Source organism: Parambassis ranga, chromosome 6 (assembly GCF_900634625.1).
Source record: "Parambassis ranga chromosome 6, fParRan2.1, whole genome shotgun sequence".
Taxonomy (NCBI): Eukaryota; Metazoa; Chordata; class Actinopteri; family Ambassidae; genus Parambassis; species Parambassis ranga.
The window spans coordinates 14730910-14799318 of NC_041027.1; the positions used below are offsets into that span (position 1 = coordinate 14730910).

Below are 68409 nucleotides of genomic sequence, written 5' to 3' on the forward strand. Positions count from 1 at the left end.
TGCATAAATTCCCTGCTCTTTTGGTAGGCTAATGTATGAATGGACCGCGCGTCAGCGTCCCACTGTGGGTGCTGTGAGACACACACACACACACACAGATCAAAGCTGTGCTCCGGCTTCAGCTCGTAACCTGTAACTCTCCACATCATGATGTTTACAAGAAACCACAGCTTGTAATATGTTAATTAGTGACATCAGACACAGGACGCCGTTTCACAAAATCTTAATTTTAATCTGATAAACACACAAAGTGTGACTGTTTCCATGACCTGAAGCGTCCTCGCCTTGCTTGTCTTAATCTCTGATGCCACCTAGTGGTTAAACCCTGCTGCACATTTAAAGGGCCAGTCCACCAAATACAACACGTCAGTGTTTGTAAAGACAATCATTTTATTGAGGCACTTGACACAAGCGATGAAATGTACAAATACAACAAGGTATTTTTTTTTCTTGCATCTGTAAACAAAAATACATTCTGACCCCTCACACACACACACACACACACAGACCAACAACAGCTACACAAAACAGCAGCGGAGCCAAAATACAAAAACGTGTACGAGGTCAGAGTCTAAGAACACTTCTCTACTCATCTGTGACGTCAGCTTCGGCTCGTCGTTCGTTTTGCCCGGATGTAACAAAAAAAGAGCTCTGAGCTCCGTGAGGCTGCTGCTGCTGGGGCTGCTACGTTCCTACAGCAAAAAAAACTACACCGACCATAAGGCTGTGGTTAAAGGAGCACTCCACCAAAAACACGAGTCGCACATCCTCTGCCTGTTGGCTTGAAAGGTCCAGACGAGTCGGCCTGCTCTGAGCAGACAGCCGTCGCTCGGAGCTTACCAACCATCAGACGGACGAACCGATGCGACCAAATTCTGATGTTTAACGTATTAAATATGGACGACTTTTGAAGCCAACAGACAGTTCCTCTAAATGTGATTTTAAGGACTTTGAGTTGAGTCCACTGCAGCGTCTGTGAGCTGTTTGGAGTTCATGTTATCTTGTATGTGAGCACCCTGTTATCCCGCCCCGTTCTGTGGAGTCAGGCTCTCCCAGGGGCAGATGATCTCTTTGGCTCCGACTCCTCCACGAGAGGCCGCCCTGTTCTCCTCGTCCTCGTCCTCCGACTCGATGGGGTAGATGCGGCACTCCGGAGGGATGTCGACTTTGATCTGAAAGAAACTGCACAGAGGGATTTTCTCTCATATCCACCAAGATGTTGAAAATGCTCACTGTTCCACCTAGGGGTGCACAGTGGTATTACTTGATAACGGCTAAACACTGGCGTTGACTGCCACTTACTTGCCGATCCGTCTGGGCGGAGCCTGGCTGGGTTCATCCGGGCTGATTGGCTGGATGCGGCTGCTTGTTCCGGCACCCGAGTGACATTTTGGCGACAAGCTGGCGAACACGTTGGAGGCGGTGCAGCCGCGCTTCAGCAGGCGGCGCAGGGACAGCGCCACGCGGGACTTGGATGCGTTTCCCAACGACGGCACCAGAGCCTCGTTGTTCCCCTCACCTTCGACCTCGCCGGCCTCCGCTCGCCGCTCCGAGGCCGAGGTGCTGTCCAGGGCCACGCTGATGGGGGACGGACAGGCCGGGGTGTGAGCCAGGAAGGGGAGAGAGGGTGAGGCGTTGGTAGGCGGGGAGTCAGTGATGCCGGAGTAGACAGCGAGGTGGGGGACGGGGGTGGTGAAGCGGCACAGCTGTGAGGTCAAAGGGCAGGAGACAGAAGTCAGAGGACCCCTGGAGACAGTCCAACAAACAATGAGGCGGCGAAAGAAGGACAAACAGAAACATGAGATGGTTTGTGGATGTTTTATTGGCTGATGGAAACACACACAACATGACAACAACAGAAACACAACAGATGGAGACAGCAGTCAACGTGAAGCGTGTGCGTGTGCCCTTCTTACAGCTAATACAGCTGATTTTACTCACTAACATCTGGTAAACATCACATAAATAACATTCTAGCGTATTAAATATTGTGTACAGTATTTAACCCTTTACAGACTACATTACACCTGAACGTGTGTGTGTTCATTTGCTAGGACGGCGGGGCACCTCCTTGCCCTGTTGGCTCAGTTTGCTCATGACCTGTGTGATGTCCACGGGAGCGCTGGCGGCCATCTTGGCCTTCAGCTCCTGCTCCTGCTGCCGGAGGATGATGGGGCTTAGGCTGGGGCGCCTCTTCCTGGCATTCTGCTCCAGCTGGGCATCACTGGGAGGAAAAGGAAGGTGTGTATACAAATCTGTGCATATTTCTGGAGGGCAGGTGTGCTCTGTCCTAATTTGATATCTTACGTGAACTTGTGCTCCTCGGGGGAGATGGCCTTCTTCGCCATCTCCTTATAGAAGGGTGATTTCTGGTAGCGGCCATACTTGTCCTACAACAACAACAACACACGTGTGTTTCAGGAAGTGATCTGTGAATCACAGGCTTCACACTGCGGCGCGCTCACTGACCTTCTTCATGAGCATGTAGATGTGAGTCTGGGCTGCGTCCAGGACGTATCTGTGCGGGTGTTTCAGACCTTTCACGGTGATTTCCATCGTCTTTCCATCGATATTGATCCACCGCGGGGCTCCACGTGCCAGGAATGTTCTGAGAGGACACAAAGAGGACGCGTGATGCCACAAATGCTGATCACAACATCGACACACAGCGGGATTTAAAGCAGTACTTGTAGATCTGCTCGGCTTTTTCTTTCATCGTCGCCGCCGTGCCCCACTTCAGGTCCTCACAGCTCTCCCAGAACGCCAAGTTCTCACCTAAGCAGGTCCAGAAAAAGGAAAATCAGCGACCACAGGCAATAGGCTTTCAATGTGTGCATTAGAAAGGTCTCTGCCTTAGGCTTTCCATGTTCGAGTCATACCGCTGAACTCCTTCTTCAGAAAGAGCCTGAAGTCGTCTCGTCCTCGCGGGTCTGACAGCAGCTCTCCAAAGCTGAACGTCCACCTCTCCACACGCATTTTACTCGGTATTTCCACACTAAAAAACCCACACAAATCACAGGATTTAACTCAGAGTCTGAACACAGCACGGACTGTATGAACCTCTGCTGTCTCACTTGGGCATGTTCATGGTCCAGTATGTGACATCGTCAGTGAGCCAGGGGTTACTGGGGAGACACTTGGACAGGAACGGGTCGTGGGTGTAATACGTGCTGCTATATTTCACCAATCTGCAAGAAAAGAGGTGAAACTCAAGTTTCACTGAGCAGATGTGACAGGAAGCAGCAGCATGAGGGGCTTCCTTACGCTCCGATGGACACAGAAGACTTCACTCTGGGCCTCATGATGGACTGCTGAGTGAAGATCATCTACACACAAACAGAGGTCAGGGCGTTAACGCAATGAAGGAAGCAAGACGAAGGAAAAAAAAAACCAAGAAAAACTTACGATTCTCTCGTAGAAGTCCGGTGTTTTTGCCTGCAGGGAAAAAACATGTATTCAATGTGCTGCAGATTAAAGCACGAAGTTTGAAGAAGAACTTCTGTGAGGAGAGGAGTGGTAGGATACCTCTTCTTCTTGTGGCCACATTACCCACAATGCAATTCATGTGTTTTAGTGCATGTGTGTGTGTTGATAAGCGCGAGAGTCAGAAAAACCTGGAGGAGAGGAGAAGAAGAGGACAAACAAACAGGAAGGAGAGGAGGAGGAGGAGGAGGAGAAGAAATAAAGAGAAGAAGAAGACGATTAGAGACTGATTCAAACAAACACACAGGAAGCGTTCTCTGCAGCTGCTTCTGGTTTAAGCCTCTTACTGAATATAAGCTGATGGAATTATGTCCGTGCAGGTCAGACTCACCTGTTACCTCGTCTGCATTAGGGTCTACCCGTCGCTCCAGTCCATAGTCCATGGCACTGGCTGTACCCGGCTGCACACACACACACACACACACACACACACGCGCGTTAACAAAGGACGATTACACACTGTGTGTTTAGCAAAGGACTCATTAATTAAAGCAGAAGGCAGTTTTATCATGTTAATCATCAGCTGAGGATGTGTCACACTTTTCTGGGTCTGGGATAAAAGATGCTGATGAAGATTCTCAGTCATCCAGGTCATCTTCATCTAAAACGGGGACAGTGATGTAGACATTTTAGACTGGAGGGGACCGGAACGAGGAGTCAAGGACGGCGAGCACGTCATGGCGTCAGAAAAGAGCCTGGGTTCATCCAGGTAGCGCAGGTAGCTATGTGCAAAGGATAAGCGAGCTAATTTAGCAACTTGATAATCTGCAGGCTTACATCATGCAAGCTCAGCCAGCTGATGTGACTTGTTCCATGTTCATTTGTTTATATTCGTACATATTTTGAAACATACAAAGAAAGACGCCAGCTAGGCGAACTAGCTAATGAGCTACACAGCTTAGCAGTGTGTGTGTGGGGTGGTCGGTCCCTGACACATGACTCACGAGGCGCTAACCGCCGCGCCACATTCTTCTATGCGGCGTGAAATATTAATCAGTCGTGCCCTTTTCCTCGGACTGGACATGTAATGGTAATGAGGCATCATGGGTAGAGGTAATGAGATACCCTGGGAGGTATAGAGGTGGCGTGCAATTTATTTTCAGACTTCTCTGTCTGCTGGTAAAGCACCTGTAAGTATGTGAAGCTGCATCTGATGACTGGCTGTGTGTCGGCGTTTCTTCTCATTTAGAGCAGCAACGTGAGAACATGGCGTCCTTCTGGGGACGCCAGGCGAAGACGTGGTGGTAATTATTGTGACTTAAGTTGTTGTGAAACTGTGTGTATGTGTGTGTGCTCTCACCGGGGGTCTGTGAACCACCCAGTAGGCCCTCTCCTGACAGTCAAACACCACCCGGTCTGGCTTCTTCCTCTCCTTGGCGGCTCTGCAGACCACAAACACAACCATCATCATCATCATCATCATCATCATCATCGCCACCTTCCTCACACTTGAACTGGAGGCTGGGTTTCTCACACGCCTACCTGTACTGCTCTTTAGCTTGCATCACTATAAAATCCCACTTGTGATTCATCCACTTGTGCAGACGGTTGTATTGCTCCTGTGGACGCACAAACAACACCTGGGTCAGAGCCGGCAGACGAACAGAGCTCCGCCCTCTGCCCGGCGCCGTCTCACCTGCTCGTGCATCTCCAGGATTCCTTTCTTGCGTATGTTCCTCTTGGCCAGGTAGATCGCTGCAGACATGGAACAAACAGCAGCGTCAGCAGGTCGTTGCTGGTGACAGGATCAAACGTCACACATCCCACACTCACCGTAATCCGTGTCCTCCACAGGCCACTGCTGTGTGGGCCAGAAATATGGTGTCTGGAAACAACAGCGGAGAAACAGGAGTTAGAGGATGAAGCCATGAATGTGTGCTCGGTCGTGTTTACCTGGAAGCGATAAAGAGACGCGCCAGGTTTGACCACCAGGCGCTTGTGGTCCTGCAGAGGGTAGATGTATCCCAGCGCCACCAGCATGGAGCCGAAGCTTCTCGCGTCTGAGGAGGACAGACATTTACCAGGTGACGCTGACTTCAGAGGAAGGGTGGGAAGAAAATAACGGTCAGTATTCACCTTGTGCGTCCACTTGGAATCTGTCTGCCAACCAGGAAATGATGTCCTCACCTGAGGACGGAAGACGTAAAGTCAGAGAAAACACAGCTGGAAGAGGAAGAGGAAGAGGAGGGGAGGAGATAAGGAAATGAAAGAATAGTACAGATCGGAAAAGAAATACTAGGAAATAAGGACTTAAAAAGACAAGCAGGGGAAATAAGGAAACATTGGGAAGGCCTTTGTTGTCTCAGCTTCATTGATTTTCTGCTTGGATTCTTACAGATGACGTCGATTCTGGGTTCCCTCTCTGTTTTTCTCTACACTCGCTCGCTCCCTCTTATATGCTCCGTCCTCCTCCATCCTCCTCCTCCTTCACCTCATACTTTTCTCCCTCACTCTGAGACTGAGGGGGTTGTCATGGAGATGAAATCTGTAGCTCTCGAGTTTGAGCCCAGAGCTCTGGTATCCTCAAGTGAGGCTATGCAGACACAATCACTCGGCCAGCTGCTGAATGACTGTGTGTGTGTGTGTGTGTGTGTGTGTGTGTGTGTGTGTTTTTACCTGCGATGGCGTGCGGTATGGTGGTGATAACCAGCCTCTGGGGCTGAGACTTGACGCCAGTTCTGGGGTCCTGCATCTCCAGCACCACCTTCTCCGCCTGCAGACCAATAACAATCAGGAGAGGAGGAGAGGAAGGAGGAGGTCAGGAGGGGTTACCATGACAACCGAGTGTTGTTTGTGAGGGAGGGCAGAGGTCACCATGCCAACATGTGACTTTGGTTTGGCCTGTGTGTGTGTGGTGTGGGAGGTGTGCGATGAGTCACTGTCAAAACAGTTATCATATCCTCTGATCCCCACAGAATCAGGTGTGTGTGTGTGTGTGTCCGTTTGAAGTGTCTTTGTGCTTTGAAGTCCTCCTGAGCTGGACCGAGGAGGAGCAGAGGATCCCCGGTACATTCCCCCGGAGACTCCGCGCTGACTTGTTTCGGTGTGTGGGGAGGAGGACGTGTGAGATGATGCTGTTGTTGTTGCACACGCAGCCCTGGATTAACCTGCTACATGTAGATGGAGGCACTGATACTGATCCAGGCTTAATGCTTATTAAACAGAGTGACCTTATCACCGTGGAACAAACCTGCACAGGAACCACACACACACACACACACACCTGCATCCTAACAAAACATCACATCAGCCCAAATGGTGCCTTTAAGACACCTGTCACTCACTATAAACACAAATAATACACAACAAGTGAGCCGTGTGTTGTGCAGGTGTGCAGAGATTCACAGCATCCTACCTTCTTGAGACACGCCATCCGTGGTCGGAACCTCTGTCCATAATCCTGGAGTGTGTTCCTGATGGTCATGTTGTTATTTCTCTCTCTCACACACACACACTCTCACAGACTAACACAGAGCTGTCGCGCCTGTGAGTCCTCTCAGTGTGTGTGTGTGTGTGTGTGTGTCGTGTGGGGATGCTTCAGAGGAAGGATCGATGCTGATGCTGCTTTCAAATGTCCGCAGTGGGCTCTGACAATGGAAAACAACAACACTGATGGAGCTGTAATATTCTCATTGTTTACATTCAAAGTCTTCCTGATGGTTAATCACACAACTGACACTTACAGCAAATAAACAATTAATCAATGTCGCGAAGGCATCTGTAAAAACAACAATAAACAGGTAATTCGTCATACAAACTTAATTAGTCCCCGCCCTCAGCCTCTAAACGACCCTATTATAAACGAATATATGTCTGTTTGTCAACATTAGTCGTTCAGTTTTGTATTTTCTGTTTATTTCCTGTTTTATTTATGCTTTTCTGGACAGTTCAGGGACCAAAGATTATATTTCCTACAGCCATGAAGGCAACACAGAGAAAGCGAGACGGGAATCAGCCAATCAGAGCGCAGCGTTTTTATAACAGGGAAATGATTTACCAGGCCGGACCAGCAGAGGGCGCCGTGGCCTCACCGTCCACCTCCCACTGTGTGTTCACGTTTATTTAAAAGTTAATTTGGCGTTTTTTAAAGTTTAAAGTGTTTAATTATTAATGTAAATATCGATATATTGACACGTTTTAAACTACAGTTGTCTTCAAATCGTTTGAAGTAGAAAACAAGTCACGGTTGTTGTAGTTTTTATTTTTTTTAAATAATTTCTAAGTGACCGTCGTGGAGTTGTGTTGCTGTGTGGACACAGGGCGTTGTGTCGGTGTGTGTCTGCGGGGTGTAAACAGCCAAAGAGCCGTGAGATTGATGGTAAACAGTCGGCAGCGGCACTTCCTGAGTTTAGGGAAGGGGCTTGGTCCCGTGCCTGCGCCGCGCGAACGCGCATCAAATTAGCATCGATGAAGTTTGAGCGAACATGGCGGATTTCCTGCCGACCAGGTCCGTGTTAAAAGTTTGTCTGCCCGTCTGCCTGCTCAACAGCGGCGAGGTGGAGCAGGTCCGAAAGTCCAAAGAGATCGACCGATGTCTGTCCCGGGAGAAAACGTACGTGAAGCGGCTGGTGAAGATCCTGCTGCTCGGCGCTGGCGAGAGCGGCAAGTCGACTTTCCTCAAACAAATGCGGATCATCCACGGCCAGGACTTCGACCAGCAAGCCCGGGAGGAGTTCAGAGGCACGATTTACAGCAACGTTATCAAAGGTGAGCGGCCGCCAGGGCCCCGGTGAGGCGCTCCGAGCGCCGGGGAAAGTTTCCACATCTGCCCCGGCAGCTCCGGGTGAGGGGACATAAACAGTCCACATCTGCTCGGCACACCCAGACGACGGCTCAGACCTCCAGCTGTCCGCTCCAACCGGCACGCACTGACACGCCGTTGTGTTTTATAGTCGTTACACGCGGGTGAAAAGGTCCAGAGGCCACTTCAGTTTAAGGTCTGGATGTAGCTCGGGCGGTCCCCCCAGCAGAGCTCTGTGCTGAGGTGTTCCTGTTTGTCACCGTGTAACATTCAGCACAGCGTCAATCAATCAGTGCTTCCAATAGTCGATCGATACCTTCTAAAAGTCAGTCAATTCTTTCCAATAGTCACACAGCTGCTGCAACTGTATGAATCGATGACACTCAACTTATCGCGATATTTTATGCATATCGTGCGTTATTCACACTGTAACTGCCGCCATGTTTGAAGTATCGCGATATATATCATACATACATATGTTTCTGCAGAGGGTGAGCTGTTCTTTACACTGTAACGTCTCTGATAATCGCGATATATCGCTGTTTTTACAGTGTTGCGATATATGGGATTATAATGTAAATAATATCCTTAAGTAGAGTTATGTTCTCTGTTTATCCTGGTGTGTTATACTTTATAGTCTTCCACCAATTATCGTGATATATCAGTTTAGTTTAGTGTCACAATACATATCATAAACATAATGTGTCTATAATCTCTTGGTTATGTTTTATGTGTGTTATTTATATTGTAACAGTCATCTGAAAATAATCAGGACAGTGTATCATGATATCTGTGTGGACATGGTGTGTTATGGATAACCCAACACGCACATCTTATCCAGGGATGAGAGAATATTGACCCACGTATCGCGATACGATGAAATAATATCTCTGTGTTTACAGAGTTCCAGATATATCGCATAACAGACCTTTGCTATGGACGTGGTTCTGATCACATCTAATTTGATATGGTTGATTTTCATTGTGTTGCTTTAAGTATTATATGTAATCGATGTAGAGATTCTAGTTGTCCCGTCGCACCGCTCTGAGGTTCTTCTAAAGAACGGACCTGGTTGTATAACCAGTGACTTCCAGTTGGAAGCATTGATCTCTGTAGCTGTGTAATCACCGTGATATAATGAACACCCCTCTGTTTCCTGTCACGTGACGCTGTGCGGTGCCAGATTGACGTCCTCCCTTCTTCCGCAGGTGTACGTGTGTTGGTGGACGCGCGGGAGAAGCTGCACATCCCGTGGGGTGACCCGGCCAACCAGCGATACGGTGAGAGTCTGATGGCGTTCGACACCCGGTCGGCCAAGGTGGCCAGCGGGCAGCTGGAGACGTCGGTCTTCGTCCAGTACCTGCCCGCCATCAGAGCGCTGTGGGTGGACGCGGGCATACAGAACGCCTACGATCGGCGCCGGGAGTTTCAGCTGGTAGGTCGATGAGGCGGCAGATAACAGTGAGACTCATGAGAACCTTCTCTGCTGTAAAACCGAAACTGAAAGTGCTCTTTGGTTCATCCTGTCTGCCTGTGTGCACGTCGCTCGCTCTCTCGCAGACATGTGACTGAGTCAGCTTCCTGTTTACACCTCTCTATCTCTCCACATATGTCGGCGTGCGCGGCGTTGCGCTGTGGCCAGAATTCATCCACATGTCCTTCCTTTGTGCTCGGCTGCCTCTTTTACAGGTGGCCGCCATTTTAAAGATGGCTGCTGAGAGCACAGGACTCACAGTAATTAGACCCAGTGTTCAGAATGGGATTTACACACACACACACACACACACACAGGCCTTGGTGGTGGTGGTGTGGACAGAATCAGAGCAGGAATGTTGATCTGCAGTTAAACAGCTTTATGCTCACAAACAGCCCGGCTCTCCCACTCTGTTATTTGCACACAAACGACACACACACACACACACACACACACACACACACACACTCTGCAAGTTACAAAACATGTACACATTCTGTGTGATCTTCACGAGTTCTCAGTGAAGTGTGTTTTTTCAAATATATACAAAAACCACACCTCTCTGATGAGTGTGTGGCGAAGAACAATCTGTTCCTACAAATGTAGTGTTCACTCTGATATAATATATAATAATATAATAATATACAAAGCATGTGCTTGAAGTGATGGAACATGTGGAGACAGCAGCATGTACAGCAGCACTGACAGAGAGCGAGAGAGGAGAGACCGAGGGTTCATTCAGCCTGGAGGGTTCAAAGAGTTAAACAAGTCACAGAATGCAAGAATGTCATCATGTGTGTGAATTACACCTCTGAACATGTTCTCAGCGTTTAACACACACAGGAGTTTCTTTTTTTTTGACTTAAATTAAGTTGAACGATCAGTAATTGGTTGAAACGGTTCGTGTATCCAGCGCACATCAATCCACATAAAATCGTCTTCAGTGTGCGCAGCGTTGACATGTAATGAAATGTCACCATTTTGTGGACAGTTTTGCTTTTTCCGCTCCTCTGGCTGCTGGTGGGAGCACAGGGGGAGGTTGTCTTGCTTGGGTAGAGGTAACAAACATCAGGACAGGCACTGTGAACACAGACAGATCTTCCATGATGCCATCAGTCTGGAGGCTGTGGCTCAGGTGGGAGCTGGTCATGTGAGACGAACCCACAGGAAGTGGACGCTGGAGGAAATGCAGGTTCCAGCTTCATCTCTGCAGCGTCAGGATTTAGTTTTCCAGAAATAATAATTGAATGTGTCGTACAGATGTTGATGACTGATACATGGCGACTTTCAGTTTTGCTTTTACAGCAGTGATTTGTCCTCTTCTTCTTTCTCTTCTCCTTTTTTCAGTCTTTCTGATTTTTGATCATTTCAAAACCTCCTCAGGCCGGAGCTCAGGGCGGAGGACAGGGTTTGGTGTTAGTGGAGTTCCTACTCCTCCCCTGTGTAATCTTAGCCATGCACACACACACAGACAGACACACACAGGTTTTTCAGGTCAGGTTAGTTTTGTAAAAGATCAAACGGTGCGAGCGGCAGCTCACACTCAGGAGGTGGAAATGGCTGCTGTGGCTCACATTTGAATTTTACAAACATGGCGGTGCTTTGTTGCGTCATTAATGCAAAGTACATGTAAAACAGAAGCTGAGCTGCGTCTCAGCAGAGACTCTGTGGACAAATCTGTTTCAGCCGGGCGCACACTCACAGGTAAAGGAATGCATCTTTGTGCTGGAGGCCCGTGCCTGGACTTGCACTGAGAACGCAGAGGCAGCACCAGAACACTCCTACACACACACACACACACACACACAGTCAGTATACAACAAACACTCATATATTCCAAATAATCTGCATCCTGAGAACACATCGCCTGCGTGTGTGTCTGTGTGTCTGCGTGTGTGTGACTGCTGTTTGTGTTGAAATGAGACGATCATAAATGTGTAGAATTAACAGGAATTCCTCGTCTGTCCTGTCGCAGGGTGAGTCAGTGAAGTATTTCTTGGATAATCTGGATAAGCTCGGCGAGCCGGTAAGTTGCTGCTGCTGCCGCGGCCACTCATTGTTTTTAATCAGATATGTAACATGTTATGGTTAAAAATTACAACACGTCTGGATAAGGTTCACTGACAGGCGCTCAGAGACGTGTGCTCAGTGTTCTCTGCAGCTCCATACAAACATGGCTACAAACTAGCTCTTCACTCTGCACAGAAACCTGCAGGTCATGTGACTAAAGGTCGTGTCATGTGACACCATCATGGCTGCCTAGGTTCTCTGAGGAGTGTTTGTTTTTATGTAATATTTTCATGCAAAACGTTTCGGAAACATTTCTATCATCTATCATGAATCAGAAGTGATGTTGTGGTGTCGTCCCTCCTGCAGGACTATCTGCCCACTCAGCAGGACATCCTGCTGGCCCGCAAACCCACAAAAGGCATCCACGAGTACGACTTTGAGATCAAGAACGTTCCCTTCAAGATGGTGGACGTGGGCGGGCAGCGGTCGGAGAGGAGGCGCTGGTTCGAGTGCTTCGACTCGGTCACTTCCATCCTCTTCCTCGTTTCCTCTTCTGAGTATGACCAGGTGAACACACACACACACACACACAGGCCAGGCTGACGTCCTCAGCTGTTGATGTTCAGGTCCCAAACACAGGTGGCCCCACAAACAGCATTTTGTACACATGTCCAGAGACTCGGCCTCAGTTTTAGTTCAGTTTTTCCTTGTTGCTGTAGCTCAGTGAGGGAAACAAACCAACACGACGTCGGTGTTGGTTCAGATTTGAAGTCCTTGTTAGGTAGAAAGCTGCAGCTCAGCCTAATGCTCTGTGAACTTCTGTGACTGCTGATCACATGTGAGTTGATCCAGGCCGCCCACCTGCTCTGACAAATGCAGAAGGTTTTGTTTTGTCTTGTTGGTGTTTTTTGTAGATGAACTTAATCCCTCCGCCGTCTCCTGTAGGTGCTGATGGAGGACCGGCAGACCAACCGGCTGCGGGAGTCGCTCAACATCTTTGAGACCATCGTCAACAACCGCGTCTTCTTCAATGTGTCCATCATCCTCTTCCTCAACAAGACAGATCTGCTGGAGGAGAAGGTGAAGAGCGTTCCTCTCAAGGACTACTTTTCCGACTACACCGGGCCGGAGCACAGCCTGCCGGACATCCAGGCATTCATGGTGGAATGCTTCCGGACCAAGAGGCGCGACGCCACTCAGAAACCCCTGTATCACCACTTCACCACGGCCATCAACACGGAGAACATCCGGCTGGTGTTCCGAGACGTCAAGGACACCATCCTCCACGACAACCTCAAGCAGCTCATGCTCCAATGACCGCCGCCAAACCTGTGAACACAGAGGACAGACCACCGCCTCGCTCCCGAAGCCCAGACGCCGTTCTTCCTCAGACATTTTTATATCGTAGTTTTTACTCTCCTTCTTTGTTCGCGGTTTGTGGAGCGGGTCAGTCAGATGAGAAGCTGGTTTGGACCCTGACCGGTGCTGCCACAAGTTGGACGTCTGTTTGCAGATAAACGCACGGCTGAATCTCTTTAACTGTGTCCAAGCACTGAATCCACCCCTTCCTGTTTCTCTCTCTCTCCACTGCAGCAGGTATCAGGTGTCCGCAAAGAGCCAAAATTTCGCCGGCACACGGTCCAGCTGAAGAACCGTCGACCCGTAGGACTGGCCCTGCATTTGGTGGTTGAGTGTGTGTGTGTCTGTGTGTGTGTGTGTGTAAACCTGCGAACGCGCGGCACAGCCGCCAGACTGAACCTGCGTAATGTCTTCATTGCCTTTTTAAATGACACCACCGATCAGATGAAAGCTGATTTTGGGCGGTAGAATCCTTCGTTAGTGAACATGCAGTCCGTTGTTTTCTCAGGGTTGAATCGGAACCGACGTTAAAACTGAATAATCTTAAATCTGGGTGCTTTACCCACAATCCCGCTCTTTCTCCCACCTCAGATTAGACGCCTCTTTAAAGGGACATGCCCCTTCCTCTTGAACCTGAATCATGAATGTTAATAGGTGTACAGAGATCGTTAGAATATACAGCCTCGTGGTGGTGAGAGAACCTGTGTTGGCACTGACTCCACGTGTCTCCGAAAAGAAACTGAATTTATAGAGAAATCCTTCTCCAGCCCCAGCTTTTCCAGGACTGTCCTCGTCCTCGGTCCTCCGTCTTTCTCCGTCAGTCCAGGCTTTGTAAATACTGTAATCTGTTGCCATGTAAATAATATTCAAGTTTATCTCCTGATATGTAAATGGTTGTAGAAATGGCATTTTTTCGAATCACTGCTTTTCCAATGAAGATGATCCTTTTTTGATGTAGATGTAAGTTTGTGTAATTTTTCCATCTTTTTGAAATTCATTCTCATGCCACTCTAACCCTCAATAAAACACACTTTTCTATAGACATCAGGCTCCTCTCTTTGTTACACGGCTAGAATTTCAAACAAAAGATAACGTTGATACAGTATGAATATTATTTTTACATTTAAATGTCAATTTGCGCATTTTAAATAAGTATGTAAAAAGCTAAAGTGCATCGCGGTCGCATGACTTCGACGTCATCATCCCCGCTTCGTTGCAATGACGTTTAATGTCCCCGACAGTCTCATTTAGCCACTTGCTAGCAACCGCATTTAAGGCTCTTAAAAACGCAACAAGAATATTAGTGGGATATTTACCGGCATGTTTTGTGTCGATAAATCAAAAAGCGAACGTATCTCAAGCCTGCGTTTAGCTATAGATTTTATTTTAGCCGTGAGAGAGGGACGAAGAAACCGGAAGCGCTAACAGGCTAAAAGCTAACGCAGTTAACAGTTTTAGGACTAATACACATTATTAATAAAGATTTTATTTAAGTGGCTTTGTATGTCAGCACATATTCTAAACGCTAACGTAGACATTTCATCAACATCACTGAACAGATGTTTGGTTTTTCTTTGGTGGACTACAAATGCGTCTGTTAACGCAAAGCCGGAAGTGAGGTGGAGTGAGTCGCCAAAGAGCGACATGTTCAAACAGGATCGTTCCGTTACAACAAATATATCAGAGTCCACTTAAAAAAACAGCATCTAATTTAAGCAGCAGTAATTAACGTCGAGCTTTTTGGTTGTTTTTTTTTTAATTTGTGATTTATACTCAGGCGCTCACTTGCTGCCTACGAGGGGTCCTTCTTTAACGTGGGCAGTGCAACAGTTTCAGTGCGACCCTGAAAACTTATCCCAACAAAAGTGTTTTAAAGCGGCGCAACGTTCTGTTCATGTGATAATTAATGACGCCTAAAATATTCTGTAATATGTTTTCTTTTTAGAACATGCTGTCACCTGATTGGCTGAGAAAATGAGCTCTGGTAAGTGTCATAAAACTGCCTGTAAAGAAACCATGGGAACAAAAACCATGTGTATGATTGTATTGATGTTTGTTTTGGGTGTTGATGCTCAGTTTTTTAAAGTCAGACTCTAAAGCTAAATGAATGTGTCTTCACAGAAGTGTGTCCATTCTGCGGGAAGACGTACAAACGTTTAAAGAGTCATCTTCCACACTGTAAGGCTGCACCGAGCTCCAAAACACCTCCTACCAAACATGAAGTCACAGCCAGTCAGACCGCAGCATCGTTGTCCAAACCAGCTGCTGCAAAGGCAAAGAAGTCCACACAGGCCGAGAAGGTGTCCTCAGCTCTGAAGAAGACAGCCGCCGCATCTCCGTCCCCCAACAAGCCTAAAAAGCAGACTCTGCACGCTCTTAGAGAAGCTGCAAAGAAAGCCTCTGAAGACCTCCCGCCTGACTCCAGAACCGCAGACAAGTCTGCACACGCGGAACCCAAAGATGCTCCTAAGAAGTCCAAGAAGGCTGCACAGACTGTTCCCACAGCACACGAAGAACACAGATTCTGGGAGGACAGCGACATGAAGGCGAGGATCACCGTGCAGGATGTCAGAGCCACGTTAGGTCGAACGACCAGAAGCAGGCCGAGCATCCTGAGCCAGATTGAAGCTGCTGAAGTTCCAGTGCGGCCTCCTGTAGAGAACCAGACTCTGTCAGAGAAACGACCAGCTGAGAAGTCCAAACAGCTGGCAGCTTTAATCGCACTCAGAGAACCGGCTTCACCGTCACAGCTACGACTCCCACCTCCTGCAGCTCCTCTCCTTCCTGCGGTGCAGTCTGCTCCGCCTGCAGTTAGCCTGAAGGTCACAGGGCTGCTGCATTTCCCGCTAACACCACTCAGTGAGCCTGGGACCAAGAAACAGCACGCTGCAGTCAGTCAGGCTGAGGGTCAGTATCCGACACTTAACATGAATGTTAGCTTGTCTGCTAACACAGACCTTCTGTGTGCGTGTTGCTTGAATTCCCATAATCCTTCACTCTTCAACTGTGCATTAACCTGTATGAGCTCCAACACTCCCAAGGATACACTACATTAGCTAGCTAATCACTAAGATCACTAAGTAAACGACACTGGAGTCATGTGCTAGCATGCTAGCTCATCAAGTCACAACAGGGACAGTCAGTCAGTGATGTCATGATTGTTTTTGATTGTTTTGTTTTTGTTTGTATTTGTGTGTGTTCAGGCGCCCTGACTCATCGCAGCCTTGGTCAGGTGAGACTGAAGGAGTTACCTGATTGGCTGGCCCGTAAAGCACCCACCCACCCAAGAGACGTTATTGACATGATGCACAGAGGTCAGTGTTGCACACAGCTTACACTGCGGATGGCAGCTACAGCGTGAGGCTATGCTAACCAGCTGCTGGCTAACTTCTTGTTATTCATATATTAGAAGTGAGAGTGAGTGTAAATACAGTCTGTTCTCCTCTGTGCCTCCTGCAGGCTGGCAGTGGTATTACAGGAAGTACATTGATGTGAAGAAAGGTGGCGTGGCCGGGGTGGGCATGTTGTTAGCAGGATACTGTGTACTCAGCTACACGTGGAACTACCCTCACATCAGTAAGTGTGTGGATCCCCTCTGTGGTGTTTCTTATGTGGTGACAGTCTGTGAAGCTGACAGTCAATGTTGTGGGTTTTTGTCTAGAGCACGACCGCTGGAGGAAGTACCACTGAGGTGGAAGAATAACGGACAACTCTCAGACACATGTCATGCAAATACTGGCCATCATTAGCCAGGACAACACACCTTTACGACCAACATGTCACCAGCACCCTGTTACCCGGCTTAGATCAAGGCTGAAATGAGGGGTAAGCAGTTAGCCTGGTTCTAAAGCTAGCTATGCAAATTATAAAGGCAAAAAACTCAAATATGCAGCATGTTTATGGCATTTTTACACCAAAAAGGGATGTGACTTAAAGTGAGTTAGTAAACAGTATGAAGTAACACAGTGATGAAGGAGCTGAGGAGGAGGAGCACCTGTGATTGCACTTTGAAGGCATAAAGCATAGTTTTAGTGTGTTTTCCCTGTTGTTCTCAGACTTTATGCTAAGCTAAGCTAACTGGCTTCAATCTTATCAACTGACCTCTTTACAAAATGTGAATCTTTTACATTCTCCATCCAAACTGACAGCCAGGGGGCGCTGTTGTTTGTGTTACCTGTTATTTGTGCATTACTTTATGCCAATGAAACCTTTTTATCAGTGACTTGCTGTGTGTGTGTCTGAGTCTCCACTGGGTGTCAGTGTTGTGCTGTGTATGTACAGCCTCAGGGCTGCTATGTAGTTTTCTTTGCTCCATTATGCAGGGGGGGGGGGGGGGAGCATAGAGATCTGTAAAGGTGATAAAGTGTGACTGAAACATGAAGTCTGACATCAGATCTCATCTGTGGAGCGCAGCCTCACAGACCTGTGTTTGTTTTGCAGATGCCTGCTCGGTCACATGACCTGATTCTGCATGCTTAGTCCATCAGCGTGTGAACTCTCACAGAATAGTAATGGAGGCCGCAGCCTGTACTCAAAGTGAGTTTATTGTCGACTCCTCTGGCTGCTGTAGTGAACACACATTAGCTACAAATGAAGAAATGATTGGAACGCTTCTCAGCCAACATAATAAAAAATAATTTCCATTTTCTTACATTCTTTTTTTTTTTTTCTCCATACAAAAATTATAAATATCTCATTTTTGTACAAAAACAAACTATACAAATCAAGTGGGACGAAACGACAGTGAAAAACAAATCGACACTAAAAGCAGGAGGCGTGACCTCCTGCCGTGAAAACACTACGATCTGCAGGTCTGCGCTGCTTCAGAGGCACGAACCTCACGTCAGAGGAGGCGCTGGCACTCACACTGAATCTCTGTGACAGGAAGGTGGCGCTGTCCTGAATCAACCCCATCTCAAACCTTTGGTCCTGCGCTGGGATCGCTCACAGTAACTGAAGGGAACTCTCTCTCTCCTATTCGATTTGGTTGAGCTGCTGAGAGGGAGGAAAGGTGTGTGTGTGTGTGTGTGTGTGTGTGTGTGTGTGTGTTAATCCGCACACAAACACACACACACACACACACACACACACACACACACAGATATGATCCAAGTAGAATTACACGCTGAAGGCAGACGAACAAAAAAAAGATCCTCAATCTGAGGACTTACTGCGACACAAACAACCATGTGACAGGACGAGCGTGCACGTGTGTGTTCTAGTGTGTTTAGAGGTTCTGCTCCACTTCATGTGTTTAGTGCATTTAAAGGGACAGTTCACCCCAAAACCAAACCTACACTTTCTTCCCTGCGGGGCTGTTTATGGGCCAGGTTTCGCCTTCTCCACTCTCACTTGTGGTGCTGGTTTCACATGTGAAATGATTTGAATTCAGCTCAGGAGAGACGGATGAGACCGGGACAGGCTTCTCTGATGGGTTACTTTATAAGGATAATGGTGATGGTACATCATAAAAAGGCACCTGTTTACTATGATAGAGGAGGTTTAGGAGGCAGTGGCTGCTCAGGGAACTGCAGCTTTCAGGATAAACTGTGCTGCAGCCATGTTTGATTCTGGTGTGAACTGTTGCTTAAAGGAAACATACACCTCTGACTCTACCAAAGTGTGTGTGTGTGTGTGTGTGCGCACGCTGTGAAGTTTGTAAAGCAGGAATGAAATATATCTAAATCTCCGTGTAAACACTTCCATATTAAAAAAAAACCTAGAATCAGGCACAGAGTCCGTCCTCCTCCTCCTCCTCCTCCTCCCTGTTGTTCAGCATAGGTAGTGGTCATGGGTGTGTGAGGAGAGGAGCACTCAGACATGAAAACAAAAACACATTTTGCATCTGTTTGCATTGCACACATTCCCGGATGGTTACAGATGACTGTCAGTGCCTGTTCACGCTGACGTAATGCCTCAAAAAACAGAAACCAACATGCTACACGAGGACCTCTCCTCACACACAGAAGGAGAAAACACGAGAACGACGCGGAGCTTCAGTTTTAACATTCCAGGATGCTGTTGACCGCCGCCTCCAGAGCAGAGTCCGCGTCGGGCGGAGGGGGCGGGGTCAGCTGCTGAGGCGGGGGGTAACTGCTGGGCCCGTAATGCTGCTGGAGCCGTTTCAGCTCCAGCAGGCTCTTGTTTTCCGAGTGTGGAGGATGTGGGTGGTGTCTCTCTATCGCCCCGCCCCCTCCCGGATCGCCGTACCCGGGATGGGGGTCTGTCCTGTACGACGGCTCTGCAGAGCCTTGTTCTGATGGGTTCCAGTCGCAGCTAGGTGCTGACGGAGAGAGGGAGGGGCTCTGGAAATGTTTGGACTTCATCCCACAACAGAAGTCCTCCAGAAAGCCGTCTGCACACACCACAGAAGACGGGTTAACACACACTTCCTGTCTGAACAGTAATGGCTTCTTTCTTTGTGTGTTTCACCCACCTGGATCCACGAGTACCGTCCGCTTGTCTTGGGTCAAGTTGCTGCGCTCCTCTTGGTTGAACGTCCTGTCGATCATCACCATTTCTGAGGAGGGACTGGAACGCTGCAGGAGGAAGGATCCTGTTAACCCAACACCACACACAGGTGCAAAAGGATGGCGGGAGGACTCAGGGAGGACTGTGGTGTGTCCTTACCTCGGCTTCCACCAGCAGGAGGCGTCTGTATTTGTTCACCATGGCCTGCGTCCTCACCAGAACCTGAGCTGCGACGACCTCGAACTCCTCGTCCACTGGAAGCAAACACATGATTAGACCACACACACACACAGACAAGGCGGTGGACGGTGGTTCAGGGTGGAGGTTGTACCTTGTGAGAACTCGTCCTGGCTGGGCGGAGCCCCCTGGAACACATGATAAGGGAGGAGTCTAAACAGTGCATCGTCCACTGAGGTGAAGTGCCGTCGATCTGGAGTCTGAACACCAGCGTGATCCTTCCTCAGATGCTGCAGAATCCTTTTAAAAAGACGGCGTGATTAAAAATCAGAGACAGAAAAATGTAAAATGTCAGAGTGCTCTGAACTGAACTCACGTTCCTCCTCTCGTGAGCGGTGGAAGGACCGGTTTCATCTGTGCAGCGACCTGTGAGGAAGGAATCACAAAGCTGCAGCTCTTAAATCACTGCTGATAAACTATCGACAGGCGAGTAAATCAAACGCACCTCAGAGTTGTGTGTCGTGGTTTTCATGGTTAAACCAGAGCCGCTGCGTTGCGACAGCGCCTGCCTGTAGTCCTGCTCCTGCGCCGCAGCCAAAGGGGACAGAGACGTGCTGTTCTGAGTCACCAGGAGGCGCTGCACCGGGCTCGCCGACACTTGGCCCTGACTGCAGATCCCTGTTGTCGCCGGGCTGACCAGGGTGAGCCGCCCGGGAGCACAAGAAGTCTGCACAGGGGCAGAGCTCGCACAGGACACTCCAGTCCACGCCTGAGTGGCACCGCCTCCCGCCTGACTGCCACTTACCTGGCTCAGGATGAGCGGGCCGCCCGGTGCGGCCGTGAAGCTCGGCCCGGCAACAATTTGCACGGTGCTCTGCGTGGTGATCAGGGCATCGGCAGGGCCGTTCTGGACGCCGCTGGACGGAGTGATCGGCAGCAGGAACTGCCCCGCTGGTAGGTTAGTCTGCGTTTGTTGCTGCTCCAGCGGCTGCTGCACCACGATGGAGCCGTTGGCGGTGTAGTGTCCACCAGAAGCGTTAGCATTCATCACATTAGCCATGGTGGATGGAGTGAGGCTGTAGACAGTCTGAGGTTTAGGCTGGATGGGTCTGACCAGAGTCTGCGTCCCTCCTGGAGTCCTTTGGATGATGATGTTCTGAAGGGGGATGTTTTTGAACGGCACGCCCACTTGCCCCTGTGTGGGGGCAAACACCTGCCCGGCCGCCGGTGCGCCCCCGGCCACGGGCGCCCCCGGCCTCAACACGATCTGAGGGCTTCGCTCCAAGCTGCTCAGAGTCATCACGCCGCCGCCTGCCCCGAACGAGCCCAACACCTGGATGTGCTGGGCGGAGCCGTTAGGCAGCGGGGACATCCCTTGAAGGAACTGGCCTGCGGGAAATGCAGCCGTTGCCGTGGTTACCACGCCACCTCCGTAGCCTCCCGAGACCAGCTGGGAGGAGAAGGGGACAGGAGCCTGCACCAGGGTGGGAGCGGGCTGGGAGTCCAGCAGGGCCTCCTGGGCCAGCGTCTGCTCCGTGATGTCGGCCTCCAGGAGAGACTTCTGCAGGATGTCAAAGGGCTGGTCCTCCCCGCCCAGATCCACCTCCACAGGCGACGAGCCGTCCCCGAGCTCATCCTCAATGAAAGAGAGGCTGTTGGAGAGCTGGAGGCCTCCTCCGGCCGAGTCCTCGCTGAAGTCCGCCATCGCAGAGGAGCCATCTTTGATGCCAGGGTTGGAGCTAGCCTGAGGGACAGGAGAGCAAACCTGAAATACTCGTTTTTGGTCCCATGTGAGTCAGTCATCATGGCGTCTTTTAGCACAAACACACAGGGACGATCTATGTAACTCACTGTGTCGCTGCCAAAGAAGGATCCATCCGAGCCGTACGCTGCGTTCGTCACATCGTCCTCTTCGATCTGCAGGAGACAAAACTCAGTCAAATCTGCCCTCTGTGCTCAAACTCTGAACGTTTGAATTCATTCTGTCACTCACAGACTTGCTGTTGCTGCCATGAAGATAGTCGTTAAGTGCGTCCACATCTCTGTAACACACAAAACAAATTAGACTTAGAGCAGTGTGTTCAGAAGACTTTTTAATAAAGTTTCTACGGAAGCTTATTTTACCCTAAAATATCCAGAAGATGACGATCGTCCTCATCATCCATGACACCTGGACGGAGTCATTGATCAGGGTTTATTCTGACAGTGACAGTGCTTGAGCTGACGACACGTTTAAAGACTCAGGTTTCCAGCCGGACACATGGATTCAGTCACGTAACAGCCTTTGATTCCTGCAACAGGCCGACACAATGTTGTTAGTAAAACACTGTGTGTGTGTGTGTGTGTGTGTGTGTGGGGAGGGGAAGTGAGGGACGGCTGCAGCAGTGCTGTGTGGGAGATCCTCCTACAAGTGGCACATTCAAACTCTGCTGCATTTATACCTTTTGTCAGTTTCATGTCAGCAGCTGCTCACAGACAGGGGAGGAATAACCAGCACTGTGAATTCCTGCGGTCTTTAAATGCACCTGAAGCATGGTTGTTGTTGTGTTATGTTAAAGTGAGTCTGTGTGTGTGTCTGTGTGTGTTGGGGGAAACTTTGTAGTGACCATTATTCATGATTGTGTTCAAACTGCAGTGAAACAAAATGGCTGTTCGCCTGCCGCGAGCTGTCTTCACAGCGGAGCCGCGTGCAGCCTCCATCTTTGGTTCGAGGGAGAACAAAGTTCTGCGGCGCGAGCTTTAATAAAGGGCCGATAAACAAACAAACAAACAAACAAAAACACGGCATCAACAAACAGGAAGTGAGCTGCTTTAGATGTTTATATACATAAATTAAAAAATAACACGGTGCTTTAATGTAGAGCAGACGGAGCCGTTTATCAGGAGGAAGGAGACGTCGACGTGTGTAAACAAAAAAAAACGTTTTGATTCGACAGGAAGCGGCTGTTTGTCGATCATTGTGATGAAGGTCTGGCTTCATTAAACAATAAACGGTTAGCTTAGCACGAAGCGGGTTGAAAACAATCTCTCGTGGCCGCGTTCTGGAGCTCGAGCTCGGTCTGAGGAGAAGCTAGCCTCCCCCCCTCCCCGCCGCCCGAGGAGCCCGGCGGATCAGAACCCCGGCCACCCACCGTCCAGCCCGGACGGTTCCCGTCCAAAAATAGACCGAATCAACACAAAGATAATCGCACAAAAACGCCCGTCGCTGCTGACGCACTTCTTCTTCTTCTTGCCCTCGCCTCTTCCTCTCTCTCTCTCTCTGTCTCTCTACACCCCCGTGAAAACGTCGCCTCGTTCCGCCGAACCGAACCGCCTGCTTCCCGCCGTTTGTTTCTCGTGTTTTCGGTCTGACCGGGTCGCTCCCCTGCTCGGGCGCCACGTCTGCCCGGCCTGCGCCGGTTAGCTAGCCGCGGTGAGCCGCCGGTCCGGGACTCCGTGCGAGGGGGGGGTAAAAAAAAAAAAAAAGGCGAAAAGACTAAACCGCGGCGAGCCATAAATATTTATCCCGATTAGCATAACATAAAGAGGCGAAGCCTTTACTCCCGTCTCACTCCTCTTGAAACCCAATATCTCCATTTGGCAACTTTTAATTTGCTGCCCCCTCCTTCTCCTCCTCCGCCTCCTCCCGCTGCTGCTGCTTCTTCTCCCCGCGCAGACATTTCTCTGACTGTCGCTGCTCTGTCTCGGATAGATTTTTCTCGCAGACTCTCTTCCCTCCCTGAAGGAAGGGAGGAAGGAGGCCGTGTGTGTTTTTTCCTTGAAATTTTTATCACAAAATTATAATACACTCAAAGGGAAACTCACCGTCATGAAAAAGCAGTGCCTTGTCAACGGGGTTTCCTCGCCATCACCGCACGGGTCGGCCCGGGTGGCGCGCGCACACACACACACAAACACACACACGCACAGACACACACACACAAACACACACACAGGGACAGACACACACATGTGAACAAAAAGCAGGAAAAAAAACAATCAAGAATAAAATGTATTATTTTTTTAAACGGGCGCACGAGCAACATGGTTCGATGACGTCATCACTAACCGCAGGGGGGGGGGCGGGGCTCAGCGCGTGCCACACCTGAGGTCTAAACTAAACAAAATAAACAAAATTTCACTTCATTAATATTAATACAGTGAACAAAAGATAAACATACACACCGTGTTTTGTTTTGTATTCATTTATTTATTTATTATTATTATTATTATTATTATTATTAGGACCCGAGCACGAAACGTGCGAGAGCCCGAGTGAAACCCCCCCCCCCAAGATCGCCTTTTTGGAGGCCTGAACATGCCCCAAAACTTGGTGGGAAAATTCATTCCCCCGAAAAAATTTTAAAATTTGCTGAAACGCACATGGGAGAATGGCTCTAAAGCGCCCCCTAACATTCCAAAAACTCTTTCATATGTGTTAGGGTGTGGCGGGGGGCGTGGCCTCAAAGTTGACCATTCGCCATTACAAAGAAACTTGCTGTATTTTCTGCAGTGACACCAACATACTTCATGCAATGTGGACAAAATCTTACAGTACTGCTATGGACCCGAGTCTGAACAGAAATATATGCTAATAGGATGATACTGTCACAGCGCCATCTACTGGCAGCAGGACATTTCTGTTGTAAACACGTGTTTGTTGTACGTCTCTGGAAATGAGAGGAGAGGAGACAGCGATGGCCCCGGTAAAGTGTGCGAGGGCCCGCAATGCAAACTCTCCTAAAGCCCGACCGATCGCCTGTTTGAGCCAGTTCTACCCTGCGCAAAAATTCCGATAGGTACTGCTTACTTAACATCCCTCCAGAATTCATTTGTTTTTTCTGTTAAAATATTCTTTTGTTACACTGTCAGCAACAACAGACACAAAGTTCATGACCTGTGTGTCTGCCCTGGATTCAAAGTTCGTTTATTTCTCTGAAGGTTCTTGGAACACTGTGAAAACTAAAGACAATAACAACATTAAGGTTTCTTTCACAGAATGAACAAAGATTCTCTTCACTGTGTACGCCACCAGCGGTAGATAGAGTTTGTTGGTGAGCATGAAGTCCTCCGTCTCTCTGTAGTCTCGTCTCGTCTCTTCTGTGGTGACTTCCTCAAACCTCCAAAGTCGGCAGTTGAGAAGAGAGATGGGCCCGATACCTGTTTGTCTGACGCGCTGTGATGTGTGATAAATAAGACACTGAATCCGGCTTCCTCTTGATGAGATTTTATATAGATGATCATGAAATAGAACACTGCATTGTGGAAATGAAAACTTGTAAACCAAAAAGAATAAACCAGGGATGGACGTGTAAAGGTGTGCGCCATGGTGCGTTAAGTTACTTAAGTTATGTTGCGTTATGTTACGATACTGCGGTCAACAAAAACTGTGGCTACCCAGCTTCCTTCTCTCCTAACACCTGTGCCGGTGAGTGGGTGCCAACTTTATAGATCCCAGTTGTCACCACCTACACCCATGTGACGCAAATATTCCCCATCACCGTGACAACCAGCCTAACAAAACGACATACAACTCACTACTACGACTAACACAATATATGGCTCCTACATCTTCTCTTCTGTAATCTCACATAACGTAACCTCTCATTATTAATTTGCAAAATAATTTTTACAAACTTAATCCAGCGATCTGATAAGGTAAGGAGCAAATATATAACTATAAATATAACAACCATTTATGTCAGTGTCTGTTTTGTGAAATGTGGTCGTGTTTTGACCTTCAGGGCCACCGTACAAAAGACTCTCTGATGTTACACTAAATAGAAGCTGAGTCCTGTTTTTATAAATCAAAATATTCAAAATAATAATTTAAAGTATCAAACAGATCATTTTATTATGTGTTTATTTGAAATCCGGTCATTGGAGCTCTGACACAGCAGGTGGCGCTGTGCAGCTTTAGCTTTGCTGTGTGGAAGTCACGAAGAAGACGCACTAACGTTCACTTCCGCAAACACAGGCAGAGAAACAACATGGACGTCATGGCTGATGTTAGCCACGAGAACACGTTAGCTGCAGACAGCGGCGCAGCCAGGGTCCAGGAGCGGATGCAGAAGCGGAACCAGGCGCGGATAGAGAGCGTGGAGCGGCGGAGGGAAGCCAAAGAGAGCCAGTCCGTGGCGGAGGAGAACTACGAGTTTTTCTCCAGCACCTTCAACAGAGAGCGGGAGGGTATCGAGGAGCTGCTGTCCGGCTGCTCCGGAGCTGACCGGGCGACGGCGGCGCAGAACCTGGAAGAAGCGACGGTCAGAACAGCGCAGCTGCAGAAGTTCCTGAGCGACAGCACGCTGTTTCTGAAGCAGTACGACCTGCGGAAGGCCCAGGCCGCTCTGCAGACGCTCCAGACATCACTCACCGAGACCAGAGAGGAGGCGCTGCCCAAGAAGAAGTTCGCCTTCCGAGCTCGCACTAAAGGGGCGGATAGAGCCTGTGCTCCTGCGGCAGACACACCCCCTCCCTCTGCGGTCAGCCCTGCAGAGCCCGGCAGCACCCAGACGGACGGAGCCTCCGAGCAGTGCGGCTTCTCCAACCTGAGCGAGCAGCTTCTGATTAAGACCTCAGAGGAGGTCCAGAAACGGGACGTGCTGCTGACACACCTCACCAACTGTAAGGTCCGCCTGTTCGGCTCGCCCAGCACGCTGCACCTCAAACACATCCAGGGCTGTGAGATCCTGTGCGGGCCCGTGTCCAGCTCTGTGTTCGTGGACCGCTGCACAGACAGCACGCTGGCTGTCCCCTGCCAGCAGCTGCGCACCCACAACACCACCGACACCCGGGTGTACCTGCACGTCACCAGCCGGGCCATCATTGAGGACTGTCGTGGGGTCAGCTTCGCCCCGTTCTCCTGGTCCTACCCCACGCTGGAGGAGGACTTTGCCGTGTCCGGCCTGGACCAGACCCGGAACAACTGGAGCCAAGTGGACGACTTTAACTGGTTGGCTGCAGGGACGCCTTCGCCAAACTGGACTGTGATCCCTGAGGAGGAGAGGAGGACCAGCTGGGACCCCTAGAACTGAACTCTTATTTATCAAATGAATAAAGTGCACAGACTTTAGTCGCCAATCTATCAAACGATCAATAGATTTGATTAAATGTTCAACAGTGGCTCCTGTTCTGGCTCTCACACCTGATTTAGTTTCAGAGGACGAATGTATGCATCGAACAGACCGTCGGCTCATGTTCAGCCTTTGTTGTTGTTTATAAGTTAACATGTGATTAACCCTTAAAAACTAATGTAGCTGTAAGAAGATTTGTTTACATTTTTTGAAGGCAGAAAATTGACCTTTGACCTCTAAATGCTTCTCCCCTCCTCAGAGTTTGGGTGATGATGATGTTATCAACATGGCTGCCATCATCATGTGTCCTCTCTACACAGCCTCAGAGCTCTGCACAGAGGCTGTGTGAAGACGTGTGTCTGTGACATTAACCAGAGAGTGACAGAAGAAGAAATGTGTTAGCATGTTAGCTCATCCTGTGCAGTGTTTTGTAGTCATGTGACTGTGCTGGAGCTGGGTTGTAGCTTAGCATTAGCTGTTAACATGTGGTCATATTTTGGCTTCAAAAATCATAAAGTGTATAGAATCCTTTCTTTATTTACTCATAACCCTAAATACAGCCAACCCCCTAGAGGCCACAGGGGGAACTGCAGGTTTTGAATGGGCTTCATTTTTCAGCCCTGGAGGATGCTGAGGATGAAGTGATTAGGATTTACAGGTCAAAGGTCGCTGAGACTTTAACAACTTATATCCATGCAGTAATTATTCACGCACGCATTTTGCATCTCTGAACTTCAACTCACTTCACTGCACACGACGAACTTCACTGTTCTGCTGAAGCACTGTGAATAAACTTCTTCCTGAGATATAAAAACATGTATGCCGCCCCTCATTGGACAGAAGGTTGATAAGTGCACATGTTACAAATATAAAAATAACTCATGATCAATCGGATCACATCAGACACAGATAAACCACCACTGATGGAGGAATCCTGTTTATTTTCAGGGTAACACCACGACTCTAACATGCTGCTGCTCTCAGCTTCTTATCAGACATTTGTGCTGTTATTTCGGAACCCTGCCGGCTCCTCTGTTTCTCTCACTGGGTGACCGGGGCTTCGTTAACTCCTCTTCTCTGCGTTGAACTTGTGGACCCCGTACCTGTGAATGGCTCCATTATTAGCTCCACTTTCATGTCGGTGATCTTTGTTAGGCCGGGGCCGGTGCGTTTGATCAAGGCAACTGTGACCACGTGAACGCTCAAACCAATTATGGCCCCTGGCAGCGGCTTACACCCAGGCTCATCTTGTGTGGAAGGATTTCTGTAAATTGGATCAGGCTGCTTACAGGGGCTTAGCATGACGTACTGCAACTTTGAGTTTAATCATGAGGATCCTCGGCAATCCTCAACCTCTCCAAAGCAACGGAGCACCGCGATTAGCCTCGTCTGTGAGTTCTGGAGGGAAAACCGGGGAAAGTTTGGAGAAAGAGCGCCGTGTGAACTCCAAAGTTTGTGGCACGATGGGAGAGGAGCGATCTTTGAAGAAATAAGGCTCCTGTGGTCCTCCTGAGCTCTTCACCTCTGCTTCTTTGCCGTGGGATGGATTACAGGCTGAGCTGCTGGACCAGCCAGAGGACACCCTGCTAACAAGGACTCTGGAAAACTGAGAGAGCCGTCCTCTAAACCAAGGAGCTGGAAACCTTGGAGCTCCTGCAGGTCTACGTTATTGTTTGACTCTCTCTTTCTAGCTAAAGACACGACCCGGTCTGAACGATGGCTCTGATGGTGGTCAAGTTTGACCTGAAAAAGCGAGTGAAGCTCGCTCAGACAGTCTGGTTTATGTACTGGTTCGCCGTGATGGCTGGCGTTCTGGTCTTCAGCCTGGGCCTGTTTTTCAAGATTGAGCTGCGAAAGCGCTCAGAACTCATGGACAACAACGAGAGCCACTTCCTGCCCAACCTGCTCATATTAATGGGTCTAATAGCGTGCGCGATCAACGCCTTTGGAGGCAAAGTCTGCTACGACTCGCTGGACCCTACCAAGTTCGCTAAGTGGAAGCCGATACTGAAACCCTTTCTGATGGTCTGCATGGGCTTTAACACACTGCTGCTGGTCACGGCTCTGCTCTGCTTCGTGATGAGGATCCCGCTGCAGTTCACCCTGGCCGAGGGCCTGAGGAATGGGATGAGGTACTACAAGGACACAGACACACCGGGACGCTGCTACATGAAGAGAACCCTGGACCTGATGCAGATGGAGTTCCGTTGCTGTGGAAACAACAACTTCAGAGATTGGTACGAGATCCAGTGGGTTAGCAACCGCTACCTGGACTTCAGCGCCAAGGAAGTCAAAGAGTAAGTGAGGGTTTCATGATGATTGCACTGTCATTGAACTGATTGTCATTGAACCTGAGGTGTGGGGGGGGGGTGGGCTTTAGGGTTCATGATAAGTGGATTTGAGGTGAAGGTGGGTCATGCTCGGGTGGAGGGTGGGTGAGCAGGCAGTATCAGGGGCTTTGTTGTAGCAGTGAGTTTGGTACGCTCTGTGTAAACAGAGCACTTTTGAATGCTGGGACATAATTAGTGTTTAATCTGTGGGATTACAGTCTCACGTCCTTCAAGAATCAGTGTCCTGTCCAATCAGCAGAGGATCTGGAAGCACTCCAGGAACCAATGAAACAAATAGTTTTAACAAAGAAAGTGAAACGCTGAATGATAGCTTGATGCTGTTGTTGTGACGCCGCCGAGTGTCATCTGCTGAGTGTGGTCTGCTGGGTTATGTAGGTGCCGATGTTTCCAGAAACACGGTGCTTCCAGATCCAGTCACACCTGTCTTTGTGCTGACCTACTCCCATCAATCACTGCTACAATCTCATCCTCAGATTGAGCGCTGACCTAAATTTAGCCTGAAAGTTCTCAAATGTTCTGTTGTGCCTCAAACGTAGCTGTTATTCCTGGAGCTGCTGATCACATGACTTAATGTTAGCCTCACACATGCTACAAACATAGCATGACCACTTTCTGACCTTTAATCTCACCCATCATAACCTGACACTTGCCTTCATCCCCTTTAGCCGCATCGGGAGCAACGTGGACGGCCAGTACCTGATGGACGGGGTCCCATTCAGCTGCTGCAACCCCAGCTCCCCGAGGCCCTGCATCCAGGCCCAGATGACCAACAACTCCGCCCACTACAGCTACGACCACTACACCGAGGAGCTCAACGTGTGGAAGCGCGGCTGCCGCGACGCCCTGCTGTCCTACTACGGAGGCCTGATGAACACCATCGCAGCTCTGGTTCTGCTGGTCACCATGCTGGAGGTGAGGGTGCACATACGAGGCGTTCATGGCCCTCACTTCTAACACTGTTTACTGCTCACACTCCCCAGTAACCCACGCAGCAACTAAGAAGTGCCAGAAACTGCAGTTCCTTGAGCGGCCACTTGAGGTTGGCTCCAAAAATGAGTCAGTCCTCACGTGCTTAATTGGCCACATAGCTACATGAACACAAAGCCTCACAAGTGCAGTGTAAACATCCAAAACTCAACAGCAACCGTTTGTAAAAGTCACTTTTTAAGCGGCGCTACAAACACGCAGAGTCCTGACCCAGCTGGCGCTTCCTCCTTCCTTTCTTCTTCTCTTCTTTTCACACTCAGTCAGCTACATCCAATTAATGCATCAACTCCACAAACCCCTCTATCCTCTTTGCCTAACCACCGGACCTGCTCCCTGACTGCTGGCTTTCCCGCCGCCACCTTTAAGTGTGGACGGCTGTGCAGCTTACAGGCTACCTCCAACCACCAGGGTAATCCTGCAGCAGGTGCCGGGCGTCTTCAGCTCTCTCTCTCTCTCTCCTCAGCCTCCACTGCCAGCGTCTGTTGTTGTTGTCAAATTAGAGGTGCAGGTTTGTCCTCAAGCAGAAGGCCATTAGATAACACCCCTAACCCAGAAGCCCAGTGGACAAACCTCTGTTCTGCAGAGTTATGCAAGCATCTCTGTGCTGACACAGATAGTGGGCTCACAGAGCAATGGGTTAATCTGAGGGAGGTGATGAGGGCAGACCCACTTCCTGCAGCTGACATCTCCATTTTTAAGAGCTTCAGAACGTACCAGAACTGACGGCTAATCACAGATTAAACAACCTGAACTTAATCTGTAAAAACATTTCGAGCGTTTCTCATTTAATGCTGAACAAACCGTTATTTAGAAGCTTCCAGATAGTTTTAGGTTTACATTTGATTTATCTTTGAAATACTCATTATGTGTTTTAATCTGGCTTTAACAGGTAACCAGACGTCCCTGCTACGTGTCATGCTACATTTGCTTTTACTGGTTTTTACAGGCTGAAGACTCTGGACTGGTTAGACTAGCGAGCTTGCTGCTTTGCTAAAGAGGCTAACGGGCTGATCAATATGTTACATTGGATATACTATATATATACAAATGACTCCTCGTGTTACAGATAACAGATTAAGGTTTAAAGACGTCTGCTTACGTAACCTTAGTGATCTAGCTAACAGTGCTAATAAGGCGGCTCTGTACTTCCTTAGCAGTTTGCTAGCTAGTTGATCTGCTTAAAATCTTTAGCTTGGGGAGCTAGCTAGCAGTTTGAGCAGCAACTAAAGTGTAGTTGTGCGTGATAACAGATGCCTCTCCCCTCTCTATCCCCCGGCAGGTCGCCGTTACCGTCGGCCTGCAGTACGTCGACAGCTCCCTGTCCAGCCTCGCCAACCCGGAGGACCCGGAGAGCGAGAGCGAGGGCTGGCTGCTGGAGAAGACCATGAAGGAGACGTTCACTGACATCATGGCCAAAATGAAGGCCATGGGCAAAGGCACTAAGGTAGAGGAGGGGGGCGAAGCAGCGGTCGCCACGGTGAGCTGAGCTGACCCCCACCTGTTTGTGGGGGAGGGGGAGGGAGGAAAAACTGACAGCGCCCCCACCTGACGAGGAGGAGGAGGATCAGGAACAGGGCCTGTGATGTCACCACTTTTTTCTATGTTGTAGCCAGCTCACAGATTTATGAACTCATTTCAAACGGACCCTCGGACTCGCTGCGTTAATGTACACGTAGAGATAATGCGTAGGATCGTTTGTAATGAGATTAATCGGCCGACGTTTGGTTGTTGGGGATGGTGGTTGCCATGCAGCCCCCCCTCTCACTGGAAGGTGCAGATGAAGATGTCGTATTTCTGTCTGTAGCGTTCTGTAGGTTATGCTGTATATAGATGGAGAAGATGACCCCCTCACCCTCCTCACCCCCTCACCCCTCCCTCCCTCACCCCCCCCCCCTCCTTGACAAGCTCCTGAGCAGATGAATTGGTGGTTTTTTTAATGGAGAGCGAGGCCCAGGAATGAGGAGGGGCGCCGTGGAGGAATCGGCAGCTAAATCTCAGCTCCTGAACCCCCCCCCCCCCCTGCTTTCCCTCCCCCTCAGTATTCACACACACACACACACACATGTATTCCGTCTTTGTACATAGTGTAGAAACATTTTTTAAATAATGTATTTAAAGTAAAGCTGTTGTTTTTTTCCAAATGATTTTTGTGTAGAAAACGCTGACTGTGCATGAATAAAGGATTTTAGAGGCGATGACGCCGTGTTGTCTCGACCTTGAGATCAGGAGCCGTCCTGTGAGTGCCACAGGGTTCCTGATTAAGGCAATAGGATAAGAGGCATTACTGCTTTCACATGGACATGGGATGACTCTTCACATGTCCTGTGTGGGGGACATGGAAGAAGGGAACACGTCCAGACGAGCTCACATATGTTTGGAAGTAACTTTCATTTCTGTGCTCTGACTCTAGACGTGGCGCCGTCACAAGCAGCCTGGAGGAGGCCGAGCTGAGAGCGAAGAGGCAGCAGGGCGGTAAAGACGGCCGACTTCAGGCGGTATTTTTGTTTGGGCCAAAGCATATAACCGGTACTGAGCAGATAACGGGAGATAATCGGCTTTTAGATTAGCATGAGCCCCTCGGCCAGGTGAGCAGCCGATGTCCTGCTGCACGTCAACGAGCAGCGGAGAGGAAGTCAGGAGAAAGTGAGAGCGGGACAGGAGGGCCTGAACAGAAAGTGTTAAATCTACCAAAAAACAACACAAATTCAGTTCCAACACAATTTTATAACAAGTACAAAACAAAAAGAACTCCTCAGCAACAACCAGGAAGCCATGCTGGGCTCACCTGTGACCAGCAGTCACGTGGTTAAACATCATTTGATTGATCTGCAGACTGTCTGAGCTCAGAGTGATCAAACAGGCAATAAAACATAGACATGTTTGTATTAAATGTGCACAAGCTTTGTGCGACCTGCTGCCCTCTGCTGGTGACTGCAGGCGCTGCAGGGGTTAAACTCCCACTGAGTGTGTGTGTGTGTGTGTGTGTGAGGATGTAACAGTGACACTCAGTGGAGCTTCAGCTGCTTCAGTCCTCAGTCTGAGTGTAAAAGTTTTTCTGAACAGCTGCAGTTACATAAAACATCCACACGGGGGCGTGTTCCTATCAGAGATGACTTGGGCTTCCTTTGAGACACATTGATCACTTCATTGATCGATTATTGAGTTTTTGTCTGAGCAGAAGTCCAAACATCTAACATACAGATGTTTTTAAGTTTGCACATGTTATTAGATTATTAAATAAAATATCTCATTATTTTTAATTCATGACTTCTTCTGAAGGGCCCGTCACAGGCCTGTGGAGCCTGATGGTGCCTTCTTAGTTTGATCCCAGTTATAGTGAATTATTTTCAAATAAAAAAAAATAATTCACTATAACTGGGACCAAACTGAAAGAAGGAGCGACGGCTTCATTTAAAGAAGCTGAAAACACAAATATTCAGTTTACATGATAGAAAACATTTATTTATGCATCATATTTTCCTGTGTGTGTGTGTGTGTGTGTGTGTGTGTGTTTGTGCAGACAGGACGACAGCCGATTGATTGGGAGGGAAACAGAAGGGCTGCATCCTTGACTGTGACGATGCAGAGCTTTAATTATTAATGTCAGAGTGTCACTAATGAATGTTAATTATTATTCGGCTCCCTGCTGTGAGGCCATGATTGACACGTGTTCTAATATTAACCGCTTGTTGACCTTCAGGTTGGAGCCAAAGGTCATGGACGCTGTGCCATCACATCTCACTTTACAGTCCAGCACAGGCTGAATAAATATGGCCGACAGAAAGGAAAGCAGAGAGAGAGGGGGGGAGAGAGGGAGAGAGAGAGGGGGAGAGAGGCCCGTGACTGGTAGATGTGTGGCCTGCTCAGAGGGGCATTGTTGGAGCTATGAGAGGACAATGCACTGCCCCCGCCCTGAATACTCGCCATACCAGCTGACCAGCCATTACCAACACTGCTGCCCTGCTGCAATCCCTGCTGCCACACACACACACACACACACACACACACACACACACACACACACAGCGCTTCAATCATAAGTTTAGTCTTACAAGTCAACAGTCTGTATGTAACAGAGGAGAGAAACCAGGTGGGAGAGCAGCAGCGCCTGACAAAAGGCTTAAGCCGAGGCATGCATGGACACACACTGAGTGTGTGTGTGTGTTTGTGCACATGTGTGTGATTTACAGCGAGTTAAGTTTAGACCCTCGCACCTATCTGCTCCTCCAGCAACAACATTTCTTCAACTGGCAGCCGCCACCCAGAGAGAACAAACACCCCCCACACACCTCCGTATTATTTCAGGATGCTACAGCGTCCTCAAAGTGGACCGTGAGGGGACAGTGTTAGGGGACACAGTGAGAGGACAGAGTGAGGGGGCAGAGTCAGAGGACAGTGTGAGGGGACAGGGTAAAGGGACAGAGTGAGAGGACACAGTGAGGGGACAGAGTGAGAGGATACAGTGAGGGGACAGAGTGAGTAGCTGTGTAAGAAGACAGTATTGGAGGATGCTGCTAGTGGACAAGAGAGGACATGTGAAAAGACTGTGTGTGTGTGTGAGAGAGTGGGGTGGGGGTGGACAAGCAAGGCATACGAGGGTGGAGTGAGGAGAAATTGTTAGAGAAAAGTGTGACAGGACAAGAGGACAACATGGCAAGGACAGTGTCAGTGTGAGAGGACAACACAAGAAGACAAAGACAATAGCAGAGGACGTGTGAGGGGACAAATTGAGAAGATGGCATGAGTGACAGTGTAGAGAGAGGACAGTGGGAGTGGACAGTGTAAGAAGATGATGCGAGAGGACAGAGTTAGTGGACATGAGAGTATCATGTGAGAGGACAGTGTAAGAGGACGATGTGAGTGGACAGAGCCAGTAGATGCGTGACTGTTGTCCTTGTTAATGAGGAGAGAGGACGATCTGAAAGGATGAGTGGACACTGAGTGGACACTGTCCGTCTGTCCAATAACATCAGTATCTAAATGTGTGGAAACTTTTCAAACCTTCACACACACACACTCTGAAGACGGACAGGGACTGTTGGACAGCAGGTGTGCATACCTATGTGTTATATTGTTATACTGTGCGCGTGCGAGTCAGAGAGCTGCGGGGCGGGGGCACGAGGGGCTGCTGCTGCTGAGGGGACGAGCACGAGCCTCCTTCTCCTCCTCTTCTGACACCGGCGACGCGCGGCGCGCTCCCCACAGCCCACTCGTGCCGCTGCTATACAGTAATCATATGATAAGGAGCCGATCCCCGCTGCAGAGCACCGACACACCGGCGGAACCAAGCGGACGAGCCGCGGCGGAGCACAGCAGCTGGGTCTCGATCTGAAGCCGCCGAAGAAGCGCCTGGAGTCGGTCAAAGTGTCCCTCGGAGTCAGCCTCCTCCCGAAAGGAACTTTTTCAAACTCCGGAGAGTGTCGGGCAGAGAGAGGGGGGAGCCGCGCACACAGCTCCGTTAACCGACGGACAGTCGATCTGACCGGAGCCAGAGGACGCGGTCAGCCGGCCCCGGGGGACGCGTTTCAGGGCGTGTGTGTGCTTAGGTTTTTTTCTCCTTTTGCAACTTTTGACGGCAGAGCCTGACGCCATGGTGGGAGAGACGGAGGTGAAGGAGAGACCCAAGTCCAACCCGGACTATCTGATGCAGCTGATGAACGACCGGAAGGTGATGAGCTCGCTGCCCAACTTCAGCGGCATCTTCACGCACCTGGAGCGGCTGCTGGATGAAGGTAAGCCCGGTCCCCCTCTCTCCTCCTCTCTCCTCCTCCACCCTGACTCCATCTTTTCGGCTGTTCGTGTCTGATCCGACACTTTGAACTTTGAACGCACACAAACACACACGATACGGTGCTTATCGCGATAAATCACGATTTTTATCATCAGACCTGAACTTTCTGTGTTTGACTGGTGTAGACCAGCTCCCTGTCCCTGTCCCTGTGAGTGTGTGTGTGTGTCTCTCTCTCTCTCACACACACACTCACTCACTCACTCACTCAGGGCAGTTGGTGATGGGAACAAACAGACAGTTGTTAGTCTTTCCCGGTGACCTAATGCGCAGGCCTGTGTGAACGCTGCAGCCCATCCCTGAGCAGGAATCACAGCGTGTGTGAAATGTTTAAAGGGAGGCTGCATCACTTGTTGATATCAGGACAGGACACTGTGTGTCCCCTCAGAGGACGTCCTCTGCAGGGGACAGAAAGTTTGACGGGCCTTTGTGCAGATCTGTTTGTGTCAGAGTGTGTTATGAGTGGATCATCAGAGCCGGCTGTAATTATAGCGTCCTACTGTAGTTATTATGGTCAGACTGATCACTGTCAGCCTGCTGAGGTCAGATGATATTTGTGCCTCAGGGCTCTTATGCTGCCCTGTGTGTCTGTGTGTGTGTCTGTGTGTGTGTCTGTGTGTGTGTCTGTGTGTGTTTGTCTGCTGCTGTAGTCAGTTATTATTGTGCTAGTGTGTCATTACAAAGGCATCAGAGGCAAACAAACAGCGTCTCATTTATCACAGCTCCGTCAAACCTCAGCCAGAAACCTGACCTTCAAGAAGCAGAGCTCCGAATGAATTCAAAAAAATCATTAAAACATCGTCATAAAATATGTGTCCCAAAAAATTAACTATTAGCATCAACGAGGTTTGAGGAGGCGTTTTTAAGAGAAGTCAGAGAAACTGATAATAATGAGATAAAGCTGAAATGTTTTTCTAACTTGGCAGCTGATTGGATGAATCACTTCAGCCAATCAACAAAGTCACGTCCACACTCTCTGCCTTAGCTGTCAATCAACGTGACCACGCCCCCTTACATTGTGCCACCCCCAGCACTGAGTCTGAGTCTAGCAAGCTTAGCAAGCTTTAGTAGACGTCATTTCTGTTCAACATGAAGATTGACTCATTTCTTGGGAGACACCCTCAAGTGGCCACTAACAGAACTGCAGGTTGTGTTTCATGTTTGTCCCTCTCTTAAAGGTAGGGTAGGAGGTTTTGAAAACTCAGTGAGAGTCAGCCAGATTTCAAAGTAAACACACGCCCCTTTCTCTCGGAGCTCACCCCGAAGCCACGCCTCCCAATCACATGGACGCACATCACCTGAAGACGAGCTGCGGTCTGTGACTTCGGCCATCATGCACGTACCTCTCTGGTGCACAGAGCAGGAAGAGAGTGACAACCAGCCAATACTCCTACAGGGTCCACCCGGAGGATTGGCTGATGTTTTATGTTTTATAGCTTCAGATGATTCATATTCTTTGTTTTAATGAGAAACTGCCGAACTAATCGGTCGCTATCGGATTGTAAAGAGAAGTTACACTGATTTAACAGAAAGTGCATCAGAATGAAATCTCCTACCCGACCTTTAAAGTGTAAATGTGTGTGAGGAGTTGTCACTTGGCCTGATGGCAGTGTTCAGATTCTACATTGTAGTGCAGAATGCTGCTGTCTGTCTGTCCCTCTGTCTGTCCGTCCGTCAGCTGTCACAGCTTCCTCTTTAACCCTGCTGACGGTGACTCATCGCCTGACTGTGTGTTTGTGTGTGTTTGTGTGTAGAAATCGGCAGAGTACGCAAAGACATGTACAACGACACGCTGAACGGCGGCATGTTCAACGGGCGGGACATGGAGGAGCTGCCGGAGCCCATCGGCCCCGTGGCCCAGCTGCAGGAGAAGCTCTATGTGCCCGTCAAAGAGTACCCCGACGTGAGTCCTCCAACACACGACCTCTCACCTGTTTCCACGCTCAGAGAGGGGGCGGGGCCTGCCAACCCGTGTCCTGTCCTTTAAAGCTGATTTCATTTTGAGCTCATCTGCTCAGTGATGTCAGATTGACAACAAACCTTCATCTGCAGGAACATTCACCTCCTCTTCCTCCTCCTGTTACTCCTCTTCCTCCTCCTCTGATATAAAGACATCACATGATTCTCTCCACACATCAGCTCGCCAATCACCGCACACAATGACAGGCTGTCCTCACTCACATGACGGGACGCTAACAGGACACACACAGGTTAAATTTAGAGAGCAGCTCCTCTGTGTGTGTTGTAGAGAGAGGGAAGTGTGTTGGTAAACCATCATGGAGTCCCACACACACACACACACACACACACACACAGCTGTCTAGTTAATCACTCAGTCTTAGTGACAGATAAGGTTAAGAGAAGTGTCCTGTCATGCCAGCAGCACCAGCCAGCAGCCATATAATCGGCTATTTCTGTCTCTCTGAGTAACACAAACACACACACATACACACACACACTGTAAAAAGACGGTGTGTGAAGTCCTCTCCGTGTTTTTAATGTGTGTGTTTTGTGCAGTTTAACTTTGTGGGGAGGATCCTCGGCCCACGAGGACTGACGGCCAAACAGCTGGAGGCAGAGACCGGCTGCAAGATCATGGTGCGAGGAAAGGGCTCCATGAGGGACAAGAAGAAGGTAAACACACACACACACACACACAGTACGCGCAGACTGAGGGCTATGCTCCTCACTGTCCCATCTTGTGGTGCAATGTGGAATTGCACACGTCGGCGCTAGCTGCTAGATTCTATAAAGCTCCACAGGCGTCTGTAAGAGAACCCTGAACTTCAACCTAAACTTTAATCAGCTGCAGCTGTCATGGTTGCTAGGCAACGGGGGGTCCAACAGAAAAAAAAAACCATCCACATCCCATTTAACAACAAACAGAGGCGTGGCCTCCCAAAGAGGAAATGAGACACAGCTCAGTTTGATCAAAACAGAAAAGTAATAAACGCTTTGCTCTAAATAAAAGACGTTTGAGGAGCGTTTGATGATTGATCATAGACGACGTGTTCATTGCTTTGCGCCCAGCGGTCACATGACAGAGGTGCAGAGAGTGTCTGGCTGATCCTCGGCTGACCTCTGCCTCTCTCTGTGTTATTCTGACATGCCTGAGTCCTCTCTGCTCGTCGCCATGATTGTGCTGTTTCCATAGAGGAGCTGCACTTCACAACGAGCACACACACACACACTCTCTCTCTCTCTCTCTCTCTGTGTGTGTGTGTGTGTGGTGCTCGGTCTCTCCTTCCTGTCCCGGTGTTCCGTCCATCTGTCCTCCCTTCCTCTCCCCTGGTGTCTGCTGTTGGACGGACTCGGTTCAAGCTTTCCAAACGGCAGGTGGAGCAAGTCCAGCATTCCACCCCCACCCCCCAACCTCCAACCCTCTCTCTCTCTCTCTCTCTCTGTCTCTCTCTCTGTCTCTCTGTCTGTCTGTCCAGAACATTCCCTACCCTGCACGCCCCTCAGAGAGAGAGAGACACACACAGAGACAGAGAGGAAGGAAAACAGAGACACAGTGGGAGGCCGAGAGAGAGATGTTGACTTTTAGTGCTCCTCAGAATGATACATCTCACTTGACAAAACAGCCACAGAGGAAACACTCCGAGACGCAGCTCCGACCTTTTACATGTTCATCTCAACAGTCAAACAGTCAAACATCGTCTCTGTGACAGGGACAGGGTACCCTCCTGTAGAAAGTTTTCAGCCTCATACTCACTGAATGATGGTCATGTGACTGCTGGTCACATGACCATCATTCAGTTGTGTTGAAGAGTTTTTTTTAGAGTTTTAGAGTTCATATAAACTTGGGTTTTACTCATGTTGCATTCAAAGACCGTCAGAAACTCATAGTTTCTGGAAAAGAAAAGCTGCATGTTAGTGTGTTAGAGAAGGTGGAGCGAAGCGGAGCTGCAGGAGAAATGTTGCAGAAAAGAGTGCGCGACCTTCAACAGAAAGCAACAGCGGCCTGCTTGTGTAACGGCCGGAGAACACCACGGTTGTTTCATGAGTTCGATACGCCTCCGAGCCTCGTTTCAGACGGCCTTGAGCTTTGTGTGCAGTTGGAGTGAGATCCAAAATCTGAGCCAAACCCAGAAGAAAAGTGAAATCCTGTTCCCGCACCGCTGTGTGTGTCTGTCTGTGTGTGTCTGTGTGTGTGTGCTGCATTCAAAGTGAAATCTGTGTGTGTGCTGCAGGAGGAGATGAACCGAGGGAAGCCCAACTGGGAGCACCTGAGCGAGGATCTGCACGTCCTCATCACGGTGGAGGACACGCACAACCGGGCCAAGATCAAGCTGCAGCGGGCCATCAACGAAGTGAAGAAACTCCTGGTGCCGGCCGTGAGTACCCCGTCCGCACTGTGTTGGTATGCATGGAGGGGGGGAGGGGACTGTCAGCCCACAAAGTGTGTGTGTGTGTGTGTGTGTGTGTGTGTGTGTGTGAGAGCGTATGTGTAAGGGGTTAGGGTAATTAGGGAACACGCATAAAGGGGTTTCCATGGTAACCCCGGGTTGTTTGAAAGGCTGAGGGAATGAATGGAGAGTCTGTTCACTCCTTCCCTCCACTCCATCACTCCTTTCACTCGTTCACAGCTCTCCTCATCCCCGACCACCGGCTACAGTATTCCTCCACACAAGCACTCCTCAACATTTCTCACATTCTCTGCCCCCCCACACACACCTACATATGTACGTAAACACACACACACACACACACACACACACTCTCTCTCTCTGTCTGAATTATCGCCCTGTTTAACACAAAAGCACATATTTCGACATCTCCTTCCCTTTTTCCCTCTCTGCTTTATTCACAACAATAGAAACAGAATGAATAGATCAGCAGGGTGTGTGTGTGTGTGTGTGTGTGTGTGTGTGTGTTGGCAGTCTATTGCAGCAATCAGCCGTCACTTCCCGTTCAGGCGCTGCCATTAGCGTTGCAGCATGTAAGAGGTGTCTGTAGTCAGTCAGGGATTCTGGGTGTTTTCCTCTCACACGTCCAGTCAGTGTGCGCTCATTGTTCACTGCTACACAAAGTCCTGCACCGCTACACAAAGTCCTGCACCGCTACACGAAGTCCTGGAAACAGCGCCATCATGGCTGCCAGCTGAGAGGACTCACACACGTCTGCTGTGAATAACAATCATCACAGAGACGGGATTCGGCCTCTACTAACCGCTTCTTTCCCACACACATGAACTGACAGACTCAGCTCAGTACTCTCTGATGTGGGTCATGTGACTGCTGCTCACATGTGGGTCGATCCTGTTTGGTAGAATAAAGTGTTTCCGGTCATAGAATGTGACTTTTTCAGGCCTGTCCTGCTGTGTGTGTGTGATGTTTAACGTGTTGACGTCTGCTTCCATCTGAAGGCGGAGGGCGAAGACAACCTGAAGAAGATGCAGCTGATGGAGCTGGCCATCCTGAACGGGACCTACAGAGACGCCAATGTGAAGACGCGTAAGGCTGACCTCACACTTGACATGTGGAGGAGGGTCTCACAGGAGTCCACTGTATGTGTGAACAATGCCTCTGTTTCTGCGGCTAAATAAATAGACGTGTTTGTCCTCTGCCTGTCTATTGTGCGTCTGTGCAGCCACCGCCGCCTTCCCGCTAGCGACCCCTCAGGCGCCTCGGATCATCACAGGGCCCACGCCCGTCCTGCCCCCCACCCTGCGGAACCCCGCCCCCGTCACCACGCCCACCATCATGCCTCTGATCCGTCAGATCCAGAGCTCCGCCCTCGTGCCGGGAGCCAATCCACATCCGGCATTGGTGCAGCAAGGGCCCGAGTCCGGGATCATCTACACGCCCTACGAGTACCCATACACACTCACGCCCTCCATATTGGAATACCCGATCGACTCAACTGGAGTATTAGGTATGTAGACATGAGTTTGTCACTCTCATGCATGGTCAAAGGATGTATTATGAGAACTGGATGCTGGATGGTGTCAGTAAACTCATCAGCTAACGTTAGCTCACATCTTCTTGCATCGTATCCACTGCCCCGCCCCCTTTTTTTAGAAGACCAATGCCAGATCACGAACAAAAACGTAGGCTCGAGGTTTTATTTAAAGTTCGTGCTCACTCATTTTAGCTTGAGCTAATGTCACAAAAGTGTTATTAGTGGGTCATCACCTGTCATACTGCAGTGTAGCTAGCAGGCTAACCTTTCCTCGCTTCATGACGTCATTATCAGCAAAATACCCTGAGTCTCTCCTGAATGCTAAACTGGCTAGCTTAGTTAGCCTGCTACAGATTACATTTACATCACAAAGTATACATGTGTGTAAGTTACAGCTAGCTCAGCTTGTTTTACTGAATAAATTAGCATTAGCATTGGCAAAATATGCTCTTTATCTCTGCCATAAACTCCACCTGCCGCTCCTGCTGGTTGGCCTTGAGTCTGAAACTGGCCGAGGACTCTGTACGCTGTCATTAACAACATGGCCGCCGGCGTCCAGCTCTTGTAATACATCCGTGTCACACGCAGATGCATGCTGATGCTCATTGCTGGGCTAACAGTCCCCTCTCCCTGTGTTTTTGCAGGTATGGTTTTCCCAACCAAAGGCTAAAGTGATAGCAACCCTTCCTAGCACACACATGGACTGGCTTGCAGAGAACCTTCCTCCCCCTCTCTCCTCCTCTTCCTCCCCCCCACCCTCCCCTATCCCCCCATACCCCCCCACCCCCACCCTTGCAGAGCAAACACTCAGAGTTTGCCCATACTTTAGGATGACAGACTCCTCGACAGTCACTCCTGTTAATTTCCTCTTTGTATTAGCAGACTAGCGTTGTGGTGTGACGGCTGTTTAACTTTTTTAATAGTGGAGCTTCTGCTTGTAACGTTTAACACGTTTTAGTGAAACCTGTAGATGTTTTAGAGCTGCTGTTTTAACACGAAGCGTATTAGTGAGAAGTTTTTTCTTTTAGAGGACAGACTACCACACACAGAAACAACAGACACTCCTTGTGAACGCTCTCTGATGTTGGTGCCATGGGTGGACTGTCTGATGAGTAACCTTCTGTGTTCTGTTTTGGGGGCGCTATAATGGTCGCTAGCAGGTGCCATGACCACTAAGGTACGACGCCACGACAAGAGAATCCATCCTTACCAAAGGGTAGTGACCACAGACAGAGGTTAGTTAGCTCACCAGCCACTTTATGTGTGTGTGTGTGTGTGTGTGTGTGTGTGTGAGAGAGAGAGAGTGTGTGTGCATGCAGACCAATGGACCAATTTGTGTGATACGGCATGCCTTAAAAGAGAGAGAGGGAGACAGGGGGGAGAAAATGTGAATTTGTTGAGTGGGAGGAACCATGTGAGGGAGGGAGGGGGGGGGCCACACCACCTCTCAATTAGAATGGACCGCTCCGTTCATGTGACTCGGTCCTTGTGACTCTCTCTCAGAAGCGTTTTGTTGTTGTTTATCTCGACGACCTTTGACCCGACAGACACTGTGGGAGGTTTTATTTATACGCCTTCATTCCATTTTTGTTGTTTTCTTTCATTTTGTTCGACTCTGACTTAAATCCTGTGTGACGCCCGCTCATTGTGATCTCTTACTACTAAAACACAGCGTGTGGTAACTACTGAAGTCTGTGTTACAAGCTCTTTTGTATGAAACACTGTTTGTTTGTGGTCTTATCAGTCGCCCCCCCACCCCGGGGGCTGTTTACATCCTCCACTGACTTCCCAGCCGGAGTGGTGCTGTTGCCATGTATCTAGCTGCAGAATACATCTGTATATAGGGACTTTGAAGCTTATGGAAGCAGACGCTTGGACATACTTGTAGTTTTTTTTTTAGTTTGTACATTTTTGTTTTTATGGTATGCTTTTTATAGATGTTATTCAAAGTGTGTGTAGCTACTATGGCGGCAGTGTGTATTTAAGGCGGGGCCACCCTCTCCATTCGCCGGCCTCGTCATTGTTATATGCAATAGAAATGGACTAGCTAGCTACAGTATATATATATATATAAATATATGTGTGTATGCGTGAGTGTGTGTGTGTGTGTGTGAGCGGTGGCGCTCCTGTTGTACAAATGATGGACAAAAAAACACTAAAAGGCAATAAAGATGAATATTGAAGCGACGCCTCGAAATTCTTGTAGCTAGTCTGTGTACTGTAAAAATGTCCCTGTGACGTCACCTCTTAACCTTCATCGCTCTCTCTCTGCTCGCTGCAGCGTGGACGCTCGTCACCGCCACGCCAAACACACTGAGACTCACAGCGTGTCGTGATAATGAGAGGTTCTCATAATTATCAGATGAAAAGTCATCCTCATGTGCTCACAGCTCAATGCAAAAAATATGAGAAACATTCAATTCGTCTCAAAATGTTACTTTTAATCTCATAATCTCACTTTTTAGTCTCTTAATTTTGATTTTTAATCTCATAATCTCACTTTTTAGTCTCTTAACTTTGATTTTTAATCTCATAATCTCACTTTTTAGTCTCTTAATTTTGACTTTAATCTCATAATCACAATTTTTAGTCTCATAATTTTGATTTTTAATCTCATAATCACAATTTTTAGTCTCATAATTTTGACGTTTAATCTCATAATCTCACTTTTTAGTTTTATAATTTTGACTTTTAATCTCATAATCACAATTTCTACTCATAATCACAATTTATAGTCTCATAATTTTGACTTTTAATCTCATAATCACAATATTTAGTCTCATAATCACAATTTTTAGTCTGATAATTTAGATTTTTAATCTCATAATCACAATTTTTAGTTTTTATCTCACTTTTTAGTCTCTTAATTTAGATTTTTAATCTCATAATCACAATTTTTAGTCTCATAATTTTGATTTTAATCTCATAATCACAATTTCTTGTCTCATAATCACAATTTTTAATCTCATAATCACAATTTCTTGTCTCATAATCACAATTTTTAATCTCATAATCACAATTTTTAGTCTCATAATCACAATTTTTAATCTCATAATCACAATATTTAGTCTCATAATTTTTATTTTAAACTTTTATAATCACAACTTTTAGTCTCATAATTTTGACTTTTAATCTCATAATTTTGACTTTTAGTCTCATTATCGCAATACTTTCTCATACTTTCATAAATATGACTTTTGAATGATTTTTGTAGTATTTAATTTATGACTTTTTATTCTCCTAATTACAATTTTGTAATCTCATAATTCTGACATTTAATCTCAGAATTTGTAATCTCATAATTGTTACTTTGTATCCTCCCATCTATTTCTTATAAGATTATTAAGACTTTAATCTCATAATTACAGTTAATCCTGACATGTCTTGACTTTTCACTCATCATTTTTCTCATAATCTCATTATTCTGTCTCATCATTGTAACACACTGTGAGTCTCAGCTTCTTGTCGGAGTGGCAGGAATTAGCTTCCACACTGCGGTGTTTAGCTGCTCTTCTAATACTTCAGATCGATAATCAATAATCACATCATGCAGATCTGACGCCTGCTGCTGAACATTAGCCAGTGAGCGAGCGCTGTGGACGCACAGGTCCCTCCTCACCCACATGAAACCATGCTGTCTCCCTCTCTGGCCATGGTTTCGCTGCCTAGCTAGCATGAGTAGTGTCACCGTAGGCGCGGTCACACGGCGGGAGGCGTGGCCACACCTGAGGCCCCTCCCACCGCATGACCGCCGTAGATCTGCCTTGTTGTCATCCTGACGCCACTAGCTGACACTAATCTCTCTTCTATCTTTTTTCTTTTTATGTCCCCTCTTTGTGCCCTTGTTGTTTCCTTTCCACGTCTGTCCGTCTCTGTCCGTCTAACTCTAGCTGCCACGGCAACTAACCCATGACCCCTTGACCTTCTGACCTTTCCGCCCACTGATGACCCACCCATCTCTGCCTGCTGGCGTGCTCATTGGCCCACGGCCCCGCCACTCTCCCAGCTCGGCCAACCAGAGACCAGAACATTGGGAACAACCCGGGCCGCTTCTGTCTAACCAACCAACCAACCAACCAACCAGATGACGGCGATCACGGGAGTAAAGCTCAGGACCCCGCCCACCTAAACGTTACCATCACGTGCCTTCTAAAAGTCCAAAGCCAGTCTGAGTCCGCGCTCGATCACCTGACCCGGTGACGGGCTTCTAAACCCAGTCCTGTGCCACACTGTCTCCCTCAGTCCATGCAATATTAATGACTCCTGTTATAATATTAATGACTCTTATTAACACACTGATCATGGTGTTACTCATCCAGCACACAGACACTAAACTGAACAGAAGTACGTGGACAGCTCGGAGTGTTTTTCCTCAGCGGGCACCTCCATCCTCTCGCCTCTGTAGACAAACACACAGATGAGAACGTCAATATTAATGACGATAAAGCAAAGCGCCCCCTGTTGACAGCCATGTATGCTCAGTGCCGTCAGCAGGAATGCTAACAGCATCACATTCATTCATGACTCCTGGGCTAATCTGGATGCTAAATTGGCTGCAGACTTCTGTATTAGCTAATGTGATGAAGTCATCAGCGTAGCTAAGTCACATGTCATTAGCCTGCTTTCTGCTCATCGTTGTGAAACTTAATCTCATGGGGATGATCTGGATTCTGGATTATTTTAGGCCAATGTTATAAAGCCAACAACACCAGAAGTATGCGTTGGAGCTAAGGTTTTACTTTTCAAAATGCTATCTAGCTTGTCATATTATTCACATAATATATTATCTTTCAAGTCCATCAGTGAGTGATGTCTTGGGGAAGTTAGCCTGCTCGCTCCAAACACGCGACAACACGCTGCAGTTCACTTAGCGGCCACAGGTGTCACTGTTTACACTGTTAAACACCAGCAGGTGCTCGGTGAGGAAAATAACAGTTTCTTACTACATACTGAGTCATCCTATAGCGAACAACTGGCGAGTGTAGACACACACACAGACACACACGGTGCCTTCTTCACACTGCAGTATTGTACCAGCTGGAACAACAACAGTGCCTTTATTGATTCAGTGCCAAAAACACAGCAGCATGGAGGACGGGACGGATCAGTGTTACATTATTTTATGTTTGTTTGTTTGTGCTGTTGCAGATGAAGTCGTCCTCACACACACACACACACACACACACACAGTGATGCCTTGACGTAAAAGAAGAAGCCGTAACGCCTGTAACAAGTGAATAATGTATTTTTATATTCTATTTTGTACGTTAAACGTCAGATTAAAGGACCTGTCACGTCCTGGTGAACTGGAGTCTCTGTATTAACTGGAGCTTGCCCTCTGTGCCTTTCTGTGTAACAGTGTACATTAATCTACTCTTCCTGTGTAGGTTACTAACTGTCACCACTGCTCTGATCATTATTATTATTATTATTAACCATGTGTGTCTAAAAAGATGAAATAAATAAACTCTTTTTGTAGCCGTGGAACTAACAAACTTTTTCTCTGTGCCTCTTAATTATGCAAATCAGCTTCCTTTCCGCATACTAATCACACAGGGAAAAGAGCACTTCTCCTCCTCTTTTACTTTTTCTGGACGCACACACACACACACACACACACTGAGACACACACACACACACATGGAAGTGTGTAATAAGAGAGAAGAAAACACCCAGCTCACCATGGTTTCTCACAGGCATGTAGAACAGAAAGAAGAAGAAGAGGAGGTGGAGGAGGGAGGCCGGGGAATCGAAGGGAAATTGGTTGTGCAAGCTCGCCCTCAAACATCTGCAGAGTAAATATGACACACACACACACACATGTCAGGGTTTTTACTTTTTAAAGGAGAATCACGTGTTTTTTTCTTCTGTGGTGTGAATGCAGCAGTGGGTGGCTCATTCGTCCTCTCCCTGCCCTTCCTGCCTCCATTGTGGAGTTGGGGGGGGGGGGGGGGGGTGGAGGGGAGGTGGAGGTGGTGGAGGGGAGGGGATGATATTGAACTTCAGGCTTGGAGTTGAGCCTTGTTTCTGCGGCCACAACCCCCCCTGATCACACACACACACACACACACACACACACATGCAGAATCCTCTGGACAGGAAGAAGCTCTGTGTGTGTGTGTGTGTCTGTGTGTCTGTGTCTGTGTGTGTCTGTGTGTGTCTGTGTGTGTGTTTTTCCTGTTTTTCACTCAACTTTTCTCAACTACTCCTGAAGCATCTGTTAAATGTATTCTGCACTGTGTGTGTGTGTGTGGAACAGATTTACGTCGGTGTGTGTATGCACGGCTCCAGATTTCCTCTGCTCGGTAAATATTTGACGGCCGAGAATGATTTCTCTCCCACTCTCTCTCTCTCTCTCTGTGTCTTTCTCCTTCTTGTCCTCTTCCCATGTAAATAAGGCCAACTCCCCCTCTAACTCCACACACACCCCTCTGAGGCTGTTTAAAGACCCAACACTGTCTCCTTGTCTCCCTGACAACCAGCATACACTGGGGTCCTGTCGTGGCCTCTCTTGTCTTTTGTGTTTGGGAGCTCAGAGAGACAGAGAAAGTGAAAGAGAGCGAGCGAGAGAGAGAGAGAGAGAGAGAGAGAGGCTGGGAACAACAGAGGAAGGATGACATCATCGCTATTTTAACCTCACAACTGAAAATATAGTTTGTAACCCAGTGATGATGAGGATGATGAGGATGATGATGATGATGAGCCAGAAGCACAGAATAGGTGGCAGAGAGAAAGAGAGAGAGAGAGAGAGAGAGAGAGAGAGAGAGAGAGTGGGAGAGAGGCCCCGGGCTGAATGGGACATTGTGGGGGAGACAGTGGGCACACTGGGCAGAGAACACTAACTCACACATCATGCCAGAGAGTCTGAAAACACCCACACTGGGCGACAATGGCAAACTTCATCGCTCCACTTGGCCCCATCTGAATACACACACACACACACACACACACACGCACACACACACACACACACACACACAATGGCAGCATCCAAATAAGATGCTCTGTTATTTGTGAAATCCAACACACTGAATTCCTTCAGTGATCGGCAGCAGATGGCCCCCGGGGGGCCTCACAGCAGCCACACCAGTGTGTGTGTCTGTGTGTGTGTGTTTGTGTGTGCGTGTCTGTGTGTGTGTGTGTGTGTGGGCGGGGGGGGGGGGGGGGGTGCAGCAGGCCTGAGAAGGTGCAGCAGGTGTCACGTGGAGGTTGTTTAACTCTCCGAGTCTCTGCAGACTTTTACTGAACCAGTTAATTAAATCAGAGCTGATTAGAGGAGCAGAGGCACCAGGAGACGGTCCCCGGAGCTCTGCTGCCCCCCTGTGGCGGAAAGAGGAGCTGCAAGCATCCTCTCTTTCTGGAGGGCAGTTTTAAAGTTTGAACTTTTTGGAGATTTTGGAGGTTTTTTTAAACCTTTTCTTCATTTCTTTAGTTTATGATTGATTGATTTTTATCCTCTATGTCTACATGTCAGCTTTTTGGCATGTAGACACCAAAAACAGCTGCTTAATGATGACTTGATCACATCTGACGACCACTTAGTGTTTTTATAGTTTTGTATTTTCATGTTTGTCCATATATTGTTTCTGTTTTTACAGACACGGTGCAGGCATGTGTCCCTGTAGTCTGTAAAGTGTTCAGTAAAGTTTTTTTTTCTATGAGAAAATAAAACATGTTTAATAATTCCTTTGTATTGTGTCGCCATAATAATCAGAATAAACAAAGATGTTTCCACATCATGATAAAAAAAAAACACACAGCTGCAGCAAAACGACCAGAGAGGCGTGAAGAAGAGGAAAGGGGCCGTTGTCATGGCGACAGGCTACAGGACGTAGTTCCGGTTGGATCCAGGTCCGAACAGCTTCAGACAAACGACGCCAACAGCTGGCCAGAAGAAGGTAACACTGTCATTAAACTGTTAAACACACTTTAACCCGCCGCATGTTGGGGTTAAACTTATTGCGGCCTCCTTTCTCCTCAAAGCGCGCAGCGACACTTCACACACTTTACGTTGATGTACAGGTTTGTTAATATGAGACGTATTTCAGGCCCAGGCGTGTTGGTAACGTGCTGTTGTACCGGTCTGGGGGGCAGGTTGTGTAGTTGTGTTGTTAAGTTGTGTAGTTTCGTGATGTTTCATTGAGTTGTGGCAGCAGTTAGCCGCTGGCTAGCGGTTGTCTTCCGGGTTCTGTGCCTATAGACGAGAGTGTGCGCATGCGCACAGCTGAGGGAGGTTGTAGTTGTTGTGTGGGTGTAGCTGCGGCCCACAGCGGCCTGTGGGACACACACAGCTCCACCCGTGGAGGAGTTCGTCCTCTGCTAGCAGACTGTAGGGGGACCCCGCGAGCGGGTCCTCCAAAACTCCACAGTGTCGCCCCCTGGTGGCTGTCTGCAGTATAGCTCAAAAGCCCACCTCCTCCATATGTGTGCTTGGGTGGAGAGGCAGAACCACCTCCATCTGGACCGAACAGAGCCTGGTACAGGTCATGTGAGCGCTGGTTACCCGCCTGTTCTGTTACCATGGCGATGACCTCACTATAACCTCCGTGTGCATACTGTCATACACACTGTGAGATGCATGCTGCACCCTGATCAGCCAGCAGGTGGAGCTCCTCCTCCACCCACACACAGCATCCACAGTCACCTGCTTTCAACAGTAAAGATTAAACTCGTGTTTTATACCAGAATCAGCCAGAAACAGTCACAACAACAGCCTGTAAATAATAATAATAATAATAATAATAATAATAATAATAATAATAATAATAACAGATGGAGGAGGACGCCATATTATGTTGCAGTTTTGTTGCAGTTTTCTGGGTTAGTCTCTTATTTTCTTGGTGTATTTAGTTTACTTCCTGTTTTATTGTGAAATTCTGGTTCCTGTGTGTGTGTGTGTGTGTGTGTGTGCTTCGCTCCGCCCTGATGTGTCTCACTTGTCTTGTGTTTTTATTCTTGTGTTTAGTTCTGTTGTGTTTTGTTTTGTTCAGCGTTCTGGCTCCTTCCTCCTTCCTGAACTTTACTCTTCACAGCTGTAGAGTCTGAGGAAAGATTGTTGAGGCAAATATTCCAATTTGTCTCCAGCAGAAAGCGCCGTGTCGGCTGTGGTTTTATTCTGACAGGTGTTTCCTGTAAATTATGGAGATGACACACACACACACACACACACATTACAGCCGACCTGCTGACTTATGAGTTCAATTATCTTTCACAGTCAATACAGATAAATCCAGAGGATGCCAGAATAATCTGCTTTAAGTGTATAACGGTTGGCACTGAGGAAATCCTCCTCCATCCACGCACACGCGGCCCGACAGCAGCCGGTGTTTGTTTGTGAGGAAACAGCCTCAGATATCTTTGCTGGATCTGACTCTCACTAACGAGCCCCGACCGGCTGCTGCTGCTTTTTTACTATTCAAGTTTCAGTCCGATGATGTGTTAATAATTCAGGCCGAGCATACATTCGGGTTTGAGTGACAGCTCGGCCTGTTTCCATGGAGATCCCCTTTGACATGGCGTTAATTCATAAAGACAGGAAACACCGGGGCAGCCGGCGTTAATTAACCCGCTGCCTGCCCACCCGCCTGCCCCTCAGACACCCAATCAGCACGCAGACACGTCTCGCTCAGGTTTAAACTTTCAGCAGCTTCCTGTCCATCAAGGTGAAGGTGTGTGTGTCAGCAGCTCCTCACAGGCGGACCTCAGAAAACCACAGACACTCTTCTGGATGTTTACACTCGTGTTTCCTCACAGAGCTAAAGGGACAGTTTGACTCCATTCTTAAAGAGGTGTCCTTCATCACTACACACACAGTCTGTAGTCTGAAGTTAACATGCTAAGCTAACATGCTAGCTGGCAGTCACTCATATCTGTGAGCACCAGCAGTGTGTGTGTGTGTGTGTGTGTGTGTGTGTGTGTGTGTGTCTGTGTGCGTGTCTGAGTCTGTGTCTGTGTGTGTGTGTGTCTGTGTGTGTGTCTGAGTCTGTGTCTGTGTGTGTGTCTGTGTGTGTCTGTGTGTGTGTCTGTGTGTGTCTGTGTGTGTCTGTGTGTGTCTGTGTGTGTGTCTGTGTGTGTGTGTGTCTGTGTGTGTGTGTCTGTGTGTGTCTGTGTGTGTGTCTGTGTGTGTCTGTGTGCGTGTCTGTGTGTGTGTCTGAGTCTGTGTCTGTGTGTGTCTGTGTGTGTGTCTGTGTGTGTGTCTGTGTGTGTCTGAGTCTGTGTGTGTGTGTGTGTGTGTCTGTGTGTGTCTGTGTGTCTGTGTGTGTGTGTGTCTGTGTGTGTCTGAGTCTGTCTGTGTGTGTGTGTCTGTGTGTGTGTGTGTGTGTGTCTGTGTGTGTGTGTCTGTGTCTGTGTGTGTGTCTGAGTGTGTGTCTGTGTGTGTGTCTTGAGTCTGTGTGTGTGTGTGTGTGTGTGTGTCTCTGTGTGTGTCTGTGTGTGTGTGTCTGTGTGTGTGTGTGTGTGTCTGTCTGTCTGTGTGTGTCTGTGTGTGTGTCTGTGTGTGTGTGTCTGTGTGTGTGTGTCTGTCTGTGTGTGTGTGATCTTTATTCCCTCGTCCTCTGTGCATGGCTGCAGTTCGGCGGCTCCGCCTGCAGAGGGCAGCAGGAGGCTGTTAACACAGAGGTGAGCAGAGCCTGGGCCTCGGAGGGGACACCGGGAGGCGCTGTGGACCAAAGAATGATCATTAGAGTGGAATCAATACATTTGATTGTAAAGGATGAGATCAGGATGAAGTCTCTTCTTTAACAGTATATATATATTTTGGGGTGGGCTCTCTGTTGTATTTTCTAAAGCTTTGTACTCACAGGTTGTGTCTCACCTTCACTCGGTCGCCTCGGGCAGCTGTAATTTATTTACACAGCGCTCTCGTGCTCCGAAAACTCTTTTAAATGTATTAAAATAGTTCCCTGAAACTATAATCCAGGTTTTTTGTGTGTGTAATTGGAATCAGGATGTGCAGCCTGCGGCGGTGGGAGGACGGCGCTCTGTACGTCTGAGCCGCCTTATTAAAAAGATATGGGGTGGGGGGGGGGGGGGTTATGGCCATGTGACTGTAACACACACACACGAAACTTCAGCTGCTTCAGTGATACACATGGTTCCCGCCTGCAGGCCCGACTGGGCGGCAGAGTTATTAATCACTTTCTGATCGGCTGTATGGATGAGAGGCGGCGAGGATCACCTGGTGCAGAGGTGTCATGTAAACTAACCGTTAAATAAACCCGTCATTAGAAATGCAGGAGGAGAGAGGGCTCTGCTGCCGCGCCTCTAATCTCCTGATTATTGATCGGATTGATTTGTCAAATATTGATCCCTCTTCTGGCAGCCTTATCAGAGGCAAACTTCATCTGCAGATGAGCAGAGATGATTAGAGAGTCGGAGGAGTTTTCACTGTGACAGCAGCTCAGTGTGGATGTGATCGGACTCAGAGCGGCTGGAGGAACTGTGGAAGTTCCCGCCTCCAAACCAAACTTTCTGCCAGAACTTTCTGCCAGAACACAACTTGCTGCTAAATATTCTATCACCTTCCTGCATCCTGAAAAACATCTTTCCGGTATGGACTCGTCGGTGTGTAGGACCTCTGACACACTGTACGTAAACCTTCCAGCAGGTTCTGCACATTGGGAACAACATGTGGAAGAAGACTCTCAGTCACTCAGGTCATTTTCAGTCCACTAAGAGGCGGCTTCATCAGTTCGTTTTGAACGATGGACCTAAACATTCCTGCAGGAATCAAGGAGCCAATTAGACCCAGTTCACACTGGAAATAAACCCGGCTAGAGCGAGAGGCCGTATCTGGAGATATCTGGATTGATTTCAGTCCACCTCTCAGAGGTGGATCTAGCTGGATCGGCTTACATCTGGCTCAGGTCTGAACACAAATGCGGCTAGAGAATCCTGCTAGCGACATGATACTTCCGGTGCACAGGGACAGTGTCCGGGCTGCGTACAAAAGCCGTCGAACTACGACAGCTTTGCCCCGAGTTTATTTTCCGCAGGGCTACAAAGGAATAAACTGCGGTCCTACCGCGGCCTGAACAGACTCTGTATATTACGAGGCGCCACCTAGTGGTTTGGAAGACAACAAACAAGCCGGGTTAAACCGGATTGAGTGACATGTGTGTGATAGCCAGATTTGAAAATAGGTCTGAACGTATCCAGCTTAAAGGCGATCTGGATTCACTCCTACTCTAGCTGGACTGACTTTCTCCAGTGTGAACGGGCATAAGTCAAAAATGTTTTTTTTTTTTTAGGAAGATCACTTCGACCTTGTCATTGTAAAAGTAGCTCACAGGCTCCCCCTGCTGTAAACCGTCTCTAGACTCATTGTGGATGAACGTTCAGCTGAACTGAGGCCTCTTGTGATCTTAACGTTTCTTCCAGCTTTTTGTTTCTTTGTAAATATTCTGATCAGTGTATAAAAACGTGTGTGAGCCGCCACGTCAGTTCTGTGGTCTTAATGCGTTTCTGACAATCTGAACAAAAGTCTGAAATTTGCAGAGTGGAAAACGTTCGGTGATTGTTGAGTCGGTGATAAACGTTTGCTCAGTCTGGATCCAGAATTGTCTTTTTCTGTTTTACACAGTAAAGGATGAATGAAAGATAAAAGTAGCAGAAGATTTTAAACATACTTTAATAATTTGACTCCTCCAGCTTTTCCACAGAACTATGGATTGAGCGACCTCCGAGCTCGTCTGTTAGAATCAAATCCTGATCAGAATCATTCAGGCTCATTATTCCAGCACAGCGACAGCAGTTTGCTGCGCCTCTGCCTTGTGGTGACATTTCTCTTCGGGGAGTTTTTGTTCAGACTCGGGGTCCAGTCACCGCACCGTGACGGGTTCCTGTGCCAGCCGGTCTGCCGTGGCCTCCCTTCGGATCGCCACGCTGTCGGTCTTGGCTGCCGGCAGCTCCATGCCAGCCAGCAAACATTTCCTGGCTCAGCGGGCGGCGGCGGGCAGCTGACACTCACCTCTAACTTACAAATGCAGTCATTAAGCAGATTTCACTGTGGGCTGTGAGTGGAGCCAAATATCCTGCCCGGTCACACATAAGCAGCCTGATGTATGGATCATGTGAGCATGCTCAGTAGCTGCTGAGGCCAGCAGTTAGCACTTCCTGTCCCCTCAGTGTTTGTTTTGAATGTTAGCATGTTAGCATGTCCTGTCCCCTCAGTGTTTGTTTTGAATGTTAGCATGTTAGCACGTCCTGTCCCCTGTTTGTTTTAAATGTTAGCATGTTAGCACTTCCTGTCCCCTCAGTGTTTGTTTTGAATGTTAGCATGTTAGCACTTCCTGTCCCCTCAGTGTTTGTTTTGAATGTTAGCATGTTAGCACTTCCTGTCCCCTCAGTGTTTGTTCTGAATGTTAGCATGTTAGCATGTTAGCACGTCCTGTCCCCTCAGTGTTTGTTCTGAATGTTAGCATGTTAGCACTTCCTGTCCCCTCAATGTTTGTTCTCAATGTTAGCATGTTAGCACTTCCTGTCCCCTGTTTGTTTTGAATGTTAGCATGTTAGCACTTCCTGTCCCCTGAGTTTGTGTAAAATAAGTTCTCCACACAAACACACCAACCATTGTTTCCTGTCTGAAAAAGGCTAAATGCTAACAAGAGGCTAAATGGGATAACTTGGAGTTCTATGAGAACTTGTAGAGTCGCCCTCAAGTGGCCACTCGAGAAACTGCACTTCCACAGTGACTGTTTTCCTCCCCTGAAATAACAGTTTCTTATAGACTTTCAGTCGAGTCCTCTCCATCACCTCCTGTGAGCTCTTGTTGTCTGGCAGCGACACACTCGATCATCCAAAGGTTGAAGGAGATCCAGGCAGGTGTTCTGCAGGTGTCCTCACACCTGTTAAATATGCAGCTTTATAGTTAGCATGATGCAGCCTGAGTATGTTCAGCAGAAAGCATGAAAAGCTCCACAGGACTCCCTTGTATGAGAGATTAGACCTAACGCATGTCTTAAAGGGACATTCCGCTGATTTCCTTTCATTCTGCAGTGTCATAAATCTGATTACAGGCTGATTGTTGCTCTTTCTTCTTCAGGCCCAACCTCTCGAATCCCTCCTTAGAGCATCAGGTACCTGTGAGTGTTTAAAAATAGGCAGTCCATCTGAGCGGGTCGCCATGACGACCATATACAAACGATGCATGCTGTGACTTTCTCCCGTTGCCTTTTGAAACCATTCGGTGAATCAGTGTGTTGCATGTCTACATAATGTCTATATCTCATTACCGCTGGCTCATTACTTCCTCTAACACCTTGCAGCTGCTCTCTGTCAGCGGTAATTAGGTGATGATCTGCACCCAAAGATAGTAAGATGAATTCCGAGGGCAGTGGGAGGTCCTACCAAGGCCAGGCCAGTCCTCTTTCAGACGCCCTGACCACCGTGCGCCGCTGTGGGAAGGAGGAGGATCCCATTCTCAAAAGCCAGAAACAGTCGCCATGTTGTGCCTGGAGGACACCGCCGCCGCTGCAGTCTGATGCTTTATAGAGGTGCATTGAAATCTCTCACTTTCCACCCACTCATTGAATATTTATCCGATCTCTGTGCCGCCGCGCCGTGTCTGTTAGATGAGATATTTATGACCTCCAAAACAAAATGGATCCATTTATCCATCCTGTAAGTTCCACGCTCACTGCAGCCGTGTAAACACACGCCTCTCATTCAGATTAAGAGAGTGGGAATGTGCTGCGTCAGCCTGACCCCCCCAAACATGGCTGCTGCACACTGCTCACACTGTTCCAGGGCTGACCTCTGACCTCTGAGACAGCCCGCCAGACGTCTAACCCCCATTCACATGATCCACACCCTCAGACTGATCCCTCCTCACCAAGATGGAGCTCAGATGTTGCCATGACAACACAAGCGAGGGTCCAAGAAGTTTTAGAACCTTTGCTGTCGGCATCTTTTCAATTAAAGACCCATTAACCTGAATATATGTATCATTTATAAAAGCTATCAGAGCCGCTCTGTCCACCACATGGAGAGTTACATGTCTCGTACATGACGGTTAAGTGTGTATATATTGACTTATTGAAGTGCTCCTGGATCCCAGCGCGCTGAGGCGCGAAGCTTTATGTTCAGAGATTACAACAGGAGCCGGGCCTGGTATCTCTGCCGCAGCCTGGAGGGGCTCGCCGGTTATCTGGCCTTTTCTCATTAACTGGGAGATGAAAGTGGGAGCTTGTCTTCGCTCGTGCGTCCCTCAGAGAAAACCTGCAGTGGGACATTAATAAAGGGCCTAATGTCTGAGGGGAATCGTCGGGTCCTGTCTCTCAGACGAGTCATTTCTCACATAAAGCTGCAGCTTCAAACAGGAACACTGTGTCCTCGGGCTGGAGAGGGGTTAAATCTCCCAGAGCCCCCCTCGGGACCGATGTAATGGGTTACAGTTTAACAAAGAGAGAGTTACAGCTGGCTGCTTTGTGAGTGTACATTATGATATCATGTGTGTGTGTGCGTGTGTGTGTGTGTGTGTGTGTGTGCTCCTGCCTGGAGGGCCGAGGACGCCGGGCAGGGAGGGGTTAAACACCACAGAGGGGCCCATCAGAGACACGTGTACACACCTGCTGGACGTTCAGGCCTGAAATCAGAGGTTTGAACCAAGTGTAGTTTGCACTTCTACCTTCTCTGTTTGGTCTTGGTTACCATGGTTACAGCCTCCGCATCACGTCATGACGAGACAACCGTCCCCCTGAACCACGCCACTGCAGAGTAACTTTTTGTGTCAGTGCGGCGGCAGAGCGGCGGCGTTCGAAGGTCTCTCAACTTTTTTTTTTTTTGTATTTTTTTTTTTTTGCCAAGCCAGCGACCTGAGGCTGCTCTCTAATTGGTTGCTTTGGATGGTCCACAGGGCGTAGCTCTCTGCTCCCACGCAGCAGCTTGTTAGTTGATGAGTACCACAGGAGAGGATCGAGGCCTGAGAGAGAGAGAGAGAGAGAGAGGGGAGCTGCTTCAAATGAAAGAAACTCCTCGTAGAATATGATTTGGACGGCGCTGTCAGTGAGTCCTGCAGACAGCTGGAGGAAGAGCTTCTGAAAGAATGAAATTATCGGCTTTTTTTAGGGACTTGTTCCTCTTCTGTGTCTGCATGTGGGTCCTCACTGAACCCTTTAAACCAGGACACTAATGGGATATTTAATGCTGAAGTCTGTGGTCTACATGCATGATGCTAAAGGCCGTGATACACTGATAAAATATACATACAGTAGTATGTTGTGAGTAACGGAGACAGAGAGACGTCTGCCCGCAGTGCACACCTAGCCACGGTGCGCAGATAAAAGATGGCAGCCGAGCGAGCAGGCCCTGATTCTGGAAAGGCTTCTTATGAAGACAACAACAGAGAAACACAACGTTCTGCCTCGGAGGTCTGACAGAGATATCAGACTGCGCCAAAAAAGTCCTGACAGCCTGTGAAGCGCCGCGCCGCCGGCCGTCAGCGCGCTCGCTTGTTTGTACAATTAGCCGGAAACTGCGTGCTAATCAGATTTCAGGTGAATAAATAAAAACGCAGCAGGTCAGATGAAAAGAGAAGAAAGACGGAAAGTGGAGGAGATGGAGGTTTGGGAGTCCGGTGGGGGGGGGGGTGTGGATCCAGGCGGGCTGAGTGTGCTGCACAAATCGACTGCTGAACTCACATCATCCAACAGCAAGAAGCAATCTCCAAAAAATAATGGAGCTTGGAATGAAAGATGGAAGCCAATAAGCCGTGAATGGAAATAGATTTACGTGGTGATTATAATTGGAAACAGAGTCTGTGGTCAATGTAGAGTACAGATGTACATCAGACCGCCGGGCCGCGGCCTGAACGGCCTCCTGCGGCGCGCTGATAGCTTCCACCGTGTGACGGGACCTTTCAGCACCTCCTTCCTTTTTTTTTTTTTTTATGATTTATTTATGGGATTTTAATCATTACAGATATACAGTATACTACACCTCATATACGAAGTGAGGTTAATACAGAGATTCAATGTACAAAACAAGGTACTGAAAAACAGATAGTTTACTCCCCCCCCCCACCCCTTTCCCTCCCGTACAGAAAAGTATCAATAAAATAAGATGAAAAGGGTTTTGGGCACAATCATTATGGTGATGACAGTCCATATACATATAAAACATACATACAAGTCGCGCACGCTCATACATGTACAGAAATCCAAATAGATACCCAAATCAAAAAAAAAAAAAAAAAAAAAAAAAAAAAAAAAAAAAAAAAAACATGCTACAAGCTACTGTTTGCTGGGGAGAATATGACTCAGCTGCCTAAGCATCAGGGTCAATATCTATTTGAAGAGATCTGACATAGTCTAAAAAGGGTTGCCAGATTTTATGGAATTTCCATTCTGAGAAACGAAGGGAATATTTAATTTTCTCCAATCTCATAAAATGAAGTGCATCCTTTATCCATTGAGAGTGAGAGGGTGGGCAAGAGCTTTTCCACCGCAACAGAATAGCACGCCTTGCTAACAACGTGAGAAAGGCAACAAGCTCGGCAAAATATGACGGCAGAGAGAGGCCAATGGGTAGAACCCCAAACAGGGCAAGTAATGGTGTGGGTTGAATGTGGGTAGACGTGATAGCTGAGAGGGAAACAAAAACTCCTGTCCAGAAAGGAGAGAGGGTGGGGCAAGTCCAAAACATATGACTAAGATTGGCTGGTCCTTGATGACATTTATCACAGTTTGGATCAATGTCAGGGTAGATTCGAGCAAGTTTACTTTTAGACCAGTGAACTCTGTGAATAACTTTGCACTGTAGAACCCCATGGCGAGCACAGACAGACGATGAGTGGACCCATCTCAGGGCGTGTTGCCAGGCCACTGGAGTGATATCCTCACAAAGCTCAGTAGACCAAGTGTTGCGCAAAGCATCAGAGGAGGTTGTCTGACCTTCATAAAGAGTGTTGTATAGTATTGAGATAGAACCTTTGAGGCCTGGGTTGACAGCAAATATAGTATCCACGAGAGTGGGGGGAGGTAGGGCAGGGAAGCCAGGAAAATAATTACGCACAAAATCTCTAACTTGTAAATATCTAAAGAAATGAGTGGCTGGCAAGTCGAAAGCCTGGGTTAATTGGACAAAAGAGGCAAATGTGCCACTAATGTAAAGCTGCTTTATTGACACAATCCCTAGGTCTTTCCAAATCAAAAAAGCTTTGTCAATAACTGATGGAGAAAACAGAGGGTTAGAATATACTGGGGTCAAAATAGGTGTTACCTGTAGCCCAAAGTGCCGTCTGAACTGCTTCCAGATTTTAAGGCAATTTTTTACCACGACACTACTAGAGTGTGCAGTTGAGGGTGAAGTCAGGGGGAGGCACAACAGGGACAACAGAGAAGAAGGGCCACATGAGGCTTCCTCAACCTGCCGCCATGGTAAAGATTGGCTGTCAGTGTGGCGCCAGTACAATAGTGTTCTAATGTTTGCAGCCCAATAATAAAGTAAAAAGTTAGGTAGAGCCATGCCGCCCATCTGTTTAGGTCTTTGTAAAATTTCTTTTTTGATTCTCGGGGTGCTTTTGTTCCAGATAAATTGTGAGATTAAACTATCAAGCGAATTGAAAAATGATTTAGAAAGGAAAATAGGAATACACTGAAAAAGATACAGCACCTCCTTCCTGTTTGCTGCGTTTTGAAAGTCCTGACTTTCAACTTAATTAAAGTTTGTGACGTCTTTAAGCTCAGATAAGTTCGAGCTTCCATGTTTGATGAGAACAAATGAAAGCCCGTCTCTCCAAATGACAGCGATTTAGCTCGGAGACTGACGGTGGGGGGGGGGGGCTCTCTCACTCGGGCAATTTGAAATAATATCTTCATCTAATAACAGTTGCTGCTTTGGGTCTGAGCCGCTCTTCCTGCTTTCTAACCGGGTGCTGAACGACTACCATGTGAATTACCTGTGAGAGTCATTCCACTAATGGCTTTTTAATCACCTTGAAAATCACTACAACCACCTCTCTCTTACCGCTGAAGAAACTTCTTAATGATCCTTCCCAGCGTCGCTGCTCCTCCGTCGGTGAGCGCTCCTTCCTTCTTAATTTATTCTCCTGCTAGGAAGAAATAAGAAACAGAAGGAGCGATGTGAATGTTGAGAGAGCAGATTCAAACTGAGTCAAATCCATAAAAAGACGTGTAGCATCGCTGCAGAGAGCGGCTAATCAGGGAATTAATCCCACGGCTCCGGCTCACAGGCCTAATCTATCATTTCCTCCTCCTGCACACAAATGCTACGCTCACTCACTCATGTCATTGTGCTCATAATGGAGCCGAGCTCCAGTTTGGGTGTCGCTCTGGTTGGTGGTGGTGTTTCTGCAGCTGTGTGTGTGTGTCTTTGCCAAATCCTCGCAGCCATTGGTGTGTAATGGTTTGGGAGGAGGCCGGAAGCCTCGGTCCACGCCGACAACACTTATACCCAGTTCAACGGCGTCTTTTATTACATTCTCCGAAAATAAAAGAGGCCATTTTGGCGCCGACTGAAGGGAGTGTAACAACGCTCGTCTGACACGGGAACATTAGCCGAGCAGAGCGGCGGGATTGATGACTGTCAATCCAATTTGAAAAAGCTCAGAGGGATTAAAGTGCAGACAGCCTGACACAGAGTTACAGAACACGCATATTGTTTTTGGATGCCGCGGCAGCAGTGACGGCCCGGAGTCGGCTCTGACTGGCAGTGAATTTGTATGGAGTGAGGGATGTCACGCACACAGGGCTGCAGGGCCTAACAGCTTCCTGGCCCCGTGTGTGCCCCCTGGGATCATCCATAATTCATGCGGGAGTCGTGCACTTGTCACACCGGCTCTGTAGAGTGACTTCCACAAAGCGGAGCTGCGCCGGTGAACGGCAAACACAATTACAATGCATCTGTGTCCGACCATTTTTATGACTTTCCCAAATCTGTCAATCTGACACTCACACGGCGTTTAACAGCGCTGCTGTGTGGAAGCACGGAACTATTTCTGTCCCCTTTCTGGTGTCAGCACGCAGCCGAAGCTGCAGGAATAACTTCCAGGAGACACTTTGTCTGACTGGCTTTCCTCCGTGAAGCTGCGGTGTTCTCACTTTGTCACAGTCGGTGCATTAATGCAGGTTAAGGGCTGCCATCACAATGGGAGAGTGTGACACTAGCTCACCTAGGAGGAGGGTGGAAGTTGTTGGAGAAAGGACATTGTGTTGTATGCCCCCCCCCCCCCCCCAAGAGGTACTAGCTAGCTACTAGCTTAGCTTGCAGCTAGCCTTCTACTAATGACAGCAGCATGTTGTGGGTTAAAGTTGCTAGTTTGCTAGCCCCCATCATACTGACGGTCGTTTTTTTAAAGCTAAAGTTATTGTGCTTGACTGGAGCATGTTCTCCTTCCTTAGTCAGCACCAAAGAAGAGCCCCCCCCCCCCCCCAATGACATCACAGAGGGATAGGCCCCGCCCCTGGCTGGTTTATACTGGCCTTCTTGGTTCTCTTGTCTTGTGGCCTCCTCCAGAGAGGGGCGTGGCCTGCAGCAGGTCATTAGCATTTAAAGCTACAGATACAGGTCTTAAAGATGTTAGGATGAAAAATATTGTGAGCATAGAAATTCCAGCATGAAAAGGCTTTTGGAGCTTTGATGGGAAATAGATGATGGTGCGATGATGTTATTCTGTCCAACCTTTCGGGCTAAATGTGTGCGGCTCCTTCTGTAACCTTCTTACTGTGCCAGACAGATCCGGGATTCTTGAAGAGAGAATCTACAACAACAGCATTAATGCTGAGTTTCTGGGCTGGATCTGATATGCGTGTAATTACTTTTCACGCCTTATATTGAATGAAGCTGGTTACACCACTGCAGGATCGTCCAGTCCTCCTTTCATTTTTTCCTCGAATTTTTCAGCCTTCTTCTCCTTCTGTCAGCACGATGACCTAATTTCCCTCCAGAGACCCCTAATATTTCTTTTGAATATTATTCTCTTTGATCTCTCCTGCCACACTTGCTTCTCTCACACAATACCACGCTCCACGAGTTATCTCCGCCCCACACTTTAAACAGGAGTGCCTCTAACTCCTAAAGTGTGACACTGGACCGAAGAGGACAGCTGTGATGTTGGGGAGTCTTTTGATTGATATGTCTGCGGCCTGAGATAAAAAGGACCAATCACACCACAACATCCATCCTATACCTGTAATCCTTCAGTCCAGGGGTGTGGAGTACGTCTTGGACTTAGTCTTGGACTGTCAACAATGGCGACCACTTAGCTCCTCCCCTGTCTTGTTGAAGAGGTATCAGTCTGAGGTGGAGATCAGGTGACCGGGTGTCAGAAAACAGAGGCCGTCACCTTGTTTGGTTTGTTCTCTGGTCTCTTGTTGGACTCAAGGTTTCAAACTGCTGCAGAAAGAATGGCAGCTTGTCCAAAGGAAAAAATGTGATGTGAGGTAAAACACTCTGATGTATTCCTGCTGAGTTTGAGCAGGATTTATGTTTAAGTCAGAGAGGAAGGATGCTGGAAGAGTTGAGATAAAGGTAGGGTAGGAGGTTTTGAAAACTCAGAGTAAACACACGCCCCTTTCTCTCGGAGCTCACCCTGAAGCCACGCCTCCAATCACATGGACGCACATCACCTGAAGATGAGCTGCGGTCTGTGACTTCGGCCATCATGCACGTACCTCTCTGTGCACAGAGCAGGAAGAGAGTGACAACCAGCCAATACTCCTACAGGGTCCACCCGGAGGATTGGCTGATGTTTTTATGTTTTATAGCTTCAGATGATTCATATTCTTCGTTTTAATGTGAAACTGCCGAACTAATCGGTTGCTATCTGATTGTAAAGAGAAGTTACACTGATTTAACAAAAAGTGCAGCAGAATGAAATCTCCTACCCGACCTTTAAGTGTGGTGGAGGGAGGGAGCTGGGCGTCATTAGCATAGCAATGGAAATAGACACCAGAGGAAGAGGAGCCAAGATAGAACCTTGAGGAACATCGGTTGTAATGGGGAGGATTGTGACCTGCAGCGTTTGACCTCACTGATCTGGAGGCTTTGGCTGTTTGCTGTCTGCTTCTCACCCATGGTTACAACATCTGATAAAACCGCTCAGGATTCAGCTCAGAACTGACGGACTGATGTGTGCTGAACTCGACTACCAGGAGTTGAGGATAACACATTATCTGCCCGGCTGTGCTGCCGTGCTATCCGTCACCACGCCGGAAGACGGAGGCTGCTCCATCAGTGATGAATGGAACCACACATGCGTGCTGCAGTAGAAGGAGTGATGAGTACTTGTTGGGCTGCTCGTGCACTCCTGTGTCTCTGTCTCACAGATGTGTTGTAGATTGAGAACACACTCCTCTGTTTTTCAATGATTGCTTCTCTCTGCTGTTTATTTATCACACAGACACAAAAAAAGCACTTTTCCATTCTTCAGGCAAATTCATAAAAGTCAGAGTAGCAATACTTTTTCACCCAAACAAGCTGAAGGAAAGCAAACATTTAAATTCCATGACGATGTCACGTCAGCGAGCAGCTCCCCTCAGGCGGCGCGCGGCATTATCATTTAACCACAGACATCAATATCAATTATCAGTTTTCTTCCTCGCTCGCTCTCTCTCTCCTAAACTCCTCCATTTCCAATCTTCACTCCCATTAATGCTTTTCTGTAATTGCATTAGCAGTGACAAAAGGTGGAACAGACGAGTATGTTCCAGGAGGAAAGTTATTTTTTTGCATCTGCAGGTAATTGAATTTGAATTGTTATGCAAAAGGCCGTTTGCAATTGAGTCGATATTCATTAAAAAAACATTATTCGGCGGGTATTTAATATTGCTGACATGCTGATGTGTTTTCTTCTCTTCTCGGTGTCATTTCATCATTCTGGCCAAGATGGCGGCGGCTGCAGTCTCACACTGTGACATCATGGATCCTGACGGCTTGGTTTAGAGGAGCTGACACCCACTGATTGGTCATCTCTAAAGGATAAGTGAGCCGAGGTTGATAAGCGGCTCATCTCTTCCATGCTTACAGCTCAATTATCCTAATTTATCGGCGTGTCTAAGCCGCTAATCTGATCTGCACATCAAAGTTCTCCTCAAGGAGGCTTCGTAACTATGAACACCTTCACTCGGAGAGCCGGGCTGTCCCCGTGTTTTATTTAACCCCTCCATCTGTTTTATGTGTCGTTGTGAGAGGAACCCTCACAGGTCAGATTTATTCACACCTTTTAGCGAGCGAGCACAGAAACGTTTTTTTTTCCGAGTGTTAACCCTGAAGCGGGAGCAGAGTCCGCACAGAAACCCGGCTCAGAACTCACACGCTCAGGTGGGCGGGATGTGTGGATGAGCTGAGAACTCTGGGAGCTTTGTGTTCAGCTGTATGCAGCATTAAAACATTTCACACCAGGTGCAACAAACACACTGACGGCACTGTGTGTAGGATTAAACTCACTCTGTTTGTACAACCAGGAACTCTACTCAACAACCTGTGATGTGTGTGATGCTTCAACCAGTTTCATCAACGAGAACTCATTTTTAATGCATTAGGTCAAAAATAGTGGCAGAAATCAGAAACACACGTGTTGTCTTATGTGTAGGAACTACTAACACACAGACATGTGTTCTGAGTCTGTTACGCCATGTCTGTCATGTAAATTTAGCCTTACTTTAGTTTATTTACTTAATTTTATCTTAGCTTTTATCTTATTGCATGTTAATTGTCATATGTTCTTTGTATGCACCAATCACTAAGGCAAATTCCTAGTAATGTGAACCCCCTTCACTTACATGGCAATAAACATGATTCTGATTCTGATTCTGATTCTGATTCTGATGATGAAACATGTTTCCTGTACAAACATGGAAGGACGCGAGTGTTTCGTTCAATCTGAACTAATCTTTTATATGACTCTGGACTAATGAGTCAGTGAGTGATTCGTTCAGAACAGAAATGCTTAGTTCACGACTCAGTCGTCCGTGGGTCCTCGTTCTTTTGTCACATGGCAGCCAGGCCGCTCAGGCCATGTAACGTTCATCGTTCATTTGTCACGTGACAGCTACCTGTCACTGTCGCGCTGTTAAACAACAATGGCGGGGAGGATGCAGGACAGGAGTCCCTGCTATCGTGGTGTGTATTTGCTCTCCTAGGTTTCCACATGGTTTGAATTGCTTGTGGTAGTTGTGCTTTATACTTTGTCAGCTGAAGCAAAACATGTTGTCTTCAGTATTCTTACAACGCCATCAATGTAAAAATGAAGGAAATGACTCACAAAAAGATTCGTTCATTTTAGTGTTTGAGAGTCAAAGATCTGAGTCAGTAAAAAGAGTCGACCTTCCCAACACTAAAGGGGGACCCCCGGCCACATGTCGGTGGAGCACTATGGTCAGTTTGGAGGATCACCGTGCAGACTCCATCAGACCGCTGCCATCCATGACGCACTGCTACAATCACATGTAGGATTCTCACATCCTGCTCTGAATCAGAAGGCGTCACGAACAATGTGACAGATTCATATATTGAGCCTTCCAGACTAAAGCCTGGTGTTACTGTTTAAAAAGCGACTTTAGATTTTCTGCTGTTTTTCTTTCCGACAGTGAATCGACCCCCCCGGAGGATGCTGGCTTGGTTTTTAGCTGTGACCGCCGATATCTCAGAGCTGTGATTGGATTAGAGACGTTGAACTATTGGAATAGAAATCACAGCTATAAAACGGGTTGTTCGTCTCAGAAGGTGTCGGCCCGGCCCGCTGGGAGACGGAGTGTGCTGCCGGCATTTGGAGGAGATCAGACAGAGAGAGAGAGAGAGAGAGAGAGAGAGAGAGAGAGATCCTCCACCTATGCAGCTCCATTCAAGTCCAGGTAGCATAGATCAAACAGAGCAATCCCCACAGAGCTCCCCAGAAAGTGCTTACCGGGAGGCAATCTCAGGCAGCCCCCAAAGAGAGCCGTGGCATATGGCCTTTTGAAGATAGCAGTGTGAGATTAGAGCATATCCCAAATCAGGAAGCATTAGGATGGAGAGAGACGGAGCGACAGATAAGGGAGAGGCAAAAATCTTAATGACCGGGATAAAGGTGAAGAAGAAAAACGTAACATGGAGACTCCACCGTCTGTGCTCTCCTCTGTCTGGACCCATTTCCAATCAGACGTACTGTATAGTGGCACCATTTACAGCACCGTGTGTGTGTGTGTGTGTGTGTGCTCTGTCTAGGACCGTTCCTGACAGCTGTTCCCTGCAGCCGCCTGCAGTCAGCCACCGCTGTGATGCCATTTTATCTTCCAAACATCTGAGTAATAGAAAAACTGCTTCATTGTACGCTGAGGGGGGTGAAGTAAAAGGCACCTCACTTGACCGAGACTTATTACCACTCTATTTGTGAAGCGACGTCTTGGCGATATTTTGTCTGATAAGATGGCAATTTCAATAAGAGGCTCCTCTGGCGCTCGGCCCCCGGGGGCTTTGGCTTGAGTGGGAGGGATATATTTCAAACAGGGGGCCAAGCATTTGCAAAAGTGAGATAAAGTCTTTTTTCCCCCTCCCTTACAGTCACGAGGAGTGTGCTCTGTGCTGATTGGCAGAGGAGGAGGAGGAGGAGGCGGCGCCACTCTGAGGAAGGAGAACAGTCCCATCCACTTTCCAGGATGCACCAAGCCCAAAATTAAGATGACAGCGATGACAGGGCTGGATGCTGAGCAGATCCATCCCACTGATGCAAGCTTAACAAACCATGTAGGCTCTGTGTGTGTCTGTGTGTGTTTGATGTAGCGTGCCATATGTGCGCTTGCTGACAACATCATGCAGACTCCGTGTCAAACGAGACAGCTGATTGGAGGCTGGAGTAAACAGCTCCGACGCACAAATACACAAAAAAAATATTGTTATTTAAAAAACATGGAGCAGGATGCAGCATCTGTGGAGAGGCTGTCGCTTCCTGGGCTGCTCTGATTGGTCAGCTGAGCAGGCACCGCCCACCATTCAGCATCAGGATATTACAGGAGAGCTCTGGTTAGCATCTGAAGCTACAGATACTGAAATGTTAGAGTAAACTTTTAGGCGCTGACTCTTAAAGGACATGTTTACACGAGGTTCCCTGAGTGCAGCCGCTCTGTATCAAACACTGCTCCTCTCAGCTAATGGAGATGGATTATGTGCAGATTACATTAGGAGCTCTCTCATATAAGACAACATCTTTTTTTAGCCACTTATTATCTTGGATAGGTCTGGAGTGTGTGCTCAGAGACGGACATGGAGGCTTGCTGCCTCCTTCACTTGTGCAGCATCTTAAAATAGCCGAATGTGTGGTCAATAGTTCTGCCCTACAGAAACACAGACGTGGGATTTTTCGGGACTGCTAATTAAAAGTCTGCTTCTGTTTTCCACTCTGTATGCTCCCAGCATGTAACACGAGCAGCCGAAAACCTGATAATGACCATTAGTTTGCATAAAGCTGAGCAGCGCTGGGCTGCAGGTTGAGGTGATGGCTGGAGGACAAAAAAAAAGTGGCTCCTCTTCCTCAGATCTGCAGCAGTGTGATGGCTAATAATGTTTATTTATGGCCAAAGTAGTTTTTAAGAAACGGCTCGGCCGCACTTTCCTCACATCTGTGGCTGTGTTTGTGTCTACAGCTAACTGGGTTAGCTACCATTGAGCATTCAAATAGC

At 48.2% G+C, this 68409-nt stretch overlaps 7 protein-coding genes across 13 annotated transcripts; 5 read left to right on the forward strand and 2 right to left on the reverse strand.

The window, feature by feature from the left end:
- Positions 1–1907: 1907 nt before the first annotated feature.
- On the reverse strand, positions 1908–6974 carry LOC114437369 (regulator of G-protein signaling 9-like). Its single transcript, XM_028408018.1, has 17 exons — positions 6839–6974; positions 6100–6196; positions 5560–5610; positions 5377–5483; positions 5257–5308; positions 5120–5178; positions 4966–5042; positions 4784–4865; positions 3822–3884; positions 3406–3435; positions 3265–3326; positions 3075–3188; positions 2880–2995; positions 2688–2775; positions 2470–2608; positions 2308–2390; positions 1908–2224 (listed from the first exon to the last, which is right to left on the reverse strand). The coding sequence occupies exons 1-17, from the start codon at positions 6905–6907 to the stop codon at positions 2044–2046; spliced, it is 1470 nt and encodes a 489-aa protein (XP_028263819.1). The 5' UTR covers positions 6908–6974; the 3' UTR covers positions 1908–2043.
- A 643-nt stretch (positions 6975–7617) lies between these two features.
- On the forward strand, positions 7618–14109 carry LOC114437370 (guanine nucleotide-binding protein subunit alpha-13-like). The gene is made up of 5 exons (XM_028408019.1): positions 7618–8190; positions 9433–9659; positions 11674–11724; positions 12075–12275; positions 12654–14109. Exons 1-5 carry the CDS (start codon positions 7908–7910, stop codon positions 13023–13025), a joined length of 1134 nt encoding a protein of 377 aa, XP_028263820.1. The 5' UTR covers positions 7618–7907; the 3' UTR covers positions 13026–14109.
- A 601-nt stretch (positions 14110–14710) lies between these two features.
- Positions 14711–17713, forward strand: LOC114437371 (uncharacterized). Of its 2 annotated transcripts, XR_003670904.1 has the most exons (6): positions 14711–15051; positions 15189–15974; positions 16271–16381; positions 16527–16643; positions 16729–16892; positions 17508–17713. XR_003670904.1 is itself a non-coding variant. In XM_028408020.1 (5 exons), exons 1-5 carry the CDS (start codon positions 15042–15044, stop codon positions 16755–16757), a joined length of 1053 nt encoding a protein of 350 aa, XP_028263821.1. In that variant the 5' UTR covers positions 14711–15041; the 3' UTR covers positions 16758–17385. The 2 variants fall into 2 exon arrangements, 1 of the variants encoding a protein (XP_028263821.1); XM_028408020.1 differs by lacking the exon at positions 17508–17713 and having other exon boundaries at positions 16729–17385.
- On the reverse strand, positions 17594–23658 carry bicral (BICRA like chromatin remodeling complex associated protein). 2 transcript variants are annotated; one of them, XM_028408017.1, is made up of 10 exons: positions 23520–23658; positions 21840–23433; positions 21709–21757; positions 21567–21632; positions 20221–21459; positions 20092–20141; positions 19870–20015; positions 19698–19792; positions 19504–19606; positions 17594–19422 (listed from the first exon to the last, which is right to left on the reverse strand). In XM_028408017.1, the coding sequence occupies exons 2-10, from the start codon at positions 21878–21880 to the stop codon at positions 19070–19072; spliced, it is 2142 nt and encodes a 713-aa protein (XP_028263818.1). In that variant the 5' UTR covers positions 21881–23433; positions 23520–23658; the 3' UTR covers positions 17594–19069. The 2 variants fall into 2 exon arrangements, with proteins under 2 accessions (XP_028263818.1, XP_028263817.1); XM_028408016.1 differs by having other exon boundaries at positions 21840–22006; positions 23520–23584.
- A 2009-nt stretch (positions 23659–25667) lies between these two features.
- tbcc (tubulin folding cofactor C) lies at positions 25668–27986 on the forward strand. Its single transcript, XM_028408021.1, has one exon. It carries the CDS (start codon positions 25685–25687, stop codon positions 26720–26722), a length of 1038 nt encoding a protein of 345 aa, XP_028263822.1. The 5' UTR covers positions 25668–25684; the 3' UTR covers positions 26723–27986.
- Positions 27987–28452: 466 nt separating this feature from the next.
- Positions 28453–32034, forward strand: prph2a (peripherin 2a (retinal degeneration, slow)). The gene is made up of 3 exons (XM_028408022.1): positions 28453–29064; positions 29784–30030; positions 31385–32034. Exons 1-3 carry the CDS (start codon positions 28484–28486, stop codon positions 31589–31591), a joined length of 1035 nt encoding a protein of 344 aa, XP_028263823.1. The 5' UTR covers positions 28453–28483; the 3' UTR covers positions 31592–32034.
- Positions 32035–35289: 3255 nt separating this feature from the next.
- qki2 (QKI, KH domain containing, RNA binding 2) lies at positions 35290–47103 on the forward strand. 5 transcript variants are annotated; one of them, XM_028408323.1, is made up of 9 exons: positions 35290–35837; positions 37648–37796; positions 38411–38527; positions 40087–40230; positions 41262–41349; positions 41486–41770; positions 42418–42441; positions 42955–43032; positions 45688–47103. In XM_028408323.1, exons 1-9 carry the CDS (start codon positions 35696–35698, stop codon positions 45708–45710), a joined length of 1050 nt encoding a protein of 349 aa, XP_028264124.1. In that variant the 5' UTR covers positions 35290–35695; the 3' UTR covers positions 45711–47103. The 5 variants fall into 5 exon arrangements, with proteins under 5 accessions (XP_028264124.1, XP_028264125.1, XP_028264126.1 ...); XM_028408324.1 differs by having other exon boundaries at positions 42958–43032; XM_028408325.1 differs by lacking the exon at positions 42418–42441.
- Positions 47104–68409: the final 21306 nt, after the last annotated feature.

Bases quoted from the DNA above. Each gene is read 5' to 3' on its own strand.
- tbcc (XM_028408021.1), top strand. From the start codon at position 25,685: ATGGACGTCATGGCTGATGTTAGCCACGAGAACACGTTAGCTGCAGAC.
- bicral (XM_028408017.1), bottom strand. From the start codon at position 21,880: ATGGATGATGAGGACGATCGTCATCTTCTGGATATTTTAGG. The intron at 21,460-21,566 runs GTGAGTTACATA...CCTGTCCCTCAG, and splicing joins CCTTCTTTGGCAGCGACACA to GCTAGCTCCAACCCTGGCAT. The intron at 20,016-20,091 runs GTGAGTTCAGTT...TCTTTTTAAAAG, and splicing joins CCGCTCACGAGAGGAGGAAC to GATTCTGCAGCATCTGAGGA.
- qki2 (XM_028408323.1), top strand. From the start codon at position 35,696: ATGGTGGGAGAGACGGAGGTGAAGGAGAGACCCAAGTCCAACCCGGAC. The intron at 35,838-37,647 runs GTAAGCCCGGTC...GTTTGTGTGTAG, and splicing joins GGAGCGGCTGCTGGATGAAG to AAATCGGCAGAGTACGCAAA. The intron at 42,442-42,954 runs GTATGGTTTTCC...AATGGTCGCTAG, and splicing joins CTCTCCCTGTGTTTTTGCAG to CAGGTGCCATGACCACTAAG.
- LOC114437371 (XM_028408020.1), top strand. The intron at 15,975-16,270 runs GTCAGTATCCGA...GTGTGTGTTCAG, and splicing joins TGCAGTCAGTCAGGCTGAGG to GCGCCCTGACTCATCGCAGC. The intron at 16,382-16,526 runs GTCAGTGTTGCA...TGCCTCCTGCAG, and splicing joins TATTGACATGATGCACAGAG to GCTGGCAGTGGTATTACAGG.
- LOC114437369 (XM_028408018.1), bottom strand. From the start codon at position 6,907: ATGACCATCAGGAACACACTCCAGGATTATGGACAGAGGTTCCGACCA. The intron at 6,197-6,838 runs GTAGGATGCTGT...ATTGGTCTGCAG, and splicing joins GGATGGCGTGTCTCAAGAAG to GCGGAGAAGGTGGTGCTGGA. The intron at 5,179-5,256 runs GTGAGTGTGGGA...CCATGTCTGCAG, and splicing joins TGTGGAGGACACGGATTACG to CGATCTACCTGGCCAAGAGG.
- prph2a (XM_028408022.1), top strand. From the start codon at position 28,484: ATGGCTCTGATGGTGGTCAAGTTTGACCTGAAAAAGCGAGTGAAGCTC. The intron at 29,065-29,783 runs GTAAGTGAGGGT...CATCCCCTTTAG, and splicing joins AGCGCCAAGGAAGTCAAAGA to CCGCATCGGGAGCAACGTGG. The intron at 30,031-31,384 runs GTGAGGGTGCAC...ATCCCCCGGCAG, and splicing joins TGCTGGTCACCATGCTGGAG to GTCGCCGTTACCGTCGGCCT.
- LOC114437370 (XM_028408019.1), top strand. From the start codon at position 7,908: ATGGCGGATTTCCTGCCGACCAGGTCCGTGTTAAAAGTTTGTCTGCCC. The intron at 9,660-11,673 runs GTAGGTCGATGA...GTCCTGTCGCAG, and splicing joins GGCGCCGGGAGTTTCAGCTG to GGTGAGTCAGTGAAGTATTT. The intron at 12,276-12,653 runs GTGAACACACAC...CGTCTCCTGTAG, and splicing joins CCTCTTCTGAGTATGACCAG to GTGCTGATGGAGGACCGGCA.